The sequence below is a fragment of the Phocoena phocoena genome, chromosome 9, assembly GCF_963924675.1.
Source record: "Phocoena phocoena chromosome 9, mPhoPho1.1, whole genome shotgun sequence".
In the NCBI taxonomy this organism is placed as follows: Eukaryota; Metazoa; Chordata; class Mammalia; order Artiodactyla; family Phocoenidae; genus Phocoena; species Phocoena phocoena.
The window spans coordinates 99929025-99989972 of record NC_089227.1 but is presented as its reverse complement, the minus strand read 5'-3'; the positions used below and the strand labels follow the sequence as shown (position 1 = coordinate 99989972).

The following is a 60948-nucleotide window of genomic DNA, read 5'->3' as shown; positions in this document are numbered from 1 at the left end:
GAATCCCCAGGCTCCTCCTTGGCCGCCTCAAGGCCGGCCGTCGCACCTGTCCTCACGGTTCCCCTACCTAAGGGCCCCTTCCCCCTCTTGGGGCGCGCGAGTCCCGGGGGCTCCTGGGCTGAGCGAGGGGCTGGGGTGGGGGGAGCCCTCGGCTCGGCTCAGCCAATGGGAAGGGCGGGCGCGCGGGTTGTGTGGGGGGAGAGGGCGGCGCTGCGGGCGCGCGGCGGGCGGGAGGGAGCCGGGAGGCGGGGGCCGGAGCCCGAGGGGCGCGCGCCGCGTTAACCCTTCCGCGGCCGGGCCGAGCAGCAGGCGCAGCCCCAGCCGCTGGCGCCGGAGCGGCTGTCGGCGCAGCGGGCGGGAGCCGGGAGCCCGGCGCTCGGGCAGGCGGAGCGCAGCGCGGAGACGCGGCGGAGGGGGGCCCGCGGCTCGGCTGGGGCCGGCAGACAGGTGTGCGGGCGGCCGGGCGGCCCGAGCTCAGGCAGCTCCAGGCCGGGCCCACGGTCCGGAGCCGGCGCCGAGCGGAGACCCCGCGCCCGCACCCCAGTCCGGGCCCCGCCCGTGCTCTGCCTGGCCGCGGGGTGCGGGGACCACGGCCGGGCCGGGCCACCGGAAGCCTGTGTTGGGCCGGGCCGGGCCGGGGTGGGTGGGGGTCCGCCCGGCCCGCCCATGGGCTCAGGATGCCGGTGCGGAGGGGCCACGTCGCGCCGCAGAACACCTTCCTGGACACCATCATCCGCAAGTTTGAGGGCCAGAGTGAGTGGGGGAGGGGGCCGGCGGGGAGGGGGCTCTGGGGGCGGGCCGAGCTCTCCAGAGTGTGAATGGGGGGGCGTGCCCGGGCCGTGTGCGTCCTGCTAGTGAGTCTACGGGGGCTGGTGACCCCAAGGCGCTGGCCAGGGGTCGCGGGGTCAAGGCTCGGTGCTGGGTGCCGTGGGCTTGGGGCCAAGGGGCCTGGTGTTGGGGAGCGCGGCAGGAAGCTCAGCTTAGGTTTCCGGGATCGGGGAGTGTGTGTATGTGACAACCTGAGTGTGCAGGGAAGGGAGGTGGGATGGGAGTGTGCAGGTATCCTTAACTCTGGGTGCCTGGATGTGTGAATGGGGCTGTGTGGACGCAAGAAGGGGAGGATGTATATATGGCCCAAACTGTGGGCCCCGAAGGGTACCGTGCATGTGCCCGTCCAGACTGTGTTGCTGGAGACTGGAAGCCAAGTATGTAGGGTCAGAGCCTAACACGCTCTTGGGTGTGTGTGGGGTGTCTGTGTGTCACCCATGCGTTTGACCCTGCATGGGCGGTGGGGAGGTATCTTTGACAAGGCTGGGAACTGTGGGCCCTGGGGTGAGAGGGAGCCAGGGCTGAAGCTGGGCTTTGGGGGCCTAACAGGCTCCAGGCGATGACCCTATGTTGTTGCTTTTCCTGTCCTGAGCCCCTTTATGGGGACTACAGCAGCCCTAGTGCTGGCCTGGTAGGGGAGCCTTCCAGAAGTGTCCCAGGCTAGGTGAATGTTCCGTGTGTATTTGCACCCTCCTGGCATGCGTGTGTTTGTCCCCAAGGCTGCATGTGCCCTGGTGGGTGTGACTGCCAAGGGCTCTGGGAGGGGGTGACATTCCTTGCCCATGACCCTGTGAGCACAGGACAACGTGTGCTTGTGACCGTGGTGGGGGAAGGGAGGGGTCAGTGCGCTGGGCAGCGTTGTCTGAAGCAGAGGAACAGGGTGATCCTGAGGGGGAGGAGACTGTGGTGGTGGAGGGCAGTGAGGCCGGGGCTTTCACTCCCACAGGCTCGGGGAGGCTCTGCAGGCTGGAAGCTGGGGGCCTGCCTCTGGCCCCACCTTGCCACTGACTGCTGCGTGACCTTGAGTGACTCTCTTCCGAATCTGGGAAGGAGGGGGCGGCCAGAGGGGCCTTTCAGGTCCCTTCTGTCTCGCTTATTCTAGGAGCTCAGGGAAGGAGGCGGGGTGGTGGGGGGGTGGCAGGGGTGGGGCCTGCCTTCGAAGAAACTCACTCTCCTCTCCAGGCCTGGGAGCAGGGCCCAGGTGGTTTTTCCTCTCTGAAGATGGTGCGTGCGTGGCTGGTATGTGGCTGCTGCGAGGGACTGCCTCAGGCTCAGTCAGGAGTCTTTTCCTGTGACAGGGAGCCCTGCCTTGTGGGGCTGATGGCTGCCTGAGAGTTCTGGGGGGCCTGGGGAACTGACCTAAAGATGACCCAACTTCTAATTTCCTGGAGGCCAGGGGAAGGGAGGGGAAGGCAGGACGAGGCCAGATCCTGGCGCAGCAGCCTGGGCCTTGCACATGTGATTGCCCAGGGCTGCAGCCTGAGGGCTATGCCCACTAGGAACAGGGAGGGCAGCGTTCTGACTGCTACCCAAAGCCCCAGCATGAAAGGCCAAAGTGGCCGGAAACTTCTGTGTTTATAAAAACCTCTATCCTCAGAGCATCTCTCCCGGCACAAGCTGGGGCTGCCGCCCGCCTGCTGCTCACCCACCAGCGTGGCTCTTGGGGCATGTGTGGAGGGAACGAGCCAAGTCTAGCTGCAGTGGGTCCATTGGGGCCTCCCCTTGATGGGGCCGAACTGAGGAAGAGCCGCTGGAGAGCCGCTTTCATGGGTCTGTTTACAAGTGGGCCGCTCTCTCAGGCCAGGCTGGGCTCCGGGTGTTGCCAGGGTTTGGAGCTGCAGGTCCCTCTCCTTGCTCCCTATGACCCTGGGCCTCCGCCAGTGCCCCACTTATTCCTCACCGGCTGCCAGGCCTAGGTTCGAAAGCGGGCTCTATCTTTTACAAGCTGCAAGATGAGGGCAAGAACTTCTTCTGAGTCTCAGTTTCTTCATCTACAAAACGAGGATAACGATGGGATTGTCAGAGTATTAAATGAGAGAAAGGATCGTAGGTGCTCACGTGGTACTTCTTCCCTCATCCTCTTTGACGCGCCCACTGCCCAGCTCCTGACTGCCCTTGGAGGGGTCGCAGAAGTCCCAGGAAGTGCTGACCTGGCAGGGTCCACAGATACTTGGGGGAGTGGTTTCCTAGGGGTCCCCGGGGTAAGGAGCGCCCGGGGAGCGCCCTCCAGTCTAGAGAGCGGGGGTCAGGAAGAGAAGCCGGAGCGGTGCAAAGGGAATGCTGGCCGCCATCTCTGGCCCTTCTCAGGCTCCCTTTCCAGGCCCAGTGTTTATCCCTCCGCCGCGGCTGCTGACACGCGTTGCTGACATCCGCCCAAGGCTGGCCTCGGCCTCGGGCGCGGAGGGGGCGGCGGGCCGCTGGCAGTCCGCCTGGGGGAAGCCACGCAGCCAGCCCGCGGGCCGGGCGGGGGAGGGGGCGCGCCGCCGGGCCGGCCAAAGCACCTGTGTCGGGGCACAGCTGCGTTCGTCCCCTGCTGGGGACCCCAGGCCCGCTGTGCTTCCTGGGGTGGGGAGTCCCCGGGCGGGCAACTGTGTAGGACAAGAGAAGGCGGGGAAGGGCTGGGAACCCTGGGGGCAGGGGTCCCGCTCACGTGCCTGCTTATCCCCGCCCCCCAGGCCGCAAGTTCATCATCGCCAACGCTCGGGTGGAGAACTGCGCTGTCATCTACTGCAACGACGGCTTCTGCGAGCTGTGCGGCTACTCGCGGGCCGAGGTGATGCAGCGACCGTGCACCTGCGACTTCCTGCACGGGCCGCGCACGCAGCGCCGTGCCGCCGCGCAGATCGCGCAGGCCCTGCTGGGCGCGGAGGAGCGCAAAGTGGAGATCGCCTTCTACCGGAAAGATGGTAGGCGCGGACTGGGGCGGGGCGGGGCGGGGCGGGGCGGGGCCGAAAGGCCGGGGGTGGGGGTCGGGGGGGGCGTCGGTGGGGTGGGGGCGGCCGGCGATTGGCCGGAGCCCCGGCCTGTTGCAGGGGGGCGTGACCTCAGTAGGGACCTATGGGGTGCGCCAGGTGGGAGGCGCGGGCTGGATTTTGGCTCTCTTTACCCCAAGCACTCTGGTGGGGTGGTTTACGGGGTGCCCAAGGGGCTGCTGCTTGGTTGTGGTCTGGAGTCTCTGGTTCCTTCCTCCCTGGGCAGATGTGGGCACGTTGAGCTAGGTGGGTTGGAGTTTGACGGCAGCACCGGGATGGCAGGTGCGTGCATGGATGGAGGTAATGGAAGTCCAGGCCGGTGGCTGGGCGCCGACCTCCGCCCACAAGGCCTCTAGCTACCCTCGCCTCTGCCAGGTGACTGACTGGTCTGGGGAGTTGTCGCTGAGGGCGAGGCGGGGAAGGGCTGCAGGACTCTGGCTGGCTCTCTGCCGCCCCTCTCCTGCCCCCTCTCTCTTCTGCCCTTCAGCTGCACCTGGCGGGAGGTGTGTGCCTCTCCCCACAACCTCAGTTCCCTTTGTCCCATCTTCTGAGCGCCCCGCCCGCCACCCCTTCCTGCGCCAGGTGTCTCTGCTCAGCCACCGCCTCTCCGCCCAGCTGCGCTGTCTTCCGGCGAGCGGATAAACAGAGCCATGGGCGGGGCTGCTCCCACACCGCCCTGCCCTGGTGGGGTGGCCTTTGCTCAGGGAGGGCAGTGCCGCAGGGCTTGGGGGGACCTGCAGGTATCAGAAGGCTGGGGAGGGGGCTCTGGAAGGTGCCGCAGGGCTGCCCACCGGTGCCCAAACCCTGTCGCTCACCAGTGTGTATCTGATGAGCATTTACCGAACCCCTGTGAGCCAGGTGCAGCAAGGTCTTGGAGATGGAGCAGTGTTCAAGACAGAGGAGGTTCCTGCCCACAGCAAGCTTACCTGCTGTGGACAGCGCTCTCTGTCTCTTCCTGGGGGCAGTGAGCCAGCAGCCCCCGTATGCCTCTGGCCCTGTCCCTTGGAACCTCCCCTGTATGCTATGCTCAGGGTTGGCTGCAAAGGATTACATGCCCTGATGACCCTGCTTTTGCAGGAGTGCCCAGCTGTGAGATCCCTGGACAGAATCAGAGTCGGGGACAGTCACTGGGGACCTGTGGAAGAGGGTTTGCTCACAGCAAATGGGCCTCTGGCTGGGAGATTAGATGCAGACTCTGAAGGCAGGGCCTCCTTTCTGGTTCTTCACTGATATCCCCCCAGAACCTTCATCAGAGCAGATGTGCTTTTATATCTGCCTGGCTATCTAGTACTAGCTAATATCAGCGGTCGCCTTCTATGCGCTGGACACTGGGCCGAATGTTTCACTTGCATCGTCTCATGGAATCTTCACAACCACCCTGGGAGGTAGACACTATTTTTCCTGCATTTTGTGGTTGAGGAAACTGAAGTTCAGGAAAATTAAGAAACTTCCGTAGAGAGGGCAGAGCTGGGAATGGAACCCTGTCTGTCCGATCAGAGCCCTGTCCGCTCTGCTCTGCTGTCATGTGTTAAAAAGGAGGCAAAATGGTTGCAGGTATGTCTCTAAACTTTACGCGCACTTTTATTTTGAAAGTTCGCAAACCATTGGTGTCATGAGAAGAACGTGAATACACACGTCCTGGGTTCAGGTCTAACACCAGAAATTCTGTGATACGGATCAAGTTGGTTACTGCCTTGAGCCCGTTTCTACTTCTGGGATAGTGTGCCCGCCGGACCCCTCGGCAGCAGGGGCCTGGGTGATTCTGTCTTCCCTGTAGTGTGTGTGAGGAGCTGCCCTCCCTCCTTCCTGCCCCAGGCTGGCTCCTTTGGGAGAGGATGGCCGTGGGACCCCTTCTGCAGAGGTGCTCTCATGGAATCTTGGTGACCTTGAGGGTCACTTAATCCAGCCCACTCAAGTTACAGATGGAAAAACTGAGAAGTAGAGGTCGAGTTACCAGCGAGTCAGTGGAGGGAGTGTGGGACTAGAACCTAGGCCTCCCACCCAAGTTCAAGCTCTTTCCCCACCCCAGGTTACTGCTCCAAATGGTGCTGTGACCCAGAAGGTCCTATGCCAGCCATCTCGGCCTGCCCCCTTCTCTGCTCTCACCTAGGTTCCATGGGGATCAGGTGTCTCCTGGTGGCCAACAGGCTGGCCTTGGCCCTCAGGTTATGTGGGCCGCTACTTGTCCTGGTACTTGAGGCCTCGGGTGCAGACAGATTTCCTCAGCCTCCCCTCCCTCTCCCTCTGCTCAGTCCCTTGGGCAGATTTCTGTGCCTGACCCGGGCGGGGTGTGTGTGTGTGTGTGTGTGTGTGTGTGTGTGTGTGTGTGTAGATGTGAGGAAGGCCAATGCCACCACTTGTTTCTGTCCAGGCCTTTCTCAGGGTCTTTGCCTGGGCCGGCCACGGCAGAGCAGGTCCCTGGGCTTTAGCCCCAGGGAGGTGGGTGGCTGGGAAGGAGGCGGGGCCTTTTGCTGGCAGGCACCGCCGTGGACAGCTGTGCTGTGTCGGTGCCTCTAGCCTGGCTCTGTGCAGCCTCAGGGCCTGGAGCCAGACAGCCCCATTATTTAGCTGCTGGGACTGCTGGGAGGTGGGGAGGCCAGACTGGGGCGTGTGGGCTGGAGGGAGAGACACGAGGTGCCAGGCCCTCACTGGCCCTGTGTCCATGCTCCTTCAGGTCAGGCCTGGGATTAAGGTGCAGCGGGGATCAGGGCCCAGCAGCCTGGGGCTGGCAGGTGGTGGCATCCCCTTGGGGCTCCGGGCCGCGCCTCGGCAGCAAGTGTGCTGGTGCACACCTGCATTCCCACATTGCCCTGCGGAGGCTTCGGGCCCTTCCACCATGGCTTCTCCTCACATGCTCCCCTCCTCTTCCAGGCCTCGGGAGGTCCCCTGCCCTCTGGCCCTCGTGTCCTCTCTGCTCTTTGTTCCCACCTCTCTGCCCCGCCCCTGCCATGCTCAGCGGCTGCCTGTGCCCGTGGTCTCTGCTTCAAGCCTCCCTGCCGGCTCTGTCCCCCGCGGTCTGTATCTCCCTCTCCCTGCAGCTGTCTCTCTTCTTCCCCCCCCTTCAGTACCCCCGAGCCTTCCTCCCTGCCTCTCTCCCTCTGCGCCGGTGGCCCCCGCCTCTCTGGGCTCCATCTCCAAGTCTCTGTTTGGCTCCCCGTACCTCTGCCTGTCCTGGCCTGGTCTCCATGTCCCTGTGTCCCTGGGAGCCTGTGCGTGGGTGGGGATGGGGGTGTCTCTAGAGAAGAGTCTGTTGGCTTCTCCACTCCAGCTGCAGGCCGGTTGTCATGGTAACAGGGTCAGAGGCCCCCCCCCCCCCCCCCCCCCCCCCCCCCCGCTGCAACAGCTGAGCTGTGGGCTGGGGGAGGGGTGGGGACAGAGGGCCAGCGTGTTCCCCAGAGCCCATGGGGAGCCAGAACCCCAGAGGTGACCCCACACCCACTGGTCTGTGGTCCCCAGACTCGGACCTCAGCCTCCCAGGTGCTTGCGCAGGTACTCCTGGCACCAGTGATTCTCCACACACCCCAGGCCATTTCACTGCCTCCTCCCTGGTCGCTGAAATCTGACTCTATACTGTGACCCTCCCACACCACCCCCTTCTCCATCGTGGCCCCAAGCTCAGACATCTACTCCTCCCCTCCCAGCCCTGTCCCCTCCAAGCTGTGATCCTCAGGTCCCCAGGCCCCCATCAGTCAGGGTGGCTGCTGAAGGAGCCCTTGGGTATTTTGAGGCTGGCAGGCAGGTCAAACGGAGGCTGGTACCTGGGTGTGCTCTGTGTCCTTGAGATGGAGCAGGCCGGGGTGAGCCCCGGAGGAGTGAGGTTACACACAGGTAGCACTTTACTTAGGGGCGGTGGGGAAGCCATCGAGGGGCCCCCTCCACCTCGGGCCTTCTGGTCAGGCCCCGGGGCAGCTTGGAGTCCGGTAGGCGCACACACCTGCACGATGGTGGCCGGGAGCAGGGCTCAGGGGCTGCGTCCGAGCCCAGCCTCGCTTTCGCTCCGTGGCTCCAGGGAGGGCAGCTGAGCCGGAGCAGGGTGCCCTGGCCTGCATGGGGGCTTCCTGTCCCAGCCCCACCCTGGGGGCCGGGCGGGCCTGCCATGACCGAGGGTGTGGGCCACTCCTGGCCTTCTCTGGGGTCTGGAGAGTGTCGGGCGGGCGGCTCCTCTGTGTGGTGTCTGCTGTAGCCCCTGAGAGGAGCTATGTAAATATTTGTGCAGACGCATCTGGGATGGGAGCAGATTTTGACAGTGGCCTCGGGCTCTGGGGAGGGGGGCCGTGGGCAGCAGGAGGGCCAGCATGGGAGTGTGAGACCGGGTGAGGCTCAGCCTCTTTTCTGCCCAGTGGTGGCTTCCGGGGTGGTGGGACTTCAAGGGGTCCAGGAAAGTCCTTTCACGATGAAACATCTTCCCCGAGGGTGCTTGAAATGCCTCTATTTGGGAACCTTTAGCTTGGGTGGAGAACGAACCTTTTTCTTTAAAAAGACATTCTCTTCTCATCACTCCTCCCCTGTAAGCAGGGAAGACTGTGGAAATAGCTCGCCCTCAGTGTGAAGGAGTTTCACAGAATCATTCCTCCCTGACATGGGGAGGGGCCCATGGGGTCAGGGCCAGAAGAGGGGGCACAGAGGGACACCTGGGACAGGTGGTGAGTATGGGAGAGGCTCTGGATGAACCGCTGTCCCCCTAAAGTCCCTTCCTGTCCTTAGTCCAGGGGCCCATAAAGATCTCCACGCTGTGCACTGTGGTTGGCCTTGAACGGACTTCTTTCCGTTTTGGTCGCGTGTCTACGGGAGTAGAAGCACCTTGAGGGCCGGGCAGCGTCTTCTCTTTAACCCACCATCTCCCTCACATACAGTTCTGGGCAAGGCTGCCGTGTCTGACTCCCCCACTAGATTGGAAGCTCTGGGAGGGCAGACAGCGGCCCGCTTTGTTCTCTGTTGTATCTCTGTGTCTGCTGCAGAGTGGGAGCTCAGTTCATGCTCCCGCTGAATGAAGGATTGAATGAATGTGGTGGGCAGTGTGCTGTGTTGCAGAAACCCTATGCCAGGAGTCAGAGCCTTGGGAGCAATTTCTGGTTTAGTTATAGACTTGCTGTGTGACCTTGGACAAATCACTTCCCATCTCTGGGCCTCGGTCCCTCCCTCTGTGAAAAGCCTTAGAATAATAGAATGCCAGGGCTGGGAGGGGTCTTAGAGGATGGGGAGGCTGTTGGGGCCAGAGGAAGGTGGCCTGAGGTGGCCACTGAGAGAGCTGCAAATCTTCCACCCCTGCCGTGTGGGGGACGTTGTGGGGTACAGGGAAGGCATCTGGGGATTCTCAGCCTTCCCGCCTCATAGATGGACGGAGGAGGGCTGGATGGGGGAGCAGAGCTGGAGGAGGGGGTGGTGGCAGCTGCACTCATTGGCACCCTCACTGTTGTGACTGCACTTTTTTTTTTTTTTTTTTTGCGGTATGCGGGCCTCTCACTGTTGTGGCTTCTCACTGTCGTGGCCTCTCCCGTTGCGGAGCACAGCCTTCGGACGCAGAGGCTCAGCGGCCATGGCTCACAGGCCCAGCCGCTCTGCGGCATGTGGGATCCTCCCGGACCAGGGCACGAACCCGTGTCCCCTGCATCGGCAGGCGGACTCTCAACCACTGCGCCACCAGGGAAGCCCTTTTTTTATTTTTGGCTGTGTTGGGTCTTTTTCGCTTTGCGCGGGCTTCTCATTGTGGTGGCTTCTCTTTGTTGCGGAGCTCGGGCTCCAGGTGCTCCGGCTTCAGTAACTGTAGCTCATGGGCTCGGTATTTGCGGCACGAGGGCTCAGTAGTTGCGGCTCACGGGCTGTAGAGCGCAGGCTCAGTAGTTGTGACGCACGGGCTTAGTTGCTCCGCGGCATGTGGGATCTTCCCAGGGCTTGAACCGTGTCCCCTGCGTTGGCAGGCTGATTCTTAACCACTGTGTCACCAGGGAAGTCCCTGTGACTGCGCTTATAGTTTGCAAGCTGGGACGCATGCTTTGTGGCAGGTGGTCCTTAGATGGGGCCTCCTCACCATCATTTTACAGGTGCCAAACTCACTTAGAAAGGCTAAGGGGTCTTAGCCAGCTGGCAGGTACCTGAGTGGGAACTCCAGTCCAGTTTTCCTCTTTCCACTCGAGTCCTGCCCAACACGGAACACCACTGCACAGGCTGTCTTGCCCCAGAGGGCCCTTTGGGGTCATGATGGGCTCAGAGCCCCAGGAAATTTGGCTTTTAGCTTGGGTTCCCAGAGCTGCAGTTCCTCATTCGCTAAGTGGGATCAAAACACCTGTCCTCCCGCGTACTGCTGGTACGGGGGTTCGGCAGATAAGAGGATAGGTGCAAAGCAGTGTCGGGTGCTGAGGCTCTTGGCATTCTACTTGCCATTAGGCGGGGCGTCACCCATGTGGCCGCAGGTTCTAGTCAACCAAGGAAGTGAGCTGACCAAGGGTCTCAGCATCCCTGTTCCCTACGGCCGCCACCCTGTGCCCTGCTCCACCCCGGCCTGCGTCTCTGCCTCTCTCCATGGGCTTCTGCTGGGCCAGCTCCTGCTTCTTCCACAAATCATAGAAACCAGGGGTGTTTGTGTTACGGGTTTCTTCTTTCTCTTTCACTGGTTTTTCTCCTTTTCCTTTTTTCTCACTCCCCAGTCCCGTTACCCTCCCCTTAGGCAGCCATTCAAATGTACTTTCTGTGAATGTGTTGCTTGCATATGTTCTTGCAAAACGTGTGTTTTGTCTGACTGCATATGGGTTTAATTTATGGAAATGATATGTGCTACATATTGTATTCTGGTGTTCACTTTTGTTGCACAGGAATCCGCCTTTAAGTCCAGCCAGCTTGTTCCTTGATCTTGAGCCTATAGCTCCATGTTCTCTGGTGTGCTCCCCCCTCGTTTTACCTGTCCACTCTCCTGGGGAGGGCCCTCCAGGTTGTCTCTATAGATGATGCTGCAGTGAACATCCTCATGCATGGCCCCTTTTGGACTCATGTGAGGATGTCTTTGGGATTTCTCCCCAGGAGTGGAACTGCTGGATCACAGGGTATGTGGACACTTAATTCAACTAAGCGCTGTCCGGCTGTTCATGAGCAGGGCTGCATCTGTTGCCACCCTCCTAAGCAGAGCATGGGATTCCCCTGCAATCCTGCCACACGTGGCGTTATCCACCTTTCTAATTTTTGCAAGCTTAATAGGTGGAAGTGATATCTTTCCGCTTTAATCTGCATTTCTTTGATTTCATGCGAGTCCGAACATCTTGGAGGCAGCCGTTCAGGTTTCTTTCCCGTGACTTCCCTGCTCATATCCTTTGCGCACTTTTCCGTGAAGCTGCTGTCTTTCGTTCTTGTTGATCTGCAAGAGTTGCTTATTGATTCTAGAAACACACACGCGTACAGTTAAACAGCCATCGTGTATGCTGGATATTAATCCCCGTTGAATCAAGATTTTGTAAATATCTGCTCCCATTCGGTCGTCTGTCAAATTTGTCCAACAAAAATTCTTAATTTTGATACAAACAGATTCATGGATTTTTAGCTTTCTTCATGCTTTTGAAGTTTTGTTTAAGAAATCCTTCACTGTCCTGAGGTTGCGAAGGTCTACATTTTCTTCTGTTACCTTAATTGTTTTACCTTTCTCAGTTGGGTCTTTAATCCATCCTGACCCTACCTTTGTCTGTGGTGTCAAACAGGGATCAAGGTGTGTTTTTTTCTGTGTACTGAACCAATTTTCCCAACACATCTAGTAAACAGCCTATTCTTCTCCGTTGACTTGTGGGGCTACCTTTACCACTGGTTAATTTGCCATATATCCACGCGTCTGTCTTTGAGCTCTCTGTTCTGTTCCAACTATTTATTTGTCTGTTCCTGCATCAAAGCCATATTGAAAATATACGGCAGTTAGTATGTCTTAGTATCTGGAAAGGCAAATCTTCCCTCTCTGCTCTTCTTTTGAAAGGTTGACATACGTATTTGTGGACCTCTCTTCTCCTTTGCAAACTCTAGAGAAGGTTTATCAAGTTCCTGGGAAGGAAAACCCCACTAGAATCTTGACTGGAACTAGATTGGTTTTATGGGTTAATTTGGGGAGAAGTGACATCTTTCTAATATTTGTCCCATCTGGGAGTCTGTAGCGTCTCTCCATTTATCAGATGGTTTCTGCATCCTTTATTAGTTTAAGGTTTTCTTTTTTTCTCCCCCATAGAGACCTTGTGCATTCTTGGTCACTTCCTAGACACTTCATAGTTTTTTTTGGCCATGCCATGCGGCATGTGGGATCTTAGTTTCCCGACCAGGGACTGAACCGGTGCCCCCTGCATTGGGAGTATGGAGTCTTAACCACTGGACCACCAGGGAAGTCCCCACTTCATAGTGTTTGTTGCTATTATGAAAGAGATCTTATTTATTTATTTTATTTTATTTTATTTTTTTGCGGTACGCGGGCCTCTCACTGCTGTGGCCTCTCCCGTTGCGGAGCACAGGCTCCAGACGCGCAGGCTCAGCGGCCGTGGCTCACGGGCCCAGCCGCTCCGCGGCATGTGGGATCTTCCCGGACCGGGGCACGAACCCGCATCCCCTGCATCGGCAGGCGGACTCTCAACCACTGCGCCACCAGGGAAGCCTGAAAGAGATCTTATTTTTGACTACCTACTCTAATAGCCTTCTGCTGGTGGAGAGGGGGGCTGATCTTGTATCTGGCAGCCTCACTGGATGAAGTCTCTCATTAGCTAGTTCTAATTGTTTATCTGTTGATTTTATTGGTTCTCTAGGGAGATGATCCTATCATCTGCGAACAATGCTGGTTTTCTCTGCGTATGTTTGGGTCATTGCCATATGCGTTGATGTTGGAACGTTCCATCTGCCTTTTCAGCAGGCTTTCACATGCACTTGTATTTATTTGCTGGAGTCCTGTGAGGTGGGTGAGTCAGGGAGGGATTGCAAGTTTCGGATTAATGATTGAGAAGCTGCGGCCGACTGGGTGACCGATGGGACAGGCCCTCTGGGGTACGCCGGGAGCCAAGGTGGGAGCGGCACTCCAGAAGCTTGCGGGGCCCTGGAGGAGGGCAGGGACCCCCACTGTCCCCTAGCGGACCTCGGCCCTTTGTGCCCTTGCTGCCCGTGGCTGGCTGTGTGAGGGTCACAGAGAAGAGGGCTGGTAGGGGTCTGAGGCTCAGAGATGCCCCAGCCCCCTTGCCCGGATTCCCGGGCCGTCAGCCTCCGTGTTCCGTGCCGTTGACTGGACTGAACAGTGCTTCAGCAGAAGACGCCACGTCGTTCCTCTGAGGGTTCTGACTGCTGTCCAGACTCAGGGTGGGTTTGAAATGGGCCAGTCCTGTCCTGAAAGGGTAGTCAGTCAGCGCCCCTGGATCTGAAATGGAGCTTAAAGCGTGGGGAGATGACCCTGTCCCCATCCGCCATCCGGGCAGGTCCCTGCCCCAGTCCATGATCGACTGGACACCTGTTCACCCAGTTTGTCCCGTGAAGCCAGCCCAGCGCTGGCTCCGGGCAGAGGGAGGAAGCTCCCTCAGAAGCCAGTGTACAGTTACCTCTCTCACTAGGAGCACAGTGTTGGAGGAGTTTTCAGTGAGAGACATCCCTGTGGCCAGATGGAGCTGCCAAGAAAATCTTTGTAGAGGGGGTCCTTCGGGGGCCTAGAGGGACGGGAGGAGTTGGAGAGAAGCGGGGTGGGGCTGTGGGGAGTGGGAGGGCCTGTGAAGCTGGGGTGCGCTGGAGGGGGCACTGGGGCCAGCCTGCGTGTCCGGGGATGGGAGGCTAAGTGTGGCGGCCTCAGGGAGGTAGGGAGTGCGACGGTGCCGTAAGAGAGGCTTTCCCCGAATAAACATGGCCTCGTTTCACCTTCCCGGGGCTTCTTCGGAACAGGGCAGGGCTGTGACTCCCAGTGTACAGACTGTGAGGCTGCAGCCCCGAAGGAGGTCGAGTAGGGCTGAGCCCCAGAGCTTTTCTAGAAAGAGCTCTTCTCCTGAGGCCATCACAGTGGCCCCTGGGAAAGGTAGCACAGACAGGCCACATGTAATGGGTTTGGGCGGGCGCCTGGATGACCCACAGAGGCCCTGGGGCCCTCCGTATGGCCCTATAGATCTCTGGGAAGGTGTTAGGCTGGAGGGCTAGTGGAGGGTCTGTCCGGAGATGCTCCTTCTGTGTGAGTTGGGGTCTGGATCGTGGCTCCCCAGCCCCAGCCCTGAAGTGAGTATTCCTGGGGAAGTCTGTCCCACTCAGCTCCTGGAGCCATGGGGATGGGATTGGCCTCTCTTTCTCCCTCACACACTGACACACACACGAACACACACGTGCACACTCATTCACTGGCTGGCCTCTCAGGCTCCCCCGCTCTGTCCCCTGGGCCTGTAGTGTCCCTGGCCTTCCTTAGGCCCCCACTGCCCGAGAGCGCGACGTTAGCGACACGGTGGCCCCTGGCCAGGAGCAGCTCCTGCCGCATCTTCCTGTCGCCGCCACCAGGCTAAATATATCCTGACACTGCACAGCCCTGGGCCGCCGCCGCCGCAGTCGGAGACAGCCTCTGCCTGGGGGCGGACAGGCCGACTGGAGCCCCAGCCTCCTGCCCCAGCAGGGCAGGACAGCGACCGGGGCGAGGATGGCTGCTTCCCCGAGGTCACCTTCCCTGCAAGGACCCGGCACCCTGCCTCGTTACAGCTCTGAATGTTTCCACAAGGCCATCTATCATCTCATCTGGCACCCAGAGTACGAGTCACTTGTCCCTGCAGTACCCACAGGGAGTCTGAAGCTCAGAGAGGTGGCTGACCTGCCCACAGTCACACAGCGATTGCCCAGGTCTCCTGAGGGTCGGGGCAGATCAGCTCGGCTCAGCTCCCCAGGACCCCTCTCTCTGCCAACTCATCCCGGACTCCAAACTGGGGGTCCTGTTGACTCCCCGGCTCAGTGAGGGTGGGTGCCACGCCTGTCTTGTTCACGAGGCCCTGAACGCTTCACGCGCGTGTGCTCAGTGAATACTCCAGGGGGATTAAGAGCCACCTGCAAAGGAGCTTGATGATACCTAGTATGCAGACGAGCCACTAGAGATTCTGACCTGGGGAGCTTGTCCAAGGACACTCAGGTCACCCGCAGGCCTCCCTTTCCCCACCTGCCTGGTGCTGCCCCAAGAGATAAGGCCTGCCCCCGCGAAAGCCGACGGTGGCTCCTGCCTGGAGACCAGCCAGGGGCTCCCAGAGGTGGGCAGTTGGTTTTGGGACTGTGGGTGGGGCCCCTGGATGGGTTGGGATGCAGGGCAGGGACGGTGCCCCAGGTGCACTGTTGGGTGTGGGTTGGCACCAGGTGAAAGCAAGCCAGTGTTGCGTTCTGATGAAGATGGCTCCCTTCCCCGGGGTCAGGAGGAACTGGACCTGCTGCACCTGGAAGGTAGCCAGACCTGGTCCCCTGGGGCCCTCCCACTGCCCCCCTGACCCTTCCTCAGTGGCCTGTGGTGAACTGCATGACCTCTGCGGCCTTTAGGATCTCAGGCGCAGAGGAGCCTGTCCTTGTGTGAGGCTGTCAATCCATGACTACCTCTCCTCTCCCGGTCTTCATTCTCACAGGGCCCAGGGTGCCCCAAGCCCAGGAGGCAGGCCGAGGCTGGGTGCCCGGATGTCTTCAGCTGGGGCTGGGGTCGGCGGGTGGGGGTGGTGTGAGTCGGGTGTTCTTCAGCACCAGCCACGTGAGCCAGGCTGGCCCAAGGGCCCTCTCCCTCTCCTCCTTCTCCAGTTACCAAGATGTCCCTTGGGGGACTTCCCTGGCGGTCCAGTGGTTAAGACTCCGCGCTTCCATCGCAGGGAGCGCAGGTTCAGTCCCTGGTCGGGGAAACTAAGATCCAGAAAGCTGCGCAGCGTGGCAAAAAAAAAAAAAAAAAACAAAACCCGCGAATAAACAGAAGCAAAAACAAACAAAAAAACCTCCCTTGGGCCCTCCCGCTTCACGGTGTCCTGTCATTCATCCCTCCAGCCCAGTGGGGCATGCTCATCGTCCTGTATTTTGCGGATGAGCTCCCCGGGGCCGGAGGGGGGCAGGTGACTCGCCCAAAGTCATTCTGATGCAATGAGCGAAGGCCACTTAACTCCATAGCCTGTGGCCCGCCCTTTCGCGCCCGGGAGCCCCTCAGCCGTTCTGCGGGCAGGGCAGGGGCCCTCCGCTCCCCGTTCCCTCCTTCCCCGGGCGCTCCAGACTCCGGCTGTCTCGGGAGCGCGGGCCGCTCCTGCCACAGAGCGGCTCTCGGCGGAACTGCAGCCTCCACCAGCTCTGGGCTCAAGTCAGCCTCTGCTCCGCGGAGCTGCTCTGGGGGGGTGGGGCGGGGCGGAGGCAGGAGAGGAACAGAGGGATGAGCGGGGTCTGGGGTACGTAGGAGCAGGGCTCATGGGGGGCGAGGCACTGGTCCCGGCGTGCGGTGCCAGCCCAGGGCTCCGGGGAGGCGGCCCAGACACTGACTCTGAACATTTCTTCTCTGCTGAGAAGTTGTGTGAAGGTCACAGCCCCGCCGCCTGCAGGCCGCCATGTGCCTCTGCTCAGTTCTGGCTGTCCCTGTGCCCCACCCCTGGCCTGCTGACCTCCAGCTGCCCTCAGGGACCACCCCCCCCCCCCCCCGCCGCCAGAATTCCAGCCAGTGATGGGATGGCGTCCCCTGGCAGGTCTGGCTGAAGAGCTAGGGGTGGGTGATACGGCAGCTCATGGAAGACCCAGCCAGCCAGGCAGGATGGGCGGGAGGCAGAGCCTCTCGGAGCCCTGGCTGACCTGGGGCTACCCGTTTTCCTTCCTTCCGTGGCCCCTCGAAAATAGTAGCTGGAGCCTAACACCCCGCCTCCCCCCAGCCATCAGGCAGGGCTCCAGTTCACATTTTCGGAATAACAAGGGCTTTTACAGGGTTATTTGAAAGGGAAAATTCCTTGAATGTCGACAAAAGGGAGAGGACCAAGGGGGCTCCGTGTGTGAGTGTGTGTCTGTGTCCAAGGGCCGGGAGTGGGCCTGTGCTGTAAGGGGGCTTATATCTGGAGTTTCTGCGGCCTGGCGTGAAGGGGGGCACAATTTGCGATGTCAGGGTCCTGGACTGTCCAGGCTGCAGAATGCAGGTCTGGCCTCTCTTGCTGAGAAGCTGGAACTGAAGTGGGCATGGGGTGTTGAGGCCTCAAGTTCAGAATGCTGAGGCTGTGCCCTGGGGGCAGGATCCCCAGGCCATCCTGCAGGGTGGGGCTCATCAGGGTTCCAGACTCTGGACTTAGGTGAGACGAGTTTCCCAGCGAGGAACCAAGACCAGGGGCCTGGATCGCTGGGCTCCCAGGGGGTGGGTGTTGGGGGGGGTCTCCAGGGCTACGGTTTCCTGGTCTCTGGCCTCTCCTTAGTCCCTATGAGGGCCGGTCCCTGTTCAGGCTGCTGCCGGCCATCACCATATTAGGGCATAAACTCTAGGCGGGCTGTCTAGGTGCCAGACGGTCTCCAGCTGGGCCCGGCCTCCTGCAGCTCCCAACACCACGGCAGTGCTTCAGCCGGGCCATGTCAGAGGCTGGAGGTCAGGGGACAGGAGCAGCTACTGGAAAGAGACCCTGAAAGAGACCCCCAGCTCAGGTCCCGTGGGCCAAGCCATGAGGGCCTGGGACGCGGTGAGTGGAAGGGCTTTGGGGTAGGGCAGAGAATTCTTGGCCAGCCCCTGCCTTGGCCCAGCTCCCCTCACCCCAGTGCCATCCTGTTTCCTTTGGTTTCAGAGGATCTCCTTCCACCAGATTAATCCCACAGCAGTTAGAATTGCTCCCCTGCCGCTCCCTCTCGGCCCTGTCCCTATAGCAATCGCCCCGGAGCCCGGCCAGCATCTCCTAGGAATCAGGCCCTTTACGCCTGGCCTTCTCAGGTCTGTGGAGGAGCTGCGGCTGCACTTCCCAGGGCTGGCCCACAGGGCTCATTGGCCGTCGGTCCCTCCAGCTGGTTGGCCTTGACTCAGTTCACCCCAGCCATGTCCTCTCCACCAGCCCTGATCCTTGACTCCTCCACCGCCGTTAGCCCCACCCCATCACCAACACCACTGGCCAGCGCCTGCTCCCTGGTGCGTTGTTCTGGGTGCTAGGCCCTTCAGAGGGGACACAGACGCTGGTGAGTTAGGACCCGGCAGTTCAGAGAAGACAGATGAACACCAGGAAAGAAGTCTCTGCCCTGGGAAGAGAAGATGAGGAACATGCTTGGTCCCCATCAGGTCCATGGAGGAACAGAATGTTAATGCGCCTTCTTGTTGCATCAAGGAGGGCTTCCTGGAGGCGGGGGTTCTGAGCTGGGCCTTAGGCAGAGCCTGAGAGCACACCAGGGTCTCTTTCAGAAATCAGCAGAGAGGAGGGTGTGGGGGCCGTGCGCTGGTCAAAGGCAGAGGCGGAACAGGTACATTGGCCTGGTGAACTGACAGCAGCTGGAATAGGGGGCCTGGTGGCCAGAGAGAGACATTGGGAGGGAAAAAAAAATCAAGAACAGAGAAAAAGACAAGAGACAGGTGAAAGATCTAGAAGCAGCGCCTCTCAACTCTGGTGAAGGATCAGTTTTGTTTCTAACGTGTCACAGACCAATACTTGTGTGAAATACAAAAAATCACATGCTTGGGTATTGTGGCAATGCCCAATTGCTGTAAAGGTTTTGAAGCTCTTGCTCTCAACTTCTGAACTTATCTTCTTGTGGATGACACAACAGTTGGGTACGAACGAAGAGGAGCAAAGACAGACAGAGACAGAGGGTGATGGCTAACCTGTCTCTAGTGTTCGGCACACGCCAGGCACTGCCCTAGGTAGCTGGCACGTGTTGACTTATTTAATCTTTACAACTCACGAGGAACGAATTATCATCGTTCCCATTTTATAGATGAGGAAAATGAGGCACAGGGAGGTTAAAAACGTAAGAAAAATGCATCAATGACAAGGCAGCAGAGCTGGGATCTGAACCCTGAGATCCTGGGCTTAAAGTCTGTGGGCTTAACCTCCAGGCTTCACTGCCTTGCATGAGGAAAAGCAAAGACAGAGTGCGAGAGGATAGGGAAAAAGGTGAAACAACCCAGGAAGAAAGGAGCAGAAGGCAGTGTGGGGAGAACGCACGTCGGGAGAGAGGGCTGGACAACCAAGGCAAGCAGAGAGGGAAAGGGAGAGCTTTGAAAGCGGAAAGCTGGAGCGGCCAGATTGGGGAAGCAGCTCTGGCCGGCAGGTGGCAGGAGGAGGGGGTGGGGCAGGAGGCAATGGCGAGAAGGGGCAGGACTGTGTGTGGGAGCCGTGGGGGAGGCAGAAGTGGACAGGCCCCTTCAGGGTCCGGGGGCCCGTCCCGCCTGGTAGCACAGTGGCCGTGTCTCCGCTCTGCAGGGAGCTGCTTCCCGTGCCTGGTGGATGTGGTGCCCGTGAAGAACGAAGATGGGGCTGTCATCATGTTCATCCTTAACTTTGAGGTGGTGATGGAGAAGGACATGGTGGGGTCCCCAGACCGTGACACCAATCACCATGCCCCTCCCACCAGCTGGCTGGCCCCCGGTAAGTGCAGCTGTGTTCTTGGGCTGGCGCAGGAATACACGGTTTCCCTTCCCTGGGGCCGTGAGGCCGCCCGAGGGCAGTGCTCTGCAGGAAGGGATGCGGAGGGGATCCCTTCAGGGATGGGGGAGAGAACATGGAGGACACGGCCGGTCCCCTCCAGCTCAGCATGGACAGATGCGGTGGAGTGACTGAGCCCAGATTCACAGGTCCCTGGGGCAGGAGCATGGCTGGTTTCATAGCCTTACCCGCTTGGGGTCCCACCACAGCATCCCCTGGGAGTGATCCTCTCTCCAGCCCCAGGGACGGGGGATTCACCCTTCCCAGATGGCCCTGGCCACTTCGGGGCAGCCCCTTCTGCTCATGAGGAGGCTCCGTCTCTCATGGACTCAACTCTGTGAAGTTTCTCTCTCTGGTCCTTGTTCCCGGACGGGTCAGCTCCCTGCCGTGGCCTTGGCTACTTGAGAAGAGGATGTGAGGGGACTCCTCCCTGTGGCTGGAGGCGTGGAGGCCTCACCTCATCCCCCCATGACTCAAAGGCTCAGACACCTCTTCCTCCCCCTGCGTGGCCTTTTTGGGTTTAATTTTTTTTTTTTTTTTTTTTTTTGGCTGTACGTGGGCCTCTCACTTTTGTGGCCTCTCCCGTTGCGGAGCACAGGCTCCGGATGCACAGGCTCAGCGGCCATGGCTCACGGGCCCAACCGCTCCGCGGCACGTGGGATCTTCCCGGACCGGGGCACGAACCCGTGTCCCCTGCGTCGGCAGGAGGACTCTCAACCACTGCGCCACCAGGGAAGCCCCATTTGGGTTTAATTTTAAATGTTCCCTCAGAGTCATGGCGAAAGAAACCACCTCTTAGTTTCTCAAGCTCTAAAGTGGCAGCATTAGTAACACTGGCCCCACCTGTTCCATGGGTGCCACCTCAAAGGTGGCAGGGTACGGCCGGAACCCGTGGCATCACTCCTCCATTTGGATGCAGGCCCTGCCGTTTACTGTGTGACCTCCAGCAAATCACATAACTCGCTGACGCCTAAATTTCCTCAAGTCTGAAATGGAGGTAATGATACCCAATGGGTGCAGTTGTGAGAGCCACGGTGGTGTATGTAGAGACTACCGGTGATGTGAGGCTCAAGAAATGGTGGTTTATTATTGGCGGAGTCTTAGATACGACTGCATTCTAGACTTTTTCTGGAGACTTGAGTTCTGTGCAGTAGGAGTAGGGGCGGAGGGGTGCCGGCGGCTCTCGGGGCTCCCACTTTCCCTCCTTCCTCCCCTTGGTGACTGGGCTCCAGCTGCTAGGCCTGGCCCTCTCCCGGGCTGCTGGCGCCACGCACCTCCCCTCTCCACGCAGGCCGCGCCAAGACCTTCCGCTTGAAGCTGCCCGCGCTGCTGGCCTTGACCGCCCGGGATTCGTCGGTGCGGCCGGGTAGCGCAGGCGGCGCCGGTGCCCCGGGGGCCGTGGTGGTGGACATGGACCTGACGCCCGCGGCGCCCAGCAGCGAGTCGCTGGCCCTGGACGAGGTGACGGCCATGGACAACCACGTGGCGGGGCTCGGGCCGGTGGAGGAGCGGCGCGCTCTGGTGGGCCCGGGCTCGCCGCCCGCCTGCGCGCCCGGCCCGCACCCGTCGCCCCGGGCGCACAGCCTCAACCCTGACGCCTCGGGCTCCAGCTGCAGCCTGGCCCGGACGCGCTCCCGAGAGAGCTGCGCCAGCGTGCGCCGCGCCTCCTCGGCCGACGACATCGAGGCCATGCGCGCTGGGGCGCTGCCCCCGCCGCCGCCGCGCCACGCCAGCACCGGTGAGGGTCGGCCCCACCCCTGCAGGAACTGCCCGGCTGCGTCCTCACCCGCGGGCTGTCCATTCCAGGCCCTCAGCTTCCTCCCTCTCCGCCCTGTCCTGTGTGCCTGGGAGATGGAAATCCTATTAAGCGCTTACTTAATCCCATTAAGTAGCCTTTTATTCCATTAAACGTGCATTCATCCCGTTGCATTCTTCCACTCTCAGAGCAGGTGCTGGCCCGGAGGAGCTGGCTCTCCCAGGCTGGCCTGGAGCGGGGATGCCCACGGGAGTCGGGAAGGCGGGAGAGGCATCTGGGTCCCTGCCACCACCTGGGCCTCTGGCAGGCTCCCAGTGCCTGCTGAACAGACCCGTATGGAGGCTCTTTCCCCTTCGTCATCTCATAGCTGCATCAGGCGTGCTTCCTTACGGTGGGGAGGGTTCTGCCCTCACTTGTTTCTCAGGGACTCCACTCCTGTTTCCTGAGCTGGCCTCAGTGAACCCCACGGCCTGGCTCCTGCAGGGCCCGTCTCCACCTCAGCTCTGTGTCGTCGACCTGACGGCCTTTGCCCCTGCCTGCCTGCCACCCTGACCCCCTTTCCCCTCCACCCCAGGGGCCATGCACCCCCTGCGCAGCGGCCTGCTTAACTCCACATCAGATTCGGACCTCGTGCGCTACCGCACCATTAGCAAGATTCCCCAAATCACCCTCAACTTTGTGGACCTCAAGGGCGACCCCTTCCTGGCTTCGCCCACCAGCGACCGGGAGATCATAGCCCCCAAGATAAAGGAGCGGACCCATAATGTCACTGAGAAGGTCACCCAGGTAGGTGTCCAGCTCGCTGGCTCTCCGCTCACGTGGGAGGAGCTTGGAGGGAGTGGAGTGGGAGTGGACTGTGGTCAAAAGGGGGGGTGGAGGGGTGCAGTCAGCGAGGGCCTCCTGAAGGTGGCGGACGTGCCGGCTGGGGGTGAGGGTGGCGTTTCAGAGCTGGGACGAGAGAGATCCTGGAGCAAGGGAGACTGGAGGGGGTGGGCAGATACAGAGGACAGGTGGATGGGGCTCAGGGAGGACAGGGCAGTTGAGGCCGGGCACCTGGCAGGGTGAAGGTGGGTGGGAGAAGGTGGCCACGGGGCACAACAGAGTCCTGGGGGCAAACCAACGGGAAGTTTCACGTTAGAAGGGGCCACAGAGGTCAAGGTTGGGGGTCCTGATTCTTCTAGGCCAATGTGATGAGCCAGGCAGAGGGTGGGAACCCGGTGCTAGGGCCAGGGTGGCCTAGCGGTGCCCACCCCTGTCCCCAGACCATGGGAGAGGAGAGTTTTCCTTCCCAAGTCGGGAGGGGAGGGTATGGAGTTGGGCGCACAGATACAAGAGGGGTCAAGTCCCCGAATTCCAGACCAGAGAAGATTGCCAGCCCGGGGGGGGGGGCACTGCCCAACACTGCCCAGTGGCAGGGCCAGCCTGGTTTCCTGCCCCCTCTTGGCAGCAAGCCACCCCCACTGCCCAGTCCATCCCAGCTCCTTCCCGTCCTGGCCTGGGGGTGGGGTGGGGGAAGGTCAGGACTGAGAAGCCAGGGACGGAGGGGGCTCCCGGGCCACACCTGGCTCGCCTCAGTCCCACCACCCCCTCCAGCTCCTTCGGGCTCCCTGAGCCGCCCGAGTGAGGGAGCTGTCCGCGCGCTGCCCTGAGCCTCCTCAGCCCTCCTCCTGGCCCCGCTCCGCTGCCGCCTTGGCTCTCTGGGTCCCTGCCAGGTCTCCGGCCCCTTGGCCTTGACTCCAGAACGTTCCCCCCACCCTAGGCCCCATATCTGGCTGCCTCGGCCTCACCCCCTCCCACCTCTGCCTCTCTCGTCCTCACCTGGAGCCCTGCCGGCTGCTCTGCCCCTGTGCCCACAGCGTGTGCTGTCGTGTTGTGGTCTGTGCGCGCCAGCGTGAGCCTGTGCTCCTGGCTCTTTGGTGGCCGGCCGGTCGCTCCATCTCTGGGTGTCTGTCTGACTCTGGCTGGCTGGGCACTGGACCGGCGGGGCGGGGGTGTCGGGGAGACCATTAATCTGCGGTGACAGGCCGGGCTGCCGGGGGCGGGGGGGGGGGGGGGGGGGGGGAAGGGCACGGGCCGCGGGAGTGGCTGCGGCGGGAGCCCGGAGCGGGCCGCGGGGGAGGGGGCCTCCGGCCGGCGGGCGGGGCGCGGGAGCCCGGTGCCGGCGGGGCGGGGGTGGGGACCTGGGAGGAGGAGGGGCCGGCTGGAGGAGCCGAGGTTCCTACCGCGGTGCCCTGCTGCTGCTGGGCCGGCAGCGGGCAGAGCGCAGCACCCTGGCAGCGGGGCCGGCACCAGGGGACCATGGGCGGCCTGAGCCAGGCGGGCTGGTCTCCGCGCTCACTGCCAGGGTGACCCCAGCCCCAGTGACCCTGGCTTCGTGCCAGAGGCTGCCCTGGGAGCCAGGCCGCCAGCGGCTGGGGCGCAGCCTGGGCTGAGGCTGCCGTTGAGGTGCAGGTGAGGCGCTGGCTGGGCCCTTGGGCCCCGGGCAGGCAAGCTGGGGGGAGCCAAGTCCTCCATGGCGGCCCCAGCGGGGAAGGCGAGCAGGACAGGGGCTCTGCAGCCCAGGGCCCAGAAAGGCCGGGTGAGGCGGGCCGTGCGCATCTCCAGCCTGGTGGCCCAGGAGGTAGGTGACCCCCCCCAGCCCCTCCCCCTCCCTCCGGGGCGGGGGCACCGAGATGGATGCGGCCCAGAGGGCTCTGGCTCCAGGCCCGGAGAGGGCTTCCGAGATGCAGGGTGGTTTGGGAGCCCTGGGATTGTGGCCCCGCTCATCCCATTCCTGGCTCCGGCTTGCTTGCTCTTCGCCAGGCCCGCTGGGCCTAGGTGGACAGTGTTTTTCATGCCAGCGCTTCCCTTCTCCTTGGGCTTCCGTGGCCCAGCCTTTTAGCTCGAAACGCAAAAGGAGGAGAGGGGGAACAGGAGCGAAGTGGGTGCGCGGAGAGGATGGCGGGGAGACAGGGGAGGAGAGGACGGCTCCCACTCCCACCCCACCTTCCCCAGCCAGCGGGCAGCAGCCGGGCCTGGCACAGAGGCGCAGGGGCTCCACCCCTCCAGCACTCTGTGTGTTGTGAGTGGACCCTGCGGCCGGCGAGGGAGGCGTGGGCTGCTTCAGGGGTCCAGGTTGGGGGGCTGGGACCCGAGGAGGCTGGGGTCAGAGGCCACTGGATGAGTGGTGAGGGCAGGCTGAGCCGGGCACCCGGTCCGCCTCTTCTGGGGCAGCCTGAGGTGCTGGTGGCTACGCTGTGGTCCCCCAGGCTGCTGACTCTCTAGGCACCTCCTGGGAGCCACGTCTCCAGCCCCTGGGGGGCTTCTGGCAGAGAGCCAGAAGCCAGCCCAGGGAGGATGGCCCGGGGAGTTGGAAGGCTCACGGGTGGGTCTGGGTCTGAGAATCCCACCCCTGTCGCCACCACCAGCACCTAAAGTCTCTGCCGTGGCTCTTGTGACCCTCCTAGCTGGGGGACAGGTATGGGAGGGGACTCTTCCCGGCCACAGGTGAGGACCCGGGGTTTGGCTTAAATGAGTTTTAGTATTCTGTGTGACAACAGCTTATGTAACAGGGGAGGTTATATACTGGCAAGGCCGTGTGGCGAGCTGGTGGTTGCAGAGCTGAGCAGCCAAGCCGGCCCCCACAAGAGGAGGTCTGCGGGGCCGGGCCTCGTGCCCTGGCCTTGCCCCCGGCATATGTGCTTGTGTCCTGGGCGGTGCTGGTCCTGCTGTGGGCAGACTCAGGTAGGGGGCAGGATCCCATTTGTCAGGTGTGGCTGAGCACAGCCTCCGGGGGCCTGGCCTCTCAGGTGTGGTGAGGAACCCCATCTGGGAACCTTCTTCTGCCTCCTTGTCTCTGAGGGCCCTCTGCAGTCCCCACTTGACCCCTGAAAGTTCACCGCCCGTGTTTCCTGCCTTAAGGAACTAGGGGCTTGGACTGAAGGCAGGGCAGGAGCGGGGCTGCCCGCCCCACCCATCCTGTGCGTCTGGAGCCCCTGTGGCCAAACCCCTAACTACGGCCCATCTTAACTCCCCGTTACTTCCGCCACACAGGCCATCTGGTGAGGGTGGTTCCAGGGGGTCCCCAGCTTGAATACGAATGGGAGTCTGCGGCTCCGCCCGCCACGGCCCTGCCCAGCACAGAGGCCTGAGGATGCGGGGCCCGGGCATCTAGTACTGCTCCCGCAGGGCCGGCAACCTTGGCTCTCAAGGGGGCGGGTGAGGCCTTGGGTCTGGCTGCCCAGGGATGGCAGGGCCAGGCTGGGAGAGTTTGGGGATTCTGAGGGGCAGGAGGAGGCCGCAGGGGGACAGACAGAGGCTCCTGGGACAGCGCGAGAAAGCTGGTCTCAGCTCTTTTAGTTTGGCTTGGGGGGAAAGAGTGGTGTGACTTGCTGCCACCTGGTCTGGATGGCGAGCCTGCCTCTGCCTGGGTGATGAAGGGGCAGGACAGGAGGTGAGCCGGTGCGGGGCTGGGTGGTCACTTCTGAATGGCTGCCCTGGGCCAGGGTGAGTAGGGAGGGGGAGTGAGTGTCATGGTCTCTCTTTCCGGGATGCCAAAGGGCCTGAGGCTGGGTGGCTGGTATCCTTGGGCCAGAGGCATGAAGGGACATTTAGGCCCTCAGTCCCTGGGCCACCAGCAATGGGACTTGTAAGGAGCTGCAGTGACCACCACCATTTACATCACCCAGGCCGGAAGCTGTAGTCCTTGGAGCATTACCTGGACAGAGACTGTAGTATATGTGGGACGTGTGTGTGTGTGGTGTTTGGGGGTGTGGGTAAGATCTCACGGTGGGAGTTATATCCATAGTTATCGGTCTGTATTGCTGGTGGGGAGCAGTACTTGTGGGTGTTACTGCTTGGTGCCCTGGACTCAGCCAGCCAGGAGGTCCCGTGCCACGTGGGGAAGGAACTCTGGTGAGTGGCCGTGTCCGCTTGTCTGAGGGTGGGCTTCCCCGCTTACTCTGCGTGGCCTCTTCTCTGGAGGGCCCAGCAGAGATGCTACCTGCTCCTACCCTGGAGGGCCCCATGCTCTGTCCTCCCTGCCCAGACCCTGGCTGGACATCATACCCTCACCTGCACCTTCCCCGCCGGCTCAGGTCCTGTCCCTGGGGGCCGACGTACTGCCGGAGTATAAGCTGCAGGCGCCGCGCATTCACCGCTGGACCGTCCTGCACTACAGCCCCTTCAAGGCCGTGTGGGACTGGCTCATCCTGCTGCTGGTCATCTACACGGCGGTCTTCACGCCCTACTCGGCCGCCTTCCTGCTGAAGGAGACGGAAGAGGGTCCCCCGGCCCCCGACTGTGGCTATGCCTGCCAGCCGCTGGCTGTGGTGGACCTCATCGTGGACATCATGTTCATCGTGGACATCCTCATCAACTTCCGCACCACCTACGTCAACGCCAACGAGGAGGTGGTCAGCCACCCCGGCCGCATCGCCGTGCACTACTTCAAGGGCTGGTTCCTCATCGACATGGTGGCCGCCATCCCCTTTGACTTGCTTATCTTCGGCTCTGGCTCTGAAGAGGTGGGTTGGCAAGGAGGCAGGGGCAAGGGGAGGGCAGCAGGTGGTGGGGTGAAGGGGTGGGTGGAGACAGAGGGAGGGCGGCAGACGCGTGGCAGAGCCCCAGCTAACCCGCACCTGCTCCCCTTTCCATATAAGCCACTCCCCGGCTGTAGCGGTCCAGAGGGCTCACCTTTTCCTAATGTGTCCGTGTCCAAAGTGGCCACTGTCTTTTAATTCACATGGAAGTGCCCTGGAAGCTGGTGGGAGCTCTGGCCGGGCACCTGAGGGTGGGTGCACCTTTCCGAGCCCCACTTTCCTCATTCTGGCCCTGGGAACCGCGAGCCCTTTGTCACAGAGCTGGCCCGAAGGTGAATGGGCTCCGTGCTGCGCCCGGTGAGCGGGAGGCGCTTTTATTTTGAGGAGGTTCCGGGGAGAGCTCCTCCGGGGGTCTCACCTCCGATGCCCCGCGAGAGCTGCAGTGCCCCCACTCCTCATTTGCCCCCCTCCCCCACTGAATATCCGCCGACCCCCATAGCTGATCGGGCTGCTGAAGACGGCACGGCTGCTGCGGCTGGTGCGCGTGGCACGGAAGCTGGACCGCTACTCCGAGTACGGGGCGGCCGTGCTTTTCCTGCTCATGTGTACCTTTGCGCTCATCGCGCACTGGCTGGCCTGCATCTGGTACGCCATCGGCAACATGGAGCAGCCGCACATGGACTCCCGCATCGGCTGGCTCCACAACCTGGGCGATCAGATCGGCAAGCCCTACAACAGCAGCGGCCTGGGCGGCCCCTCCATCAAGGACAAGTACGTCACCGCCCTCTACTTCACCTTCAGCAGCCTCACCAGCGTGGGCTTCGGCAACGTCTCGCCCAACACCAACTCGGAGAAGATCTTCTCCATCTGCGTGATGCTGATCGGCTGTGAGTGCGCCGCGGGGTCAGGCGCGCGGGCTGGCCGGGGGCCCGGGGTCTGGGAAGGGCCCGAGACAGAGGAGAGGGTGGGTGTTAGAGGAGCCAGAGCGGGGCCCTGGGCCTTAGAGACCCCGGGGGCCTCCGCGTGGCATGTTTGGGGCTGGGACACCAGGGCAGAGGCGCGGGGCAGAGCCGAGGGGTGTGTGTGCCTGGGCTTTTGTGTTCCGGCATCTCGCGTGTGTGCTTACAACGAGACGTGCCTGCGTGTGCTGCTGACCCGGTACAGGGGCGGGCGGGGTCCCTCAGACGCTGACGGCCCCACTCACCCCGCCCCCAGCCCTCATGTACGCCAGCATCTTCGGCAACGTGTCGGCCATCATCCAGCGGCTGTACTCGGGCACGGCCCGCTACCACACGCAGATGCTCCGGGTGCGTGAGTTCATCCGCTTCCACCAGATCCCCAACCCGCTGCGCCAGCGCCTCGAGGAGTATTTCCAGCACGCCTGGTCCTACACCAATGGCATCGACATGAACGCGGTGAGGCCACTGGGCTTGGCCTCCGGTTGATGGTGGGCTGGAGGGAGCAGCGTGATGGTAGGGACTCCTCCTGATGTAGCGGGCACGTCTCAGACCGCCAGAGTCACCCTCCTCCGCGGTTCAGGGGGTCCCGGTTAGCGCCAGGCAGGACCCTGAGAGGAACGTTACCCTCCTTTTGCCCGTGGAGCTCGTTTACTGGGTGAGCGGTCACTTTGGGGCAGGTGCTAGACCAGGCTCTGGGTGATCGTGTTTCATCCTTATGACAGCCCCAGGCGGGAGCTGGTCTCCGAGCCTCACGCGTTAGAACGTGGAGGTTAGAGCAGTGAGGCGTCGTCCCCAAGGGTGCACGGCTGGAAGGGGTGGAAGGGGTGGAGCTGGAGTGGGCACCCAGGTCCTTCTCCCGATACCGGACGCCCTGGTGCTCCCCACTGGATCTCCGGGTGGGGCTGGGAGTGGGGTCCCGGGAGAGGGCATGCTGAGCTGCCCCCTGCCTCCAGGTGCTGAAGGGCTTCCCTGAGTGCCTGCAGGCCGACATCTGCCTGCACCTGAATCGCTCGCTGCTGCAGCACTGCAAGCCCTTCCGAGGGGCCACCAAGGGCTGCCTGCGGGCCCTGGCCATGAAGTTCAAGACGACGCACGCGCCGCCAGGGGACACGCTGGTGCACGCTGGGGACCTGCTCACCGCCCTCTACTTCATCTCCCGGGGCTCCATCGAGATCCTGCGGGGCGACATTGTCGTGGCCATCCTGGGTACGGCAGGGACCGGGAGCTGGGCCCGAAGTGCCTGCCGAGGCCTGGAGGGGTCCCACCCAGCCCGTTAAGGACACAGCCCTAGGGGCTGTGGCCCCGGGACCACCCACAGGGACCTTGGGCTCCTTTAACTCACCCAAGCTCAGGCCTTCCAAGGGGTCGGTGGAAAGGACTCTGGGGCTTTCCAGATTCTGCTTCCCTTCAGGGTCTCCTCACGGGCAGTGACACTCTTGTTCCTTAAGACAGGACCAAATCCAGATGCTCCAGGGTAGGCAGTGGAGGGAGGTTTTGCAGCCTCAGGCAGTACAACCGAGCCTTCGCCTCCAAAGCAAAGGGAGTCCTGCCCCTCTCCCCCTCTGCCCTACCTGTGTACGTGGGCAGGTGTACCTGGGCACTGGGACTCCCTGCCCTCTGCCTGTCCTTCCTTTGGCCCTGGACACCTCAGGGCAGATGTGCCAACGGGGCGGGGGGCGGTCTTTATAGATTTTTTATTTCTCAGTTCGGCATAAACACGCGCTTATGCCACAAACACCCCCAAACACAACTGGAGCCAAAGTTTTGCCAAACAACAGTCGTCTTAACTACTTTCTGGTGTTTCCTGTTCTATGCTGTGCTAAGCTGTGCTATCCTGTGTTCTTTCAGTAAACAGAATGCTGGTCTTGATTCACTACTGTGTTTGATCTGTAGTTTGAAGAACATTGTTTATGGGGGTGCAGTGTTTGGCCAGGAGGGTGTTTGGGACGTGGGCTTTGGGGGGTACCAGAGGAGTTAGAACCCAAGGAGGAAGCCAGGGCCACGGGCAGCTGCTGGCTGGCCCACACGCCCTGCCTTTGCGAGCTGGGGGAGGATGGGCTGGTTGATGCTTCCCTGGCCCTGGGGGCTGGGGCCCGGCCAGGGTGAGGATGCCTGGAAGTCAGGTGTCTGCTGCCTCTGCTGCTGCCCCAGGGGCTGAGCCCCCCTCTCGGTGGCCTCCAGGGAAGAATGACATCTTCGGAGAGCCTCTGAACCTGTATGCGCGCCCTGGGAAGTCCAACGGGGACGTGCGGGCCCTCACCTACTGTGACCTGCACAAGATCCACCGGGATGACCTGCTGGAGGTGCTGGACATGTACCCAGAGTTCTCTGACCACTTCTGGTCCAGCCTGGAGATCACCTTCAACCTGCGGGATGTGAGTGGGCCGCGCGGCTGGCTGCATGCTGGGTGGCTGCCCCTTCGCTGTGTGACCTTCTCTCTGGGCTTGTTTCTCTGTCTGTCAAACGGTATCGGGGTCAGACCAGGTTGTGAACGTCCCAGCCTCAGCCCCGGTCCTGGGGCAGAGCTCACACCCCCAACCCCACCTTCTCTGTTCGGGAGGGGGTCTGGCCGGGACCGGGCAGGCTGGGTGGGCGCGGAAGGGCCCTGACACCGTTCTCGGTTCCAGACCAACATGATCCCCGGCTCTCCCGGCAGCGCGGAGCTGGAGGGCGGCTTCCACCGGCAACGCAAACGCAAGCTGTCCTTCCGCAGGCGCACTGACAGGGGTGAGGCGGGGGGAGGGGAGGGGGCGGGGTCCAGGTGAGCCGGGAGGCGGGTGGGGGGCGGGGTCTAGAGGAGGCGGGGCTGAGGGCGGAGCGCGGGGTCCGGCGGGTCTGCTCCCCCCAGGCTACACAGACCTTCCGGTCCAACCTTCAGTGTCCCGCCCCCCACCCCATCACCCCATCCTTTCAGGCCCACTTGAAATGTCGCCTCCTCCAGGAAGCCCTCTTCCACCCTCCAAGGCAGGGCCGTGCCTAAGTTTCTTTGGTCCTCGCAGGGCTGGTGTCCTGGTGGGCACTGCTTTGAACTGATGAAGGGAGGAAAGACAGGACAAAGGAGGGCAAGGAGGCCAGCACGGGGGGCCGAGGGCCCGGGGTCCCAGAGAGCCCCTCCCAGCAGTGCCACCGCCCGTGCTTGGGCAGCCAGTGGCCACAGACGACCTGGTCCCGCCCTCGAGTTCTCAGTCCTCTTGAAAGTGGGGGAAAGAGAGCAGAAGAAACAACTGGGGACAAACCAGGGCGTCCAGCCACGGTCGTCTCCCAGACCTGCTCCAGTCCCCTCCCCTCCCCTCCCCTCCCCTCCCCTCCCCTCCCCTCCCCTCCCCTCCCTTCTGTGCCTCCTGCCTGCTCTGAGGCCCCTTCTCTGTTTCCCACAGACCCGGAACAGCCAGGGGAGGTGTCGGCCTTGGGGCCGAGCCGGGCGGGGGCAGGGCTGAGTGGCCGGGGCCGGCAGGGGGGGCCGTGGGGGGAGAGCCTGTCCAGCGGCCCCTCCAGCCCTGAGAGCAGTGAGGATGAGGGCCCAGGCCGCAGCTCCAGCCCCCTCCGCCTGGTGCCCTTCTCCAGCCCCAGGCCCCCCGGAGAGCCGCCGGGTGGGGACCCCCTGACTGAGGATGGAGAGAAGAGCAGCGACACTTGTAACCCACTGTCAGGTAGGGCGAGGGCCCCCTGGGCAGGCGGGCGGGGCGTGGCCTCTGTCCCAGCCTCAACCCAGCTCTCTGGCTCCAGGCGCCTTCTCAGGAGTGTCCAACATCTTCAGCTTCTGGGGGGACAGCCGGGGCCGCCAGTACCAGGAGCTGCCTCGCTGCCCCGCCCCCGCACCCGCCCCCGCCCCCAGCCTCCTCAACATCCCTCTTTCCAGCCCTGGCCGCCGGCCCCGGGGCGATGTGGAGAGCAGGCTGGATGCCCTCCAGAGGCAGCTCAACAGGTGAGGGTGGTCCCTGGGATCAGCCTAGGCCCGGCTGTGTGTGTCCAGGGGCGCGGGCTAGTAGGGGTGGGGCATGGGCACACTGCAGTGTGGTCTGTGGGTTTCGGGCAGTGTTGCAGGGTGAAGTGGGTGTCTGCTCTGTCTAGGCCTGTCCACGTGTCCAGCAGCTTGACCCTCTCCTTGCGTTCAGAGCCGAGCCAGGGGCTGCCACACCTAGAATGAAGAGTGGACCTGGGGTTGACCAGTTGGCTGTCCAGAGGGTGGTCCTGAAGTTGCGGTCACTGGTGTCTCCACTTCCCTGAGACCCAGGGCGTCCTCCTCCTTCTCGCCCCAGGCTGGAGACCCGGCTGAGTGCAGACATGGCCACTGTCCTGCAGCTGCTACGGAGGCAGGTGCCGCTGGTACCGCCTGCCTACAGTGCTGTGACCACCCCGGGGCCCGGCCCCACCTCCACCTCCCCTCTGCTGCCCATCAGCCCCCTCCCCACCCTCGCCCTGGACTCGCTTTCTCAGGTAAGTTCCAAGCACCCCAGCCCTGCCTCTTCTGCACCGATCCCACCCCAGACTGGCTTTGCTGCCCTTTCTGCTTGGCCTGGGGCCCTAGCCGCCTCCCACCCTGTTCCTGCCCTCCTCCCAGGCTGTACTCCTGGAGGAGGGCTGCCCTAGGAGCTGCGAGCACAGAGCACAGCAGGAGAGCCCCCAACTAAGCCCCCAGACAGCTGGGCCAAGGAAGCCAGCAGGCCGCGTGGCATTCGCTCCCCTAGTGTCACCTGAATGGCCATATCTACTCAGGGTGCCTGTGTCATGGCTGTGGGTGGAGGGACTGTTGAGCCGGGGGCCTGGCGGCGGGTGCTGGGTGCCAGCGTGCCCTTGGGATAGGGTCCCAAGCCCCTGCTGCGACTGATACCCCCTGGGTCAGGTTCTGCTGCCAACCCTTGACTCTCGTGCTCAGTGCTTTGCGGGGTTGTCCTGAAGGCTCTGGCTAAGCCCCAGGGTAGCACTTCCGGCCCGCATCTCTCCCCTCCTGCCAGAGATGGGCCTCTGTTGCCCTTTGTCCTCTCCTAAGTGGACACGTGTGTTCCTGGCCTCCTGACGGGACAGCTGTGTCTGGGTCTCAAGAATGGGGCTCCTCTGGCGACGAGAGGTGGCCTGGGATCTGCTCCCCCCTCCCTCTGGCATCTGCTCCCCCCTCCCATCTGCCGCCTGCTCCTGTTTGCAGACACCAGGGCCCACGTCAGCCAATGTGCCAGTCTCCCTTCACAGCCTCCTCCGCAGAGATCTCACAGCAGACTCGTCAGCACCCACAAAGCCCCTCCTGCCTGCCCTGGTACTCTGCCTGGCCTTCCGAGCCCTGGCCCGCCCGCCTGCCTCTGTTTCTAGGTCCCTGAGTTCTAGATTGGAGGAAAGAACCCTGTCTCTCTCTCTCTGTACAGCTTCTGTGCCAGCTCAGGGCCCCTTATTCTGAATTGGGTTTGAATCCAGCGGCCATGTTCCCTGGGGAGGGGAGCGGCTGTGGCCTCAGGCTCTCCCCGAGTCAGGCAGAAGCTCCCGAGGCCCCCAGGTGCCCGGTCTGGCTCTTGCCCACCCAGAGCGCGTTGTTCCTCCCAGAGCCGGTGGGAGTCGTGCTCTGTCTGCCTTGGCCCTTCTCCTGTGCCCACCAGGCCTCTTCTGTCTGTCACCAGGGTCTCCTGACCCTCTCTATCCTCTGACCCTCCCCTGCCCCTTGGCTTCTAGCTTCTCACACTCCGGTTTCTTTGCAGGTTTCCCAGTTCATGGCGTGCGAGGAGCTACCCCAAGACGGCCCTGCTCGACGCCTCTCCCTGCCGGGCCAGCTGGGGGCCCTCACCTCCCAGCCCCTGCACAGACACGGCTCAGACCCGGGAAGTTAGTGGGCTGCCCAGTGTGGACACATGGCTCACCCAGGGTTCAGTGCGCTGCCTGGGCCCCTCCTGTGGAGGCCCTGCCCGGGAGGCCCTGGCCGCTGACGGGAGAGGAATAGGAAGGCACAGCTCCTCCTCCAGCCCTTGGGACCATCTCCTCCTGCGGTCCCCTGGGCCCCGTTGCGGGGGGGGGGGGGGGGGGGGGGGTGGGGGCAGGGGCGGGGAGGGGCAGGGACAGGGCCGGGCAGTGGATGGGGGTCTGTGGTCCCCTCACTGCCCTGGGGGCAGTAGCTGGTCTAACTGCCGGAGGCACCCGGCCCTGGGCCTTAGGCACCTCAAGGACTTTTCTGCTATTTACTGCTCTTATTGTTAAGGATAATAATTAAGGATCATATGAATAATTCATGAAGATGCTGATGACTATGAATAATAAATAATTATCCTGAGTGAGGAGACTCCAGGGGTGCTGGGTGGGTGCAGCCATCAGCACGCTGTACCCCATGTTCTCGTTCATAGTGTCCGGTGCGCTGGCCTCTCTGAGGGAATCCAGGCCGATCTGTCTGTGTGCACAGGGCCTGCAGGGGCAGCTCCGACGTCTGGGTGTGGAGTCTGTGCAGTCGGGGTGCTCCCTCGGGGCTGACACAAGTCACCTCCAGGACCTCTGGCCTCCGGAGGGCCCTGCTTCCATGTGGTCCTGGATTCAGGACGGCAGAGAGCCACCTGGACTCTTTTACATATAGAGGTTGTCCTAATGGGATGCCAGGCCTGGGGTCCCGCCCCTCGGGGTCACGGTGGCTTGCTGGGTGGCACACTGACCCCCAGAGCTGGCCCCAGGCTGACTGCTGGCGGCTGTACTCTTCCCTCACGCAGCTCGTGAGCCCAGCCCGTACTGACTTTAACCTGGGGCTGTATTTGGCCAAGCCCCCAACTTGGCCTTCTCTTGACCTTGACTCAGACTCACGCGGATCCTATATAATTGACCCCCCACAGCAAACCAACTCTGGGCATGCTGGTTTTCTCAACCCTGACCAGAGCCCCCACCCCCTGGTGTCTGGCTCCAGACGGGCCTCACCTCTGTCACCTCCGTCACCTGGTCACCTGTGATCCCCGACCAGCGGAGCTGCCTGAAGAGGGTGGAAGTTTCAGGCGGCTCATTCCCAGTATCGGAGGGGCAAGTCAGAACAGATGTCCTGGGGCCAGTGGAGGGCGGTGGCCGTGTGCGTCCGTGTGCACGTGCCCTTCTGGTCTTGCGCGAACACCCAGCCTCTCAGAGGAGCTGCCGTGCAGTGGCCGTGGTAGGGCAGCTGCCAGCCAGCAGGAGGGGCCGATGGGCAACAGTGCGGCCCAAGGCCTCCAGGGTCGCTTAGTCCTGTAATCCCTGACCCTCCGAGGTGGGTGTGTTAGCCTTGCTTTGAACAGAGCCCATTACCGCCTGTGCCCGGGATGGGGAGGGTGTTGGCAGGAGACCCTGGTCTCTGAGCCACCTGGGGGGTGCTCTGTTTCCAGAGCAGGTAGGAGAGAAGTTCCTGGTGGTTCTGCAGCAGGGCCTTGGCTCCCCTACCAGAGGGTGGGACCAGGGAGGGGTCCCTGTGAGTTCAGCGTGCCCTGGGGGACAGGGCACGGAAGATGGGCACGGGGAGTAGAGGTGGGGGAATAGACCCGGGTGGTGGGGAGGGGTGACCCAGAGAGGTGGGCCAGGCAGAAAGGGCAGCTCTGTGCAACGGGGTCTGGCACGTGTGTACGCGGGTGTACACGTGAACGTGAGCGTGCATCTCTCCATGGTTTGGGAGCGCACACGCAGGCCTCCCTGGTGGATTGACGTGTGTGGGCGTGGGGTGGGGTTCTAGCTGGGGGGATGCCCTAGATTCAGGGTCAGCTCACGGATTACGGGCGCAAGCAGACGCCGTCAGGATCTCAGCCCCGGACACCGGCAGAGGCCCCCGTGAGGTCGATGATGAGAAATAAAATGACAGACGAAGCTCGCTGCACTTGGCACGCGGGGGCCGAGGTGCTGGGCCAAGTCCCCGCTCTCCGGCACTCTCTCCATCCTTCTTACCATCTGTCCCGTCCTTAGAGCATCTTCATCTGGGAGCTCAGCCCCGATTCGCAGCACTCTGTCCAGGTGTGGCGGTGAGGGCTGGGGGAGCCTGGGACAGCCTGCGGGAGGGGCTGAGGGCTGGCGCAGCGAGTCAGGGCCCTGTGCTGGTGGGCATGGGGAGCAGAGGAGGTGAAACCCGGGCCCGCACTCCCTAGGCTTTGTATCACGTTCGACACTGGTTATTCTCTGGGGCACATGCCGGCGTCCACAGTCAGCTGCCCGCCACCACGGGAGTGACCTGCCTGGGCCTGGAGGCCTGATGTGTGTGCTTCCAGGGGTGTGTGTGTGTGTGGGGGGGTACACGCACACGTCTGTGCTCAGGGTGGGGGCTGGCCCAGCAGAGGGGAAACCTCTCTGTGCTTGTCCTCGATGGAAGCACATGGGTGCCCAGGGGCTGGTCTGCTCGGTCCGGTTGAAGGAGCTTTCTGCATGGCCAGGACACCAGTGCCAGGTCCCTACCAGGAGCCACCACTGAGATCTGAGAGTGGGCGGAGGCCAGCGGTCACAGTGGCTCCATTTACGATGGTTCCACCTGCCCGGCTATGTCATTTAACCCCTGACACCCCGCAGAGGTGGGTGTTGCTGGTCCACGTGAGGAGGGTAAGGCTCAGGATGGTCGGCAACTGACCAGTGTTAGTGCTGCGGGCAGGCGGCCGTGTGCAGCTCCGGGCTTCACTGGAGGGGCCGCAGTGGCCCTCAGGGCACAGCACTGGAGCCAACACTCGCCGGCCGCAGGGTATGGGCTTGGACCTGGGCCTTGGGGGACCTGAGAGGCCGGCGGGGGTGCAGTGAATGGGCAGTACAGCCCAGTGTGGAGCCCAGCGAGGAGACTGCTTGCCTCCGTTCCCAGCCTGCCCCACCCTCCCCTGCCCTGGCCAGGTGGCAGCACACCCGCTCCTGCCAGCCTGGGACCATGCTCCACCCAACACATGAATGGTGCCATAAAACACAGCTGTGCCTGTGACCCGGGAGCTCTCTGTTGGGTGGGATCAAGTTCTTGGGCAGGGTCTGCTCAAGGCTGAAGGCTGCCTAGAACCCAGAGGGGGGCCCCAGCCCTCATGGGGTCCTGCTGAGTCCCCGGGACCAGGCGGGCTCCCAGGTGTGTTGGGAGGGGTGGGTGGTAATTCTGGGGGCCGGCTGAGGGTACAGCAGGCTGTTTCCCTCCAGGGACCACCTTTGTTCACCATGCATTGATGCATTGCCCACTCTTTTAAGGTCCAACCTCATCTTTTTTTTTTTTTTAAATAGAAATCAGTAAAAATGCTTTGGAAGGAAGATGAAGGGCCATCAGAAGCCAGTAGCCTGTGAGGCTGGGAGAAGGGATGCCTAAGGGGCATCTCGTTCCTGGGGCTCAGGAAGAGAGGAAAGAAGGAGGTGTGGAGACCACTGTGCCGCCACTCTGCACCCTAGGACCAGTTCCACGGTCAAATGAAGGGCGCTTCCCCTGCCGGCCTGAGGCAATGAGCTCTGGACTGTCAGCTCCCTGCGGGTGGGACTCGTGTGACTCTAGGGGCCCCGAGCAGTGCCGGGCACTGGGATGTGCTCAATGTTTCCTGAATGAACGAAGGAAGCGCCACCCTTCTCCCCGGGACGGAGACCCTTGGGCTTAGCCAGCCGGGCTGGGGAAGGCCTCCTGCGGCTGGCAGAGCAGAAGCGGGGCATCTGTGCAGGGCTCTGGCCCTTCACCCTGGACCCGCGGGTCACCATGCTCTACTCCATTCCCGTCCTCGGGCCTGCACTGCCCAGTTCTGTGGCAACTGCCCGCTGCCCAGACCTGATCCCTGGCCTCCCCCATCACCTGGGCTCCTGGAGCCACAGGACTCTGGTGACCGGGGAGGGGGGGGCAGGGTAAGGGTGCAGTCCCCTCCTCTCCTGCAGGGCCAATCACCAACAGCGGGGGTGGGCTGTTGTGCAGTCTGGAGGGTTCTCCCAAACCAAGAGGGCCAGAGGGGTGGGGCGGGAACTGCAGGGGCCGTGGCGGGTGAGGAAAGGTCCACGCGGTAGCCGATGCCCAGGAAGGCAGGTGGCAGAGCCTGGAGCCGGAGTCTGGTCAGGGGCGGGGGACAGGAAACGCGGGGCAGGCCCGGCCTGCCTTCCCCCACCTCCACCTCTGCACCTAAAGGTCCAGGAGCGGAGTGAGGTGCTGATGGTGCCTCCTGGCGCGTGACTCAGCCACTGCCCAGAGTCCAGGTGCAAGCTCGCCCTGCTCTGTCCTCACACGGACCCCCGCTCCTCTCAGCCCAGGCAGTGGTAGCTCTCACGTTTCAGTGACAAGTAAGAGTCATCGATACTTATGGAGCCCATCCTTTGTGGTGAGCATTATTCTGACTGCCTGAAACCCAAGGCCCAGAGGCTCGTGGAACCTGCCAGCATCCGCGGCTCCTGAGGGTGGAGCTGAGGCATGAACCCGGGCAGCCTGAGTCCCCTGGGCTGGCCCGAGCCTGGGGCACACCATCTCCCCTAGGCAAGACAGTGACTAGGAGACCTTTGCAAGTGTCTGCGATTTCTGGGACCTTCTCTCCCCTGCAGGCTTCTGTACCTTCTGTTCCTTTGCCTGGAGCACCCTTTGTTTGGTGAATTCCTGCTGGTCTTTGGGTGGCTCTTCCAGGGGATGCCTGGTGCTCCCCCTCCCTCGGGCTGGGGCCCCCTCTATGCTCCTGCAGCGTCCTCTGCTCCCCCCACCCCGCCTTCCCTACCCTGGACTGCCAAATCCGGGGGCTTGTCATCTCTGCGCTACACCATCCCTGTCTCTGTCCCCCAGCACCACGCGCAGTGGCTCCCCCAGAGCAAGCACGCAACAGTTTACTAAATGAACATTTCTGGATTTGGGGAGTGATTAGCAGTAAAATCCTTTTTTTTTTTTTTTTTTTTTTGGTACGTGGGCCTCTCACTGTTGTGGCCTCTCCCGTTGCGGAGCACAGGCTCCGGACGCGCAGGCTCAGCGGCCATGGCTCAGGGGCCCAGCCGCTCTGCGGCATGTGGGATCCTCCCGGACCGGGGCACGAACCCGTGTCCCCTGCATCGGCAGGCGGACTCTCAACCACTGCGCCACCAGGGAAGCCCAGCAGTAGAATCCTTAATATCCAAAGGGCCCGTGTGCTTGACTTTGGGGGCTGTGACTTCCTGTGCAGCCAGGCTTGGGGTGTGAGGGCTGAGGAGGGGGCTCTGGGGTAGCTGGCATTCCCTGAGCCGCCTCCACTGATAGGCAGACGTGAGGTCGGGTTGGCCCCTAAGGGCCCACGGGGTTTCCGTTTTCTACCCACTCTGTTGGCTCAGCTCAGTGCCTGGGGCTTGGTCCTTGCTCCGGGTTACGATCAGGAAACTTCTCTGGTGCCACCTGGAATCCCTCCCGGTGGGCATCTAGGGGCACAGCTGGATATCCCGTGATGGCTGTCGCTCACCTGAGCTTTGGGGAGCCCCTGCCTTTGCTTCCCATCACAGCAAGTTCATCACCCTCTCAGATGCCCGGTCCCTGGCCTGGCCATACCTCCGGGGGCAGCCCCTGCAGGCCTCTTTTCCAGGCTCTGTTCTGCCACAGTGCAGGGCAGCAGGTCTTGTGCCAGGCCCTTCCTGCAACCCACCTGCCCATGTCGCAGGAGCAGATGGGCTGAAGCATGCCCAGGTCCTGATGTGACAGATGGCTCCTTCCTCTTTGCCTGCAGGACAGAGTCCTCCATGTCAGCCTGGCACAGAGGGTTCTCATCTTCCTTTCCAGACTCACCTGCCTTTATATCTCCTGCTGCCACGTGGCCAATACTCTAGCCTCATGAGATCACGTCCTGTTAACTATGCTTGAGTTCTCCCTGCATTTGCCTGTCTTTCCCTCTTCTTGGAAACAGACTCTGTCCTTCCCGGCCTGGAGAAACTCTTCGAGCCTTCAAGTCCTAGCTCACACGTCACCTCCTCCAGGAGGTCCTCTCTAGGTGTCTCAGTGGATCTAAACCTCCCATTGCACTGGGCTCAGGCCTTTGTCAGCGCCTCCACACACCCTGCCTGTTCTCCCGTCTGTCATCCGAAACAGGACTGGCTGAGTATTGGTCATCTTCTCAGCGCCCTTGGAGGCCTCTGTCGTGGGGCCAGGGAGACGGCAGGCCCTTTGCCAGTGTGTCTCGCTCCATCTCCACTTCCCAATGGGCCTCTGCGTGGAGGGCTCCTGCCCACGGTCCTCTGTGTGGCTGCTCATTTGTCCTTTGATGGTCAAGGCTGAGAGCGATTTCTCGTAGGGCTTTTCTGTTTCAACCTCAGGTCTGAGGGATCCACCTTTCTCCGCAGTGGTGGCCAGTCCAGTGGGAACTGAAGGGTGCTCAGCCTGGCTGCTCAGGGTGACCTACAGGGCTCACACGGTGGTCCGACCACACAGGGACCATCAAATCACACAAGTAGTGGGTCTAGTCTATCTCAAGTGCTCAAAAATGTCGAAACAAATTTGAATCGTAGGGCCTTTCAAGGTGACTATTTGGAAACACTTTTAGATAATTGTATATCATAAAAAAGTGGTTGGTGTAAAAATCAATAAGATTTAGTAAAAGACTGAATAGTAACAGGTTTTTTTAAGCCGCATAGGTGCATGTTACTAAACCCTGTAAAGACTCAATTTATCTTGATCATCTTATTGTAGTAGCATTTAAAATAAAGTGATTCTTGATACTTTATTTTCTAAAAGTCTAAGTACAGGTCAAGCCCTTTTCCTTTCTTTTTGGCTAACTTCTGTCTTTCAAAAAAAAAAAAAAGAACGTGTTCTGCGGCATTTGTTTAAATAATCAGCTTCATTATTTTGTAATCACACCTTATAAGTGAGTTGGAAGTTGGCAAGAGCCATCGCCTAGAAACCAGAGCAGAAGAATTTAGCTCAGCTGTCTTACCATTATTTTAAAATCAGCAATAGCATAAGGTCTGGCTGCAAAAGGCTTAGATGCTAACTGGCAAGAAACTCAGTCATTAGGGAAACAGCCTGGAGAGGGTAACGGCTTGGCTTCCTCTTTCTGTTCTGCCAGGTGATGACAGCTGGGGAAGCAGAGGGAACGCATTGGTCAGGGACACCAGGAAGGTCAAGTGAAGCTGATCTCATGGTCTCAAGAGGCCTAAGTGGAATGAAACCCTTAGCAGATGGGAAAATGAGAGTAGAGAGCTTTAGTTAAAGTCAATCTTCCCTGGGCCCCCGGAACTGTGACTGTCCCGCAGGGAAGTTTGGCTTGATGTGAGGCTCTGAGCCGCCATAAAGAAGCGTTATTCTCAGGGCCGGTGAAAGGAGCTTGGGGGGACGAGGTTAAGCAGTGATTGTGCCATGACCCAGAGGCCCTCCGTCCTCCAGCCCCCAGGGAGCCCTTCCCCTAGGGTGCTGAGAAGTGGCTGGTGCCCCATCCAGGGGAGAGTAGGGTGTGCCTAGTGGCTCCCCGGGTCTCTGGGGATGCCCTGGGGGTGAGGCCTCTGTTCTAGGCTAGCTGCCGTGTGACCTGTGAGACACCTGTCCCCTAAGTGTGTCTGCTGCCACCTCTCTTCCAGGACACTCTGACTTAAGGTGGACACCCCTCCTCTTCATTATCCCAAAGCGCCACTAATTAAAGGTGTGGCATGTAGCGGATGATTAGTAAAGATCTTGGAGGTCACTGTGAACACTGGGGAAATCATCTCCCCGTACAGCCCAGAAAACAGCCTAAAAGATGATCTCAGACATTCCAGTCCTAAATTCTTGGCTGCTTCCTTGTTGATGACTTTCTCATTGGCTGACCTCCTTCCTAGCCCTTCCAAGACCCTCTTGGTCAGTTCCCATTTTCTGAAGACCCTTCTCTGCCTCTTCTTTTTCCCACTTCCCTGGCCTGCCCCACATTTACCCTCACTACCTTCGGCAGATCCGTTCAAGTGTCTCCAGGCTGCTCTTAGCTGACCTTGCCCGGGGCACCACTCTTCTCCTTCTGAGGCCCTTCCAGACTATAGGGATGCTATCCAGACACGCACCCGATAGACCCAGAGTGAGCTACCCGTGCCCCTAGCGGAGAGAGGGGGCTGCAGTAAAGCTGGCTTTCTTTTCCCTTCCTTCCTTCCTTCTTTTCTTTTTATTTTTGGCCATGCCGCGTGGCTTATGGGATCTTAGTTCCCGACCAGGGATTGAACCCTTGCCCTCAGCAGTGAAAGTGCAGCGTCCTAACCGCTGGACTACCAGGGAATTCCCCCTTCCTTCCTTCCTTTTTTTTTTTAAATATTTATTTATTTACTTGGTTGCGCCGGGTCTTAGTTGTTGCAGGTGTGCTCCTTAGTTGCAACTCACCGGCTCCTTATTTGCGGCTTGTGGGCTCCTTAGTTGTGGCATGAGAGCTCTTGGTTGAGGCACGCATGTGGGATCTAGTTCCCTAACCAGGGATCGAAATTGCCCCCCTGCATTGGGAGCGTGGAGTCTTAACCACTGTGCCACCGGGGAAGTCCCCCCTTCCTTCCTCCTTCCTTCCTCCCTCCCTCCCTCCTTCCTTCGTTCCTTCCTTCCCTCCCTCCCTCCCTCCCTCCCTCCTTCCCTCCTTCCCTCCCTCCCTCCCTCCTTCCTTCCTTCCCTCCCTCCCTCCCTCCCTCCCTCCCCTCCCTCCCTCCCTCCCTCCCTCCTTCCTTCCTTCCTTCCTTCTTTTTGATTAGCAAACAGTGTCCCTGCAATAATAATTAGTGATACATAATGAGGGCATCTAGGGGAAGAGATGGGGGGTTACAGAGGAGGTGAGGAAAATGCAAAGTAAACAGCAGAGTGGGAGGCGAAGAGCCCAGAGGGGCAGATCTGAGGACCGCTCGGCTCTGCCGCTGTCCCTCCACACAGGCATCCCGAAGGGCATGCAGTCAACGCTTGGTTTGGGCCTGAGCTGTTCCGGTCTCAGGAAGTTCTCTTCACGAGCCAATTAGCTTCCCTCTCGCAGAGGCACAGACTCGTGGGACCTCGGGTGTTTGGAAGGGGTGGGTTCAGGAAGGGATAGTAGGAGCCGCTGCTTATTAGAGACCCACCTCACATCAGACACGGCCCTGAGGAAGGGTTAGGGGCAAAGGGCTGCTTGTCGAGGACAGAGTCCTCATGGTCTCCTGCTAACTTTTTGCCAACTGACTGGCCAACGTTGAATATTCTGAGTCACTGTCCAGTTCGTGGTTTGGAAATGCGTAAAATGAGGAAGAGCTGCAAGCGACCTTGGAAAAGAGGCAGCTCCTTGGACTAAGTGCTGGACAAGGGGGACGGAACGGACGCCGACGGGACCAGCACTTCTCTCTCCACGCTCTGTCCTCCCCGGCTGGCGTCCCCCTGGCTCTAGACCCTGCTTAGCTCCCCGGGTGCCTGGGCAGCACGGCTGAGGGTCCTGGCCCGTTGGCCTAGACTCCAAGCAGAGCAAACTCAACTGTCTGGGGTTTTCACGACCACAGCCTCCCACAGCTTGACCTCAACGAAGAGCGGGATAATTTTCAAGTGAAATATTTTTCTTGAGCGCCACCCAGAATGTTAGAAAGTCAAGAAAGGCCCTTAAAAAAAAAAAAAAGCCCCTTAAAAAACAGAGTGTGTTCTCTTTAATTTTCAGTGGAAGAGTTGCCAAAGGCTGGAGAGTTAAGGGCAACATGGCTTCCTGACCCACAGCCTGCTGCAGGCCGGGCGCTGGGTTGATCACAGCAGCGGTTGTATGAGACCCAGCCACGGCCTTCAGTATCTTGTAGTTCAGCTGGAAACACGGGAGGGAAATGGAAGAAGATAGTGAAGGTCCCCCTTCTGAGGGCCCAACAGAGCTTCTTGTATTCCTTCTCGAGTCCTTCACTCTTGCCAAGCCTAGCCTCGCAGTTGAACTTCTCCATGAAGACTTGTCCGTGACGTTCCTGTGACATGCGATGCTGCCCCATCTGGTGACGACTCTTAGCCGTAAGAGCTGTGTGTGCCGGCCACGCAGAGCTGGGATTTAGGGGGACGCCTCTTCAGTGTGGGTGGACACGCTCTCCTGCATGATGACCTGTCCTCTCCCAGACTTTTTGCCTGAAAACAGTCACATCCTTTTATTTTATTTTTTTTAAAAACATCGAATCATACACTTTATTTATTTATTTTAAATAAATTAATTTATTTATTTTTGGCTGTGTTGGGTCTTCGTTGCTGCATGTGGGCTTTCTCTAGCTGTGGCGAGCGGGGTCTACTCTTCTTTGCGGTGCGCGGGCTTCTCACTGCGGTGGCTTCTCTTGTTGTGGAGCACAGGCTCTAGTCACGCGGGCTTCAGTAGTTGTGGCTCTCAGGCTCTAGAGCACAGGCTCAGTAGTTGTGGCGCACGGGCTTGGTTGCTCTGCGGCATGTGGGATCTTCCCGGACCAGGGCTCGAACCCGTGTCCCCTGCACTGGCAGGCGGATTCTCAACCACTGCGCCACCAGGGAAGCCCACACATCCTTTTGGACTTGCTGCATGGTGGGGCGTCCCTGTGGGGTCTTCACAGATGGGATTGGGGAGGCCCGCTGTCTAGGGGGTGGTGACAAAGAGCTGTGACCCACCTGGTAGTTCCCCCCCCCCATTCAGCCTCTCCACAGTGTGGTCTCTCTGCATTTTTCTCAATTCCTGATTTTCTCCCTGGGTGCAGGATGCCCCCTGACTCGTGGGGGCACAGTGTGTCTGTGCCTTGTCCTTCCTCCAGCTCTGTGCTGGTCCAGTACAGCTGGTAATTTGGGGAGAGTGTTCCCCCTTTCTTCAGTAGCAGAGGCTCCCCTAACTGTCAGGTCTCTGGTTCCAAGTCCTCTCCACCCCTTCTCCCCAAAAGATCGCTGGAAGCTGCCCCACATGGGACCAGCGTCCTGCGTGAATTATAGCCCGGGACTGAGGTAAACTCAAGTTAGAAGAAATTTCCTTTTAGAGCCACCCATGTGCTCTCTGGTCACCTGGGATTCTGATCTCACTAGCCACCCACACACCCAGACGGTGGCCCCAGATAAATCTTGAAAGGGTGGGACTTCCATTTCTTGCTGCAAAGAAAGACAGAGGCTTTCTGGACTCGTGTTGCATTCTCTTTGCTCTAAAGGGGAGCTTGAAAAGGGGCTTCAGTAGTTAACCCCAACACTACGTTACTTTCTAAAATCTTTCTGGCACAAAACTGTCCCACATAGAAGAGGAATCCACAGACTGGAATCCGAACCTGGGTCCCATTTGTCCCCTGGCTCCTCAGACGGGGCCAGTCTGATGACAATTCAGCTGAAGCCACACACTGGTGCACAGTTGTGCGTGGGGCGGGGTCGCTAGAACTGCAGCTCTGGAGGCTCTGTGCGGGCACCTGGGAATGAGATGCGGGAGCAACAGGAGTTCGGACGCCAGCACCCGGAGGTCTGCGAGGGGCTGGAGGAGTCTTAGTATGTCCAGGCTGCTGTAACAAAAATACCACAGACCGGGTGGCTTGTAGACAGCAGAAATGTGTTTCTCGTAGTTGTGGAGACTGAGAAATCCAAGATCAAGGCACTGGCAGATTCTGTCTGGCGAGGTCTGCCTCCTGGTTCATAGATGACTGCCCTCACGTGGCTGAAGGCGCGAGGGAGCTCTTGGGGGGCCTCTTTCACAAGGACACTAACCCCACTCATGAGGGCTCCACCTTTATGACCTAACCACCTCCCAAAGGCCCCACGTCCTAATACCATCACCTTGGGGATTAGGTTTCAATATATGAGTTTTGGGGACACAGACATTCAGTTCAGAGCAGAATGGACCAACTATAGCAGGAGGGTCCAGTTAGACCAACTGGCACACCCTTACATAGACCAGAGGGAGATCAAAGAGTACGGGGAGTGATCTATAAACGATGGATTTGTTCTTTTCGTATTGTTTTCGTAAATCTTTTCTGGTAAATTAAAAAAAAGTACCATTTAATATACAGCGTCTCCCTCCATATTTTTCCCTTGCTTTTTTGGTTTTGATTAAAGGATCTAGGTTTTTTGTCTTCTAGAGTTTTCTACAACTGGGTTTTGCTGATTTTGTCCACGTGATGTAGCTTAACATTAGGGTGACCAATCAACCCAGTTTGCCCTGTGCTCGAATCCGGAAGTCCTTAGCAAATCAGGTTGGTCACCCAACTTTTTTTTTCTGTCATCTATATTTCTCATAAGTTGGTAGTTAAAGCTAGAGCCTTTATCAGCCTCAGGTTTAGTTTTCTAGCAGGGTTCTTCCCTAGTGGGCGGTGCTTTAATTCCAACAGGAGGCACACAAGTAGCTGGTCGCCTCTCTCTTTGTGATATTACAGCCTTTAACGACCACGGCTTATATTCATTCATTCACACGGGTTGAAGAATGGTGATCTTCTCATTCTACCTTCCCTGTCCATTTATTAGCCAGACTTCTTTAATTAGAGAAACACTCTGAGCAACTCTTTCGTTACCCAGAGCTGCAGTTCATAGATTAAAGGCACTATCAGTGCTTGATTCTTTCCCTTTGTTACCAGCTTTTCAAAATATGGTTCCCTGGCACGCCCCCAAAGTATCCAAAGTTCATGGATAGCAAAAAATATTTCAATCTTTTGTAGTTATTATTCTTATTGATGCTCACGTTTCCATCTTCGAGAGAACTTATTCAGGTTGGTTCCTGAGTTATTTTGCTATTTAAAAAAAAATTATTATTATTTTGTCTGTATTGGGTCTTCGTTGCTGCGCGCGGGTTTCTGTAGTTGCGGCAAGCGGGGGCTATTCTTCGTCGCGGTGCGCGAGCTTCTCATTGCGGTGGCTTCTCTTGTCGCGGAACACGGGCTCTAGGCGCGCCGGCTTCAGTAGTTGTGGCTTGCGGGCCCTAGAGAGCAGGTTCAGTAGTTGTTGCACACGGGCTTAGCGGCTCCGTGGCATGTGGGATCTTCCCGGCCCGGGGATCGAACCCGTGTCCCCCGCATTGGCAGGCGGATTCTTAACCACTGCGTCGCCAGGGATGTCCCTGATTCTGCTTCTTATGTACCTTCCCACGCTCTCCCTCCCTTGTTCGTGAGAGTTGTATTATATCCACCGTGTTGGAGCACAGCCATTTCCTTCCCTATGTTGTCCCTTATTATTGTCATTTAGTCTTGGTGCCAAGCTTGCTGCCCGGCTTCACACTGATGTCTTTCCAGTCAGCGTTGTTGTTTGAAGCTTCCTCTCTCGTGGATTCCTTATTAAGAGCTCATGAGAGTAACAGCCCCCGAATTCTTGACTGTTTACAGCAGTCTGTCTATGGTCTTGACACTTAAAGGTTGGCTTGGTTCCCGTTTTCTTTCCTTGAGTAGCAAATATTTCACTCCACTGCTTTCTGGCATACGGTATGGCTGCTGAGACATCAGCTGCACTCCTATACTTTTTCCTTTATAAGTGACTTGGACTATTTAACCAACGTCCAAAGATATTTTTCGTCCTGAAAGTCCTATCATTCCACTAGCATATGTCTCAGCGAAGTGTGTCCTGTCCTGGGTGGACATTAAGTGCAGTTTCAAGTATTTTTACCTCAGGAAAAAGGCTCTAAACTTTGATTTTGAGTACTCTCCTGTTTTATAGCTTTGGTTTTCTTCTTGGGGTTTCCTATTATATGAATATTTGATTTTTTTGCCTATATCTCCTGCCACTTTCTCTTGAAATCTTTTCATCTTCTTACTCATTCCTTTTGACTGAAACATTTCCCTTTTTCATCTGTTTCACTTAAGACATTATCCGCTGTTTTTATGTGCATTTGTGAGTCTGGCTTTGTCCTCATTAGTAAAGTCATTTTACTTCGTACCTCATTCTCCCTCCCCCCCTTTTCTTTCACACACTCTTGTTCTTCAATCACTTCCTTTCTGAACTTTTCTAATTCTGATTCACGATGTTCTTTCATACTCCTTTCCTTTTATTTATTTTAGCTCATTTTGCAATATGAAGTGGCAAGTTTTTTTTTTTTTTAATATTTATTTATTTATTTGGTTGCACCGGTCTTAGTTGCAGCATGTGGGATCTTTAGTTGTGGCACGTGGGATCTTTAGTCGTGGCATGCGGGATCTTTAGTTGTGGTGTGCGGGATCTAGTCCCCTGACCAGGGATGGAACCCGGGCATCCTGCATTGGGAGCGCAGAGTCTTAACCGCTGGACCACCAGGAAAGTCCCTTTGAAGTGACCAGTTTTCCTCTGCGTCTGGCCACGTCATTCTGCTGTGTCTTCGTGGGCTGTGGGGATATCTCATTACCCCTCACATCTTTTCTCTTAAATTAACTTACTGTGATATTTGAAAGAAATTATCTTCCACTGCTCATGTTCAAGTAAAATGAATTTTGTGTACTTCTGGAGGAGAAGTTTGGACCAAGAGAGCTGTTTTGAACTTCACGACTCCAGAGCTTTTGTTTCTGTTCTCTTCACCAAGGTTCATAAAATATGGCCTCCTGTGCTCTGAGATCTGTCTTCTCACCCGTTCTGCACTATTAGCTGGGCCTTCTCTTCCCTCTGCCCCTGTGGGCCCTGACCTGATCAACTCAGATTCTTTTCTTAGCAGTTTCCCCCTCAGCACTGGGTTTGGGTTTGAAGGGAGCTCTGGTGTTAGTTTTGCGAGTTCACGGGCCCAGGTCTCTCTGGCATGGTGTGGTGGTCCCTTCTTCTCACCTACGACTTGCAGCCTTCAAAACCCCCTCCTAATTTTGATTGCTTTTCTCAGATTGACCAGAAGTAAGTACCTAGAAAAGCATCAGATGAGTTGTGTTTTTTTTTTTTTTTTTGCAGTACGCGGGTCTCTTACTGTTGTGGCCTCTCCCGTTGCGGAGCACAGGCTCCGGACGCGCAGGCTCAGCGGCCACGACTCACGGGCCCAGCCGCTCCGCCGCACGTGGGATCTTCCCGGACTGGGGCATGAACCCGCGTCCCCTGCACCGGCAGGCGGACTCTCAACCACTGCGCCACCAGGGAAGCCCCCGAGTTGTGTTTTTATGATTCTCAGGACCAGCAGAGAGAGGGCCAGCTGGTTTTCCTTGTCATCCTCTTGAACACTTCTTCGTATCACGCTGCTCCAGCAGCTATTAGCCGTTTGCCTTTAAGCATTCATTTTTTGGGCTCGTGGGGATACACTGTCACCGTTTTTGCTGTAGATGTTGTCCATGAAGTTTTGGTTTTGTTATTCCAGTTCTGTTCTCTTTTGCTGTGGAGATTTGGGGATGTTAAAAAAAATACGGGCCGTTAATATTCATCTCCCATCCTTTTGATTAATTGAAATTATTAGGAAATTTTAAATGTAGCTACGTACCTGGTGGTATTAGTGAAATGCTAACCAACCACTGTATCCTGTGTGTCAGAAATGTCCTCTCCAGGCCACACGTCCTCTGAAGGTTCTAAGGAAGGATTCTTGCCTCTCCTGCAGCTGTGGTGGTTACCAGCAGTCTTTGGCTTGTGGCTGCACAGTTCCTATCTCTGCCTCTGTCTTCACACGATGTTCTCTCTGTCTGTGTCTGTGTCTCTCCTCCTGAGGTCACCAGTCATTGCATTAGGGCCCACCTCATCCAATATGACCTCATTTTACCTTGATTACCTCTGCAAAGACCCTATTTCTAATAAAGCCACATTCCCTGGTACAGAGTGGACATGGACATTTGGGGGACGCTATTCAACTCAGTACAGGGGTCTTAGGCTAAATAAGCGTATAATAGGCGGATTTCCTGGGTAAAGAGAAAGAAATATGTCTCCCGAAGAAGGGAGTCAGAAGATTTAAGCTCTTCCCGTCTCCGCATCAAGAGGCATGTGCCTTATGACTCAGCCAGGGCCTCAGAGACAAGTGCCCTCCAGTCAGCTCCGGACTCCTCCTGAGTTTCCACTGTGCCCTTGGAGGTCTCCTCTGGGCTAATCGTCACGTAGCCCTTGCACAAGGCTGGGGCCTAATTCCCTGCCATCCTTTAGGAAGCCCGTAATCTGAAAAGCTGTCATAGAGAAGCCTTCTATCTCCGGACCCAGCGGGTGGGAAGCCAGAAAGAACTGTTCTGTGCTCCCTTTTCTGACCATTGAATTCCTATAATTGAGCTTCTTTTTAAAAGCCTGAAACCCTCACACATGCAGAGAAGGAAGCAAGGAGTCAGAATAGGTGCCAAGAGCTATAAATTTTCTCTGTCTGTCTGGGGCCATTATTCCACTGCCTACAGGCACTCACTTGGCAGCTCAGAGTAAATCAGTCACATCCACCAATCCAGGTGGATGCACTGGTTATTTAATTAATTGGATGTACATAGTTCGGTGTCCTGGCTCTTGCATGGGGGTGACTGCCAAATTCTCAGCAGTCTAGAAATATCCCAAAGAACTTTTCTGGCTTATAAATAGAATTGTTATAACCATCTCTCCTTTGTTCACCCCAAGGCCTAGCTCTCATCAGTCTGTTTTAACAACAGTAATAACAATAACAACAGCTCCATTCCAATCCATCATTTCTGGACAGCGTTCTATGTCTTTGGAACATCGGCAGCTGCTTCATAGTGAATGTGGGAGGAGTCTCCTAGCTTGCTGACATGGTCTTATGCCAGATTAATGTGCCCTTTGCCTTTATACATCATTTTGAAAGGATTTGAGGAGCTTTTCCAGGAGCTTTCACTCTACTGGACATCACACATTGAACGTTTGCGACCTGAGGCCGCCTGGTCTGGTAGAGGTAGCTGCTTATTCTCTAGATCTCATAATTACGCAGTCTGTCCCTCACTGTCCCCTACCATTCTCAGCAGTCTCCTATTCATCTTCTACTAACTCCTACCAACTTTGAATCAACCTCACAGCAAGTCGGCCTCTCAATTCCACATCATCAGCCAGTTATCTCTCAACCTCATGTCACTGTTCCTAGCAATCCAAGGCCAGATGCTGTATGGACTTCCTTTTACTCTTTTTTTTTTTTTTTTTTGCGGTACGCGGGCCTCTCACTGCTGTGGCCTCTCCCGTTGCGGAGCACAGGCTCCGGACGCGCAGGCTCAGCGGCCATGGCTCACGGGCGCAGCCGCTCCGCGGCATGTGGGATCTTCCCCGACCGGGGCACGAACCCGCGTCCCCTGCATCGGCAGGCGGACTCTCAACCACTGCGCCACCAGGGAAGCCCTCCTTTTACTCTTATATGGAACATCTTCTTGGGACTCTAATGGATGGTGCTTTTGGATCATTTGGGCACTTGTATCTGTCACTGCACGTATATTTCCATTTCTGTGTATCTTAACACATTCTTCTTTCCCTCCTGGTCTTCCTCCCTTGGATTTCTCCTCTTCCTCTGGGAACTAGATCTGTCTAGTCTGCTTTCCGTCTATTCCTTTCTCTAACAGGGGTATTGGGCAGACTTAAGTTGCAGACAAAAGGAGCAGCTCCAGCTATTTCAGTCCAAGAGGGATTCAATACGGAGAATAGCTGTTTATACAATTGTTGCCAAGACAGGAAGCTGAGGCTCTAGGCTGAGTGTCCATGCCCAGCTCCCAGAGAAACACTGAAGAACTGGCACAGGCATATTTGGTGAGCACCAATATCTGAGCAAACATCTCAGTTCTTTACTCCGTAAGCATGATAGCTTTCTGCCTTTTCATTTTCCTCTGAATTATTATCTCATAACAATTCCTGTAGCGCATCCCAACATTGCCTCAGCTGTAATATCAGGAAAAAGGGTTCTTACCCTTTCAGACTCAGGCCAGGATTGGGGGGAGGACCTGGGATCACCTAGAGGACGTAGTGTCGAGGCTGCAGCACGAAAGACATTTCTAAAAGAGATAACTAAATACATCAGAGAAATGAAGGAAATAAGAAAAAGGTTATAGGAATGAAAGACTGTGGGAAAGAATCGGGGCTAGTGCTAAATATGAATTCCTTACTCTTGGAATATTCCATTATATCCATACAAAATGAAAACCCCTCCACTGTATCCCAGATGGATGGACCTCTGACCAAGAACGGAGCGTGTTCTCCTTTACTGGACAATGTCTGTTGTTAGGCTAAACGTGTCTTCTTGCAGATTCCATCCATCGGTTCTATTTCTTTTCTTTTCTTTGTATGATATCTAATTTTATTTTGATTAAGTGTTGTTCTAACTCCTAACAAATATTTTTATGTTTTTTTTATTGGAGTAGAGTCGGTTTACAGTGTTGTGCCAGTCTCTGCTGTACAGCAAAGCGACTCAGTTACACACATACACACATTCTCTTTATATATCCTTTTCCATCAGGTTTATCACAGGATACTGAATATATTGAATATAGTCCCCTGCATATATACAGTGGGATACTACCCGGCCATAACGAAGAACTAAATAATGCCACTTGCAGCCACGTGGATACAACCAGAGATGATCACGCTAAGTGAAGTAAGTCAGAAAGGGAAAGACAAATACCGTATGATATCACTTATATGTGGAATCTAAAATATGGCACAGATGAACCTACCTGCAGAACAGAAACGGACTCTCAGACGTAGAGATGTGGCTAAAAAATATTTTTCACCACATCAGCTAACAAATAGCAAGATGGCTAGATTTTATTAAAAATTTAAAAAATTGGGCTTCCCTGGTGGCGCAGTGGTGAGAGTCCACCTGCCGATGCAGGGGACGCGGGTTCGTGCCCCGGTCCGGGAAGATCCCACGTGCCGCGGAGCGGCTGGGCCCGTGAGCCATGGCCGCTGAGCCTGCGCGTCCGGAGCCTGTGCTCCGCAACGGGAGAGGCCGCAACAGTGAGAGGCTCGCGTACAGCAAAAAAAAAAAAAAAAAAAAAGTTTTGTTTTTGTTTTTTTGTTTCACAGGTTCCAGTTCTTCTTTCACCGACCCCCTGACAACGACTCAGATGTATTAGGCAGATGCCTTAGTCTCCTCAACCTCTTCTTCTCCAGGCAAAACAATGCCCAATACTTCAGTAACTCTTTATAGGGTGTAATTTTGAGATGCTGACAACAAATGGCACCACAGCCCTCACCAATGGCCTGAAGCCACTGATCTCATTAGCTCGCAGAGCTTCAACCTTGGGTTACCCCCGTGGGGAGGAAGTGGGGGAGCCCCTCAAGGCTCCGAGGGCTTGATCGATAAAATCAACACAAATGGGATAAGAGGCCATTTGTCAGACCAATGGTAAGAGTGCTTCTGGGTCAAACACAAACCAAAGAGATGGCATTAGCAGAGCTATAGAAATAATATGACAGGAGAAAAGGGGATTTGGGCATAGATGCAAAATGGGGGATCAGAGAGATGAAAGCTGACAGCATCTGTCCGGTACAGTCGGGGGACTGGACGTTGAATCTGAGCACTATGAAAAATCAGGTCATGGGACAGCCGGTCGGCTTGGGTGAAACATCCTCCGGTAATAGCCACCTGCCTTTAATCTGATTCCACGTTCATCAAGCAGTGTTTAGATGAATAATTTCACTTCCTGTTTCCCTGATACTGGGAAGGAGAATGTGCTGGTGGGAAGCGTGCGAATTCTGGTCACTGGAATGGGATCCCCTGCTCTGCGAATGAAGACGTTGGTGTCTGGTTAATATCTTAGTCTATGTAAGTTGGGAAATATCAAATGTTCCCTGCTCACATCACCCATGGGTACTGTGCATCACGGACAGTGGCCTTCCTATCTATTTTCCATTCTTCCTTATTAATAGAATCCCATGTGTCCACCTAAAAATTCTTACTTCCCCTGATTCCCTCGCGGCTAAAGGTAACCACGTGCCACAGTTCTGGCCAATGCAATGTAGATGGAAGTCCCTCGGAGTGTATTTGTTTTCTGGATAATGAAAGGAAAGCCTTACTAGGAGAAAGTGTTTTTGCCCTTTCCGCTTTTATCTACTAGAACGTGGCTGTGATGTCTGGAAGTACAGCAGCCATTTTATGACAACAAGGACAAAAGTCACACCCAAGGATGTCAGAGAAAGAAGGTAGAGGGGCCTCTGGCTCCTTATGACATCCATGAGCAGCTGCATGGGCCCTGAATTGCTTTCCTCCAGAGACTGTTAGAAAAATAAGCCGCTATCTGTTTAAGCCAAAGTTGGTTGGGCGTTTTACCATTTAGAGCAGAATATAGTCTTCATTGGTGCAGGGTCTAAGTGGAGTTTCTAAGCTGGCAAAGCAGACAAGACTCTAGAATGTGGTTAATTCACAAGGTGATGCATCTATGAGGCTCCTTGGTGGTCATGCCCTGGGGATGCCTCTTGGTTTTCTTCTGATCATAAACATAACTCCTATATTTTGTGAAAATTCAGGTGAAACGTAAATCATAAAGAATAAAGAAAAAAATCACTCTAAAGTCTACCACCCAGAGATAACCGTTGCTGGCACAGTAGTGAATGTCCTCATAGATGTTCGTTTATGTAATACAAATGTTGATACTACAGTTTTGACATAAAAGGGATTTGCATTTTGTAACTTGCTATTCACTTGACAGTTGTGGACATCATTCCTGTGATTTTGTTTAGAAAATCCATTCTATTTTCAGATTAAATATAGATCTCTATTATTAATTGTAGCTATCTTAATATTCAAATATTGTTATTTAATTAGGTCTACTATAATTTAGCCAACAAATCCTCAGTTGGTATCTAATTTTTGATATTCTGTATAGGGCTGTAGTAAAATGTCTTGGGTAAATATTTTTGGGAACTTTTCTGATTATCTCCTAAGAAATCCCTGGAAGCGATTGCTGGCTCTGAGGGTTCTGCAAGTGTGCCTAGGTCTCACTCATGCGCTCCAGACCACACTGCTTCCTACTGTGTGATCCCTGCATTCCAAGGTCATTCTGCTGACTTGTCCTTCTACATGTTTAAGCTCTCTAGTTTCAGTGGGGCCTGACATGGCTTAGAGTGGTTTAACCACTGCCTTTTCTCTAATAAATGCTCCACGAGAGCTGTTCAAGATTCTGCGGCATTTCTTAAGCTCTTATTATGGGCTGAATTATGCCACCTCTCCCCAACCAATGAATACGCTGAAGGCCTAACCCCTAGTACCTCAGAATGTAACTGTATTTGGAGATAGAGCCTTTAAAGAGGTTATTAAGATAGAGTGAGGTCATATGGGTGGGCCCTAATCCCATATAACTGGTGTCCTTATAAGAAGAGGAGATTAGGACCCAGACACACACAGAGGGAAGGTCATGTGAGGACATGGGGAGAAGACGGCCGGCCATATGCCAAGTAGAGAAGCCTCAGAAGAAGTCAACTCTGCCAACACCTTGATCTCGGACTTCTAGCCTCCAGAATGTAAGAAAAGAAAATTCTGTTGTATAACTAGCCAGTGTGTGGTCCTTTGTTATGGCAGTCCTAGGAAACTACCAGAGTCCAAATCTCACCCTTCTGGAACCACTCTCAGGGGAGGTTTCCTTCTTCGTAGACCCAAATCAGGCTCAACTGGGGTTCTGTTTATGAAACCGTACAAGGTTCCACTTTCTAAGAGAGACGATAGTCAGAATGGATTTTCTTAACCAAATCCCTTTATTTTCCAATAAAGCACACATTGAGTAATAATCCCACCCTCAGTGGCATTCAGCCTCTCTGTGGAAGGGGCCTCTCTGCACAGCACCCAGCACCCCACCTGTCTCCACTCTCCCCACTTAGGAGAGGCAGGCAAAAAGAGGTGAGGCTGCAGGACACTTAATGGGTATAAACACATCACTGCTTTTCTCCAGGGAGGCTAGCTGCACCCCTTCTTTCTGCCCAAGTCGATCGACAGTGATGACGATGGATTTCAGTATTCCTGTCCTCGCAGGGAAATTGAGAAGCAGGCTTCCTCTGATCTCTCACAGAGATATTGTAAAGTAGCTAGCATGCAAAGTTTTCTAGTGAAACAGTGTAAGACATAAAGACTAAAAGAAGATTCCGTATCTCACTCTGGCAATGCCTCATTCCTGTTAGGTTTATACTATCACTTAAAAAAAATTCCATCTGTGGGATTTTTAGACATTTTTGGATGTCAAGGTGTCTGTTCCACCTCAGCCTGGCCTCCCTGGAGACTCCTGTCCCCTGTGTGGGGCGGAACCACGCCGGGCTGGATGGGTCCCTCACCTCGTGCGTTGTTGCCGTGGCCAAGCGTGGCTCCTGCATCTTTTGGTTAAACGGAGACTTCAGGCCTCTGTCACAAGGGCCCCCAAAACTGGAGGGTGCGGCTGGGCCCAGGACAGGCCTGGCAGCCCCTCCTTCCCCGAGCCAGGGTCCTCATTGCTCTGTGATGTCCAGGGTGGCCTGAGGCCTGCACCAGGCAGAACCAGGACCCTCCGTTTCCAGGCTGGAAGACTGCCAAGGATGCTTGAGCCGAATCACATGTTGACAGGTCTTCAGGCTTTTCTACCACAATATCGGAGTTGGACACATTGGCCAAATAAAGTTGAAATTTTCTGCCGAAAAAGAGAAGATTCGTGCCCTCTTCTATTCACTTGTTATAACTCCATGAAGTGTCTTGTGGGACCAGGATATCCTAGGCCTTGGTACCAGTCTCTCCTAGTGATGGTTTGCAAAATCCATACATTCACAGGTGACGGAAACGTTGTAATTGGCAAATGGACAAAGGTCATCCCCCAACCCACCACTTCTACAGAATCGCCCAGATGTCCCTGGCAGAACAACTCTTTCTTGATTGCCTCCTGGATACGAGGAGAGGGAGATTTTTTTTTTTTTGCCTATTTTTCTTTTCAAAAATTGTGGTAAACTACACAACATGAAATTTACCATCTTAACCATTTTTTTTTTTTTTTTTTTTTTTGCGATACGCGGGCCTCTCACTGTTGTGGCCTCTCCCGTTGAGGAGCACAGGCTCCGGACGTGCAGGCTCAGTGGCCATGGCTCACGGGCCCAGCCACTCTGCAGCATGTGGGATCTTCCCAGACCGTGGCATGAACCCGTGTCCCCTGCATCAACAGGCGGACTCTCAACCACTGTGCCACCAGGGAAGTCCCTGTCCCATTTATTTAGATCTTTTATTTCATTTAATAGAAGGTAAAATTTTCCTCTGTTGAGAGTGATGTATTTTTTGTCATATTTAAAGATATTTTATAGCTTTTGTTGCTATTATGAATGGTACCCTATCTTGTACTATATTCTAGGTGGTTATTGTGGTATAGAGAATGTGTTATTGACCTTTGTAAGTTGATCTTACATTCATCCAATAACCCTCTTTTCAGTGCTAATACTTCGTTCAGATTTCTATGTAGATTATCATATTGATCACAAATAACAACACTTGTAGCTCTTTCCTTCCAGCTCCTACACCTTTATTTCTTTTTCTTGTTTTATAACATTGGCCAGGACCTCTTGTTCTTTGTTACATAACAGCAGTGCTAACAGGCATCCTTATCTTGTTACCAATGTTAACAGGAATGTTTCTAAACTTTCTCCATTAGGTATGATGTTTGTTGTGGAGTTTTCACATACAGCCTTTAAAAGTTGAGGTGGTTTCATTCGAATTCTGGTTTTCCGAATTACTCTGTGACTCTGTGCTGGGAAGGGCTGTCCATCCCTGTGCCTCCAGCCCACGTGGTGTAGCCACACTTCAGCCATTGGATCCACATTGCAACTTCGTGATTTAAAGATTTCCAAGTCACATGTCATACACATATAGGATGTCCCTACTCATGGGAAGCATCCTCCATTGCTGTCCTGTCCTCCATCGCAGCTCGGCCCAGGTGGAGATGATGACAACTTCCTACTACATACAGACATCACCTGGGCACACCTGTGGGGTCCAGTGTCTAGATGGGAGGTGACGTGGAGGGAACACTGTGAATCAGGCTGTCTTGTGTTTGAAACTGCAACCGGCCACTTGCTAGCTATGTGACCGTGGCAAATTATTTAACCTTTCTAAGCCTCAGTTTCCTCATTTGTAAAATAGGGAAAATAAGGGTACCTACTTCCTGGGGAAGCTACTTAGTAGGTTGTTAAATAAAATAATCCGCAAAAGCATTCGAGAGAGAGTAGTAACTGTCAGCTATTGGCTTTGTAACCACGAAAGGAAAATCAGTAACACATTCAAGTATTTTCACAGGACTTTGAATGATATGCAAAAGGCTCTTGATAAAACGTTAAGGGAAAGCTGCAGCTTTCACAAACTAAGTCAACATTTGTTTAACAATGTCTTAAAATCTGCATAAGTAAAAGACTGGAGAGAAATGTATCAAAATGAAGCGTTATAGGTGATTTTTTCCCTATGTTTTCACGTTTTTCTCCAATGAGCACACGATTACTCTTATAACCTTTAAAACATGTTTTATGGAAACAAACAACTCAGTGTGACTCAGCTGTGACAAGTTGGCCAAGAAAGCTAGCGCTGTCTTTGGCTGTCTCAGAAGAAATCCAGTGCCCAGAGCTGGAGGTAACGGCCCTGCCACGCTTGGCACTGGCCAGACCCCGTCTAGATTAGGGTTTTGTTTAGCTCTGGGCATAGGTAACCATGGGAATCTTAAATGTCATGGTGGAACAGAAATGTAAGTGTGCGAGGGCCTCAAAGTCTAGAGGAAAACAGGGCTGGAGAAGTAGACAGGGAGTGAAGACAGATTGGGAGAAGCAGAGGGGCTCCCAGCCCGGGGCAGGGGGGGGGGGAGGGGAGGAGGAGAGGGGAGAAGAGAGGAAGACAGTGAGAGAGAGAGAGAGGGAAGGGGAGAGGGAGAGGGATGGGGGAGGAAGGAGGAGCCTCGGTTGGGGGCGGGGCTTCTGCTCGGGCCATCTGACTTAGGGCCGCCATTGCCTTTCTTGTCCCTGGTGTCCGGCACACTCTCCCGGGCACTGCCCTTTTCTACCCCAACTGTAAGGTTGAGTGTGGGCGCAGATTCCTTACAGATCCTGCCCACTGCCTCATGGTCCATGGATCCCGGCCAATAGATGTCCTTCCAGGGAGTTTGTAAACTGGCCCTGGGGACAGCATCACCTCCCGTCAGTCTGGGGGCCGTGAGCCCTGCACGTGGAGAGCTCCCTCTGGGGGGATGGACTCCCCGCAGAGGCTCAGGCAAAAGGCGTGGACGTTGACCTCTGGCGGCGGGCTGGTCCCGGGTGTGAGGGGATCTGTCCTTCTCCAAGGTCTGGTCCTTTAACCCGCCTTTGCCGGAAGCGCCGCCCAGATGGCTTTTCAAAGCCTGTCTCTTTTTCCTCAGCCTGATTCAGGCTGGGTTTTTATCACTTGCAACCAAAAGAGTCCTGAGTAGTTCAGAATGACAGATATGAGTGGTTGTGAGGAGCTGAAGTGAGAGGCTCTGTCTGTCTGTGTGTCTGTCTGTCTCTTTGTGGTTTCTCTCTCTCTCTGTCTCTCTCTGTCTCTCTGTCCCTGTCTCTCTGTCTCTCATTTTCTCAGCCTCAGTGTCTCACTTTGGCTCGTCTTTCCAAGCCCTCTCTCCCACCTGGCCCCCACTGTCTGGAATGAGTTCTCCCCCAGGCTCCCGTCCCACTTCTCAGCTCCCCTGCACCCCTGCCTGTCCACCTCCCCACCGCCCTCCCCAGCTGGGCTTTCTCCACCCAGGGGTCCAGTTCTGTGTGTGCTCCTGGCCCTACGTCCTCTTCCCCATTCGTCCACAGCAGGCCCCCCTCCTCCCTGCCCTCCCCCGACCCTGGGGTCCCGCTCGGTGGGGTTGGGGGGTGCTGGCACATCTCCACAGTCAGGCTGGAAGCCCTGCGAGCTGCTCCCCTTCCATCCTTCTCTACCTCCCATTGCCATGCCCGGTGCTTAACTTCCTGGAGTGTTCTGGAATCTGCCTCTCCTTCTAACCCTCCCGCCCCCGCCTGATTTGGCGTCTTCTGTCTCTGGCATGAATACTTTGAGTGGTAAATCGTCTCTCTGCCTCTATGTTTGCTCCTCTCGAACCCACCCTCCTGGCTGTCATCTTGTACAATCAACAGATCCATCGTCTTGCCCTGCGGAGAGCATTGCCGAGGGCCCATCAGCCCCAAGGAAATCTCAAGGGCCCTCGGAACGGTAGGTGGCAACTCCCGCCTTCTTCTCCCGCTCCAGCCACAGAGGAATTTGCAGTTCCCAGCGCAGAGCACCACGATTCCCTTCTCTGGGCCTCGGCTCAAGCCGCCACCCTGCCTGAGCCCTTCCCTCCCTGCCTGAGCCACTCTGTGCCTGTTAGACCCCCGGTCTCTGCCAGACCCTCTCCACCCCTGCTGCACCCCGGCCCCCCGGGAGGGGGTTCTCTGCAGCCCCACCAAGACTTCCAGTTATTTCCTCAGGGATTGGTGTTTCCTACTAAGCTCGGGTGCATCCGGGCTGGCAGCCTCTGCACCCTGTCTCTGAGGTGTGGTCCAGGAACGTTAAGAAGATGATGTCTAAGGGTAAAGAGATGGAGATGGTGTTTGTGTAGGGGAAGCAGGGTGTCCAGGATGGCTTCCCGGTTCTTGGCTTAGGTGGGGGACTTGAGGATGGAGTCCTGGAGCTGGGAGCACGGGAGGAAGAGCAGGTGGACGGGGACTGGGGTGGGAAGGTGAGCTGGCTTAGATTCTTGTAGGACATTTAGGTAAACATGCAGATCCTGGAGTTGAGGAGAAGAATCTGGACATGGGACACACATTTATGAATCATATCCATAAAGAGGTTGGAAAGTATGCTGCGTTGGCATAAAGGAATTTTCAGCGTCTTATGTTAATATGTGGCCGAGGTTGCTAGTTGCTTTCAGCTCTCCATTCTCCCATTCTTTTTTCCAAACTGAACCCTGAAATTATTGGGGGGTAGTGATGTTCAGGTAAAAGATTCCAGTCTCCAGCCTCCCTATCTGGCCAATGAATTGTAAGTAGAACTACACGATGTCTCTGAATTCTGGGAAAGCTCCTTAGAGCATGGAGCCATGCATTACTCTCCCCTCCTCTATCCTACAGCATAGTACTCAGATGTGATGGCTGGAGCTCTAGCAGTCACTTTGGAGTAGGAGGCTGAGGGCCATACCCTAGGGGTCTGTGTTGGAGAGGAAGGAGGCTGCCTCCTGGACACGCACCTTCGTGGAGCTCCTATACCAGCCCAGGGTGCTTTTCACATAGAAACAAATATAGCTTCTTTCTCGCCAAAGCCACTGTTTTATTCTTCTGTTAAATGTGGCTGAACTTAGGTAGTCCAAATGAGCACATTATTGGTCAAGCTCTAGCCTTGTACCTGTGGGCATTTCCAGTCTCAGTGAGGTTGGCCGTGAACACCGGGCTGCCTGTGGGAGCTGACAGCTAAGGTGTGCTGTGCCACCTGGTGGACACACGGCAGACAGCGCGCCTTTCAAAGAAGCACGGCGTTAAGCTGCTTAAGCGGGGATGCTTTTCTGGGCTGTCTGGCTTTTCCCAATGGTCTGCACCCCAGCTTGCTAAATTGACCTCAACCCCAAGTCGTCTTTTAGCCAGCAACAAAATGAGTGTTCCAGGGTCCTGAACGTCAGTGGACCTCTGAGAACTCCAGGAATTCCCAGCCACACTGAGTTTTTTGGCCTGGGTGTGTTCTCAGAACTAATGAGGCTGTTTCTAGCTACCCCGCTGGGTCCTCCCGCCCCTAAGCCGAGAACTTCTGTACTAAATAAAGGATTCCATGTGACCTCTCCTCCCGCAGACTCTGGTCTCAGAGCAATAGTTAAAGGAGGAGAAGCGGGAGGGAG

The 60948-nt window shown here is 57.4% G+C and overlaps 1 protein-coding gene across 2 annotated transcripts; it reads left to right on the top strand.

The window, feature by feature from the left end:
* The first annotated feature begins 286 nt into the window (after window positions 1-286).
* Window positions 287-33847, top strand: KCNH2 (potassium voltage-gated channel subfamily H member 2). Of its 2 annotated transcripts, XM_065884341.1 has the most exons (15): window positions 287-753; window positions 3504-3734; window positions 19133-19297; window positions 20646-21092; window positions 21685-21896; window positions 26186-26614; window positions 27129-27516; window positions 27845-28044; window positions 28542-28794; window positions 29770-29963; window positions 30216-30315; window positions 30966-31238; window positions 31315-31513; window positions 31848-32025; window positions 33273-33847. In XM_065884341.1, the coding sequence occupies exons 1-15, from the start codon at window positions 678-680 to the stop codon at window positions 33399-33401; spliced, it is 3474 nt and encodes a 1157-aa protein (XP_065740413.1). In that variant the 5' UTR covers window positions 287-677; the 3' UTR covers window positions 33402-33847. The 2 variants fall into 2 exon arrangements, with proteins under 2 accessions (XP_065740413.1, XP_065740414.1); XM_065884342.1 differs by lacking the exons at window positions 287-753; window positions 3504-3734; window positions 19133-19297; window positions 20646-21092; window positions 21685-21896 and adding an exon at window positions 23623-23730 and having other exon boundaries at window positions 33273-33401.
* Window positions 33848-60948: the final 27101 nt, after the last annotated feature.

Excerpts from the sequence above, each read along its gene's own strand:
- KCNH2 (XM_065884341.1), top strand. The coding sequence starts at position 678 with ATGCCGGTGCGGAGGGGCCACGTCGCGCCGCAGAACACCTTCCTGGAC. Across the intron at positions 26,615-27,128 it reads TCGGCTCTGGCTCTGAAGAG|CTGATCGGGCTGCTGAAGAC; the intron begins GTGGGTTGGCAA and ends CGACCCCCATAG. Across the intron at positions 32,026-33,272 it reads CCCTGGACTCGCTTTCTCAG|GTTTCCCAGTTCATGGCGTG; the intron begins GTAAGTTCCAAG and ends GTTTCTTTGCAG.